Here is a 72089-nt window from a genome sequence, read left to right on the forward strand (position 1 = left end):
TAAAATTCAACATTAATTGATAATTATGATGTTTTCAGAGAAAGATCTCCCATCCAAAATTTGTGATGATGAAAGTTTTGCAAAACATGCTTCCACTAGATAGGGATTGCCTGTTGTGAGTACTTATAGTTACAAATGAAAAATACAGATCATTTATACATAAACTACCTGATCACCTAGATTGTATTTTTTCTCTAATGACCATATTATGTGTTTCTCAAGTGTTTTTTAGTAGAACATTCTCTAGAAAATAGTTATTAAGCTGTATTACGGTCATTTCTAAATTTCAGGCAAGAGAGCTCTTTTCCCTTTTTTCTCTAAATTTTCTTCTCTGTTTATTTGTCTCTATGCACATCATCTTTATCCATCTAATTGTCCCTCCATTTTTCTCGCTTTCTCTGCATTTTCTACTGTCTCTTCACACATCATTTTCTCCATCACCTTTCTCCATCTTCTTTCTACATCTTGGGGGATACGGTCTGCCCCAGCAGTCCTGACCCTTTACTTTATCTACTCTCGATACTTGTCTCTCTGCACACTGTAATTCAGTGTTCTAGTGATACTGTCTATGTTGGAGATAGATGTCCCCCCAAGACGATGGCTAGCATCCAGGCAATTTGAAATGAAAAAACTACAAAGGGTAGTTCCATTGGGATTTAACTTTGTAATTATGTTCAACCTCGAATTCTGATAAGATTTAACTCTTATTAGAGCTGAACTTGTATCTAAATTTATCCCAATGCATTATTTTTGAATTTAGCTAAATGAGCTGATCAGAATTTAACTCCTCTCAATGCACTATTTTGTTTCACCAATTTAATTCATCGATGCACTGTCTCTTTCACCTAATTATTGCTGAAAATTTACTTTTGTGTTACAATTTTGTGCATACTTATTTAACTTAGCTGTTGCTTTTTCATCTTATATGCATACTTACATGTGTATTACATAGTCTTGAATGGAATTCCCACGTGGCGACTTGCGTGCTCAGGTGTAGAGTCATCGGCAGACAATGTTCAGAAACCCCTATGTCTTTGGTTAAGACATCTCATACAAAATGCAAAGGGAAGGCAGAAATATTGAAATATTTCACGGAGGTTCAGTCAGACATATGGGCATTATAGAATAGGTTGAAGAGGCATAAAGATGGATCTACAAACATATTCTGGAGGAATTTGGAGTTCAATCAAGTTAGAATCCATGATAAGTTGAAGGACATTCCTACTTATCAATGCTCAATTCCTGAGGCCTACAGGTAAGGCGGTGCAGTGATGAAGAGTCTAGAGAAGATGTAGGAGATCCTTCGGTAATTTGTTTGTCTTACAAACTCCCCATGGACCATCGTGGACAGTGTGGGGTTCAAGATCATGTGGAAGTACGCCACTGAGATGATTGTTGGCCCGCCAAAATCAAAGGCAATAAAGGTTGTGATATAGAAACTACACGGGGTCATGAAGGGGAGGCTTGTAGATTTGTTCGCAAATGTCCCCAAGGTCTCATTGACACTGGACGGGTGGATTGTTGAGAATTCATGTGGTCTTTTGGGCATCATGGTTCATTGGGTGAACAATCAATGAGAAATATGTGCCTGGATTACGCGAGCTTGAGGGAAAGCACGATGGTGAGAATATGAGCAAAATTGTGCTCCAAAGTTAGATGACTTGGTTTGAGAATGAAGATTGGTAACAAACCTATCAATATTAATTCTGTAATGGATCATCTTATTACAAATCTCACAATTTGTTGATGTAGGTTGGCGCTATTACCACAGACAATGCCTAAAGCAATGGACGGATGATATCACTACTAGCAAAAGAGCTTAGTGAGGTGAATGACTATTTCACATTGGACCGACATGTCCCATGTGCTGAAGATTGTAGTTCAAGTTTTCTTGAAGTCATTGCATGTAATTGAGAATATACCTCCTCCTAGGATTGTTAAAAGTTGCATATTTGGCCAATGAGACGATAGTGCTTTTGGCGCTTAGATGATTTGGATGCCATGTGCGACACCGCGATGAGCCATGGAGACATGACCATTCATGATCATGCCCTTGTCTTGGGGGATGCAATCTCACGTTTGAGAGCCTTAGTCACATGTATGCGAGCATCGACTCAACAAAACCAACAGTATGTGAAGAAATGTAAAGACCTCGAACAAAAGAATCATAGCAAAACCCCATTGGATCGTCCAACACGATGGAAGAGTACGTATGGCATGTTACATGCTGCATTGAAGAAGCAAGATTGATGTAACACGATGGACACGGGGGTCGAACGGCACACTGATGGTATGAGTACGACTATTGCCGCTCGTGCATGCACCGTGCAAAGCACCAACCAAGATTGTACCAATAGAAACCTATTCTCACTGTTGTATTCCTATCTATCACTAACCTAACCCTGGCAGTGGAGACACGCTTGGGAGGCACTGAAAGAAATAATTGAACGCGTACAAGGGAAGAAGTGTGGGTGTACCTGACAGACCCAAAATGTGTCATGTAATCATACAAATTTCAAAATCATTTTGAAATCATTTCATGAGTATTTTCTCCAAATTTATAAGAATTAACATTTGATGCACTAAATAGAGCAAGTGATTAAAATTGCATTTTAATGTCATTTTTATGTATGTTCTACATACTTAAGAATTTCCTAGTAAAAATATGTTTAAAACATTTTCTAATGCTCTATTTAGTATGTATCTATGCTATTGTAGGGAAGAAAAGGATGTTGGAGAAATAAATAGAAGAAAGAAATAGAGCCAATTAATTAAATGAAGAAGAAAAATATATATGAACATGTATAGAAATTAAAATTTTTGTTTTTGGGCCGGCCAAGGAGCTGGCTAGGCGTAGCACCATCCATGGCAGCCGTAGGCCGCACGAGTGCACAGGGCGCTCAAACCCGCCCGCAACCCAACAAGGGGCGGCACCCAGCAAGCCCAGCCAGCCCGCGAGAGGAGAGATCAAGCCCATAGAGGCCCACGGAGAAGTCAATCGCGCACTAGAGAGGTATGTTATTTCAATTTCAATCTACAATTTCTGCCAACATTTATGTATTATTTCATCTTTTAGATATTCTCCATATGGGATAAGAGCACTTAATTGTGTGATCGCAGCCCAACGGGCCGTGATCAAAAGAAAAAGAAGGAAGTCAAGACCGGGCTTTCAGCCAACGTGGCCCGAAGCACGTCTTTTCGGGCCATTTTAAGTAGACGGAGACAATCTCACCCGTATGATCTTCTTTTAGAAGATCAGACGGTGGGGTCTATTTCATTCATTTAACATATGTTTTATGTTTTTCAGGGACTTCTAATTGGTCCACAATGGCTGACGCAGATGCGGGGCCCTTCGGCATACAAATCAGAAGACATAAAGGTTGACAGAGTACGCTGACGCATCAAGCTAACGTGGAAGGGAAGGGTACACCATTACGAATGGGTTCACAGCTACAATTTAATCAGAGTCATTGAACCCATTCGAATGGGGGATCGGACGGTCGGGGGGCAATCTTGTCCATCTTCACCCCCAGATGTTGTCCCCATTGACACCACTAGCCGGAGGCCATTTTCAGCTGGCAAGGGGGAACCATTGACGATCCAACGGCTCAGGAGGATCCCCAGAGCCATCCCCCTCCATCAGATGGCCTATGGGACCCCTCCTAGGCCGTTAAAAGGTGCTGAAAGCCCCTAATTTTGATATCTTTCTCCCCAAACTTGATTTTCATTTTTGAAATAAAAATCAGAGGAGGGGAAGATCCTCCTTCTCATGTTCATTCCATTTCGATTCTCTCGGTCGATGGTAGTGATAGTGCTGTGACCTGACGGGGGAACACATTGAGAGTGAAAGGAGTTTGAGATACTTACCTGAAGGATAACACGGTCGGAGAGGAGTCAGGAGCCGTCGGCGAATCCCACCTTCTGCAGATTCCATGTATCAATTACTTCCCATGTATCAGTTACTTTCATACACATTTCTTGAACAACCTTGGTAGATCTGGATTTTCTTAGAATTTTCCACTGCAAATTCATTTTAGCATTTCATCGAACACCTACTGTGTTCGATCATTATTTTCAATTTGCCTAAGTTCCATCTCATCATCCTTATAATATTTCTAAAAATATTCATTCCTTTTACCACGAGTTCAATCCGGCATTCTGTTGAACACCTCATTGGCGTTTGACAGAAATACCCTCTTATCCCTGATTTTGTTTTATAAAACCTATATAAAACTATATAAAAATCATATAAATATATATAATTCATATCTCTCTTTCGTATTTGATTACCTTTCGGGCATTTGGCTGAACACCTTCAAGGTGTTCGATTAAATTAACCCCTTAACTCTGAAAATCAGTATGATATATATTTATAATTATAAAAACATATTACATAGTTCTCTTAACAATAAAATACATATGAAATATGGAAACATATAAAAAACATCTTAAGGTAAATATAGTATTTATATAATAAATATTTCACCTATATAAGTAGTATTCTATAAGTATGAGTGATCTTATATTAATATAACTATCCTTTATTCATTCTTACTTAGTATATTACAATTACTTAAGACTCTCTCCTTGTATAAATATTATTAGCATAGGTATATATATAAATACTTCTTGAACCCTTTTTCTCTCTTAGTATATATATAAAAACTCTTTTCTTTCTTCTATCCTCTACTTGCTAATTACTTATCTCTTCTTATACTTACTATCTTTAGTATTATTATTAGATCTTATTATTATATCTCTCCTTATATAAAAATAACTAACAACTCGCTTATCGACATCCCTAAAGACCAGTCCCTGTGGAGACGACCTTACTCTACCTTATACATATATGAGTAAGATTATACATAGAATTTTATTTGATTGAAGAAAAATAATAACGACACAAAATTAACACCCCATTTTCACTTCGTTAGTATCTGATTCATGAGGGCTGGCCTGACACTAGTATCAGCGATAACGGGGCCAACAGGCGACTTGGCTAGTGATCGAGTGATGACGAGCAATGACGAGGGCACTATCAAACGACGATAGCGATGGGAGCAGCAATGGCGGTGATGTGCTTGGTTGTGGCGTCAATGAGCCCCGTGGCCATGACGATAGTGTGACAGCAAAGTGGGGCAGGTGCGGCAACAAGGAGGCCGGAGCAGCGGAGGGCGCGGCAGCGAGGCATGGCGATGGGTATTGCGGTGGACGTAAAGGTGGGCAAACCAAAGGGCGTTGCGGCAGGAGTGGTGTTAGCCCATCAGCGTAAGTGGCAGCTAGGCTCGACGGCATAAGTGCGAAAACAAGTGCCATTGCGATGCGCTTGCGGCGTAGGTTGCAAGGTAGAAAGGCGTGGCAACGGCTGGGTGCGATGGCGATGGCAGGGTACGATGGTGGCAGCAGGGAACAGAGGTGCTAGCAGCAGCGACGGTTGGCAGCTGGCGACAGCAGTTGTGATGGCAGGGCACGGCAGTGGCAGTAGGCCATGGCAGCATTGTGTGCCAGTGGCGATAGGTTGTTGGCAGCTGGCGGTCACGACGGCGATTGCAACCGCAGCGGCGGCTGGCGGCCCCGATTGGGGCTGCGGCATGCGGCCGCAACTGTAATTGCGGTTGAGGCCATGGCTGTAGCTTGCAGCTGCGGTTGCGTTTGTAGTCGCCGTTGTGGTTGCAGTCGCCACTGGGGTTGGCGGCCGCGATTGGGGCCGCGGTTGGTGGCTAAAAGGCCACGGTGGTGGCGTGATCTGCCAAGGTGGTCATACAAGCGACCCAATGGGCAGCGCTCGCTGGCGGGAAGGATGCCAGCGGTGGCAGCAACAACGGTTTCTGGTGAAGACGGCAGCGGTTTCCGACAAACTCTAGGGTTGTTCTCTCTCCTAACTTTACAGTGGCATTTTCATATACATACAAAAAACTCAATAAAACACTAAAATCAGGAAAAATCCTTAAAAAATCACATTTTCTTCAATCATTTTTCTCTTTCCTCTCCTATGGGCAGCCCACCTTTTATAGGGGCAAATATGGGCCTTCTACCTTAGAAATAAAGGGGAGAAGGACCAACTAAAGTAATTAGGGCCCCCTAATAAGAGAGAGAGAGCTACTACCAATGCCCACACTCGAGCTCACTGTTAAGCCTAAAAAATGCACGTAAAAATGTCGTTGATTTTGGATATAGACTTATACAATAAAATTTATAATTTCCCTTATTCACTAAATATAAAATACAGAGCAAGTAAGGGGTCGAACCACAGGGAGGAAACAAATGAAAATTTTTATCCAATTTCAATGAATTAATTCAAAGATGATTTAATTTTGCAATTAATAAATCTTAATTATCCTTAATAATATTCTTTAATTAATCAAAATTAAGTAAAACTTAATTTGATTTTTGATATTTCGGTCAGAAAATTCAAGATATGAATATTTTAATTTTAATATCAGATTAATTCAGATTATTAATTTCCCAATTATTAAAAAATTTTAAAACAATTTTTTATGAATGAAAATTGGGAATTAAATGATCAAGAAAGGGATTTTTAATTTGGACTTCAAGATAGATGAATTCTCGATTCAAATTTAATTTTTAGGTTTTTTATATATTAAATTAAATTCCTAAACAATAAAAATCGAAATCTAGAGAGAGAAACTAAACAAATTAACCTAGAGAGAGAAAGTGAAGAAATTGAGGAAAAAATGAAATCCGACCCTAAATTAAAAATCTAATGAAGCAGAAATATTTTAAATTGATGTAGAATTAAGGATCAAAAATCAGATCTCGAATTAGAATCAAAATAGAGTGCTGATTTCATTCAAAACACAATTCTAGGGCATGTATATTTCGCCCATGCCTCATTGTTTTAGAATCGTTCAAGAAGATGATTGAAATAAAAATTAGAGACTTACAAATTTGAGTTCAGAAGCAAGATCTGTCGACTTCAAGAATCCCTCCTGTGTCCTTCCTGGCAATTGCTTGGGGGAGAGACCCCAAAAAGTGATTTTCGCCCTTTTCCAGACCTCCATTTAAAGATCCAATCGTCTGGATTGTAGAGGGGGAAAAGAACAACCTACGCTCAAAATTTCAGCCCAATCCGATATCTAGATCTCAAGATATCAAGGTTTTAGTGATGATAAATCTAGGCCGTTGGATCGTTTTATCTCTGCTCCAAGAAGCTTGGAAAAAACGCTTTTTGATTGGCCCGCATAATCATTTCTCATTTTCCGCTTCCTCAGATCACGTCCTGAGACGTCGTTGTGCGCGTCAAAAGCGCGCAATCATTGGTGTGTGATTCCAAAATTCGAAGGGCTCAAAACGCTCCACGTCAGCCTAAAATAATAAAAACAAAAGAAAAGGACAAAAGGTCTTTTTTAAAAAAATAATTTTTTATTCTCTTAGCTGCAATCTTTGACCATTCTTCTCTCTCTCTTCTCTCTTTTATATATTTTAAATCATAAGCCGCTATTCTTCTCTCTCTTCTCTCTTTAAATATTTTAAATCATAGCCACTTATGTTGACTATTCTTCTCTCTCTCCTCTCTTTATTCTTATTTAAATAAATATATCCATTTATTCGCCGGAATTTTGGGCGAATGACGTGGATACTCCTTAGTAAATATTTAAATATATTATAAATGCCAAATAAATAATATATGTGTTATTTAAATATGTAAAAATCATTTCTTGGCTATATAATGGTCAAAACATTATATAAAAATATGGAAAAATTCCTGAAAAATCATGAAAACACTTACCAACCTTTAGCCAAGTATTTAAAGCACTGTAGAAAATATTTCTTCACTAAAATGATGTTAAATTCCATGTAAAAAAATGATAAAAAATCTGAAATAATAGTAAAATGAGAGTTTAAGTGATCTATCTTTATTTTAACATGATAACATGCAAATAAAATCATTAAAACACATAAATACAATGTAAAATTCATTAATTAGTCGTATTAATTTGCAGGTTATCACTCACACACGCACAAATGTGTTGGTTCGTACAGCGGCCCAAATACGTGCGAACAAACAAAAAAACAAACACATACAAGGTTGACATGCAAGGCCTACTAAACAAGGAAAGCGTAAGGAAAAATAACATCAAACCTTTGTACTCCGAAGGCTAGGTCTCGCGCGTGAGCCCTCACTTGATGAACTGGTTTGACGCAGTCTTCGAAGCTGGAAGGTCCTCCATCATCCTCCCAGCGTGGGGAAAGCTTGATAGTGTTAACCTTGAGACTAACTGCATCATGTCGAGGGGATAGCTCACGTTGGACGGGTCATCAGAGATCGTCTTCTATATCCACGAGTGCTTCAATAGGGGGGTGACCATCCCATCAAATAAGGAATAGTCGTCTCATGTCGCCTTTCCTGGCAATGTTAATTATCTCCCCTAGTACCTTCTCTACGCTCTCATCCCTAAGTGGGGCGCAAACTGGGGAAGGTGGATTGGCAAACTCACTCACAATTGAATTTAGTCTACTAGGACCAGAAGGGGTTGGCTTTTTGGTGGAGAAAAGAGGAAGCATGGGTTGGTATGACTCAAGGTTGGACAAATTGATAATGGGGCATATTCTCTAATTAAGGGAAATACTCGCAATGCATGCAATCTTCCCAACCATTCTAACTTTCTAGAAAGGCCCAACACTATGAGTCTGGAGCATCGTAGCAACCCTTAGAGAGTATCTATCAGGCTTCAACCTATCCATAACCAAGTCGCCCTCATAGTATCTAACTGGGCGTCAATGTAAATTGGCAACACATTCATACTTCTCATGTTGGAATGCAATGCATGCATGAATTTTATGACGTGGCTCTCTCACATGATGCGCAAATGCAACTCCACAATCTGAGAGCCTAAACTGCATGACTAAAAGGGTGAGGTCAGGAGTCTTACGTGGTATATGACCATACATGGTATCGAATATAATCAACTCGATGACGTAAATCACTAGCAATAAGGTAGCAAACTCTGCCTAGGGAATAACCCATTACCGCATCATGAAATCTCTCGTATCACAAGAACATACTAAGTAATATACAAAGATGAGTCTGCCTCAGCCTATCTATCCATGGTAGAGGGTTAAGTCATAGTAAGACCAACTCGTGTATCTCAGAGAAGCCACATCGGCTTCTAGAAGTACCTCACGAATAGAACATCGCGATCGGAAAGGAAATATGGAGGTGCATCAGACCTCCTCTCGTGAATGTGATTCGCATCTTTAGGGATGCGGTGTATGGGTCCTATCCTGAAAGGCACGGCTATCACCATTTCAGCGTGGTGTTAGTAATGCACAGAAATTTCTGCAGTGATCGGGAATCATCCATAAACTTTCTTAGGATATAAACGGGAAGCATGGCTAAAAGTCCAGATCGGTACTAAATCCAAGCTGCGACATCGACAATGACAGAGGCTCTTCTGGAGGCCCTACTGGGAATTGATAACTCAAGGTAACCAACAGTTCAACTAACTCTAGAAGTACAGGAACCGCATAAAAGACATATGTTGGGTCAGGGCCGCGGGTGGGGCCCCATAGGTGGGCTCGGCAGGAGGTGCCTACTGAGTGCTAGGCATTGGCGGTGGATGGGGGTATCCTTGCCCATGCAGGTCCAGGGCAACATAAGGGGCCAATGGTGGGTATGGTCCACCCGAAGTTAGGTATTGGATAGGAATCGACTTACGATGTACACCTTGGTGGTCGTACATCGCTCCTGTCTAATATATGTCCTGTTGCTGGTGGCAGTCATCCTGTGGCCGGGGACGATCATCCAGATATCCATAGTAATTGTCATGTAGGCGGCAGGGATTGTCCATGCGGCAATCATCCAAGTAGCGATCGCCATATTGTCTGGGACAGTCGTCCTACGAATAGTGGCAGTGGTATCGCTGTCTATAGTGAACATCCTCGGGGTGGTCATCTTGGTAGCAATCATCTTGTCAGTGGTAACGGTTGTCTCGCGATCGATAGTGATCATCATGATGGCAATCGTCTAGGTGGAGATCATCTTGATAGCGAACGCTCTGTTGTCAATAGTGATTGCCTTGATGGTGATCGCCGTGGTAGCGATCGTTCGGGCAGTAATCATGATCGCATTAATGGTGATCATCTTGGCAAGGATCATCCTAGTAGCGATTGTAATCATCCTGATGGAGATCATCTTGGTAATGATCGTCTTGCCGATGATAATAATCATCTCGCTAACAATAACGGTCATCTAGTTGTCGTGGCACACGTCTGGGTTGAGGAGATGGTGGCGAAAAGATTGTCCCACCTATCAGACTCGCTCCATAAGCACTGGCAGTAACTACCTCGGGTGACTGATAGCACCATGATGGTCGTTGGCGTGGCCGTCTTAGACTCTGAGGCGTGCTCCAATTACATAAATATGTTTCCCTATCCTCCGGATAGGTGTTTAGACCATCATCATTGGGGTAAGTGAGCAAACGATGAGTGTAAACCTGATCTTCTAAAGGAAGATCATAAGTTCAGGGATCATTCTCCCATCCCTGAGCTAACGATTAGTCCCCTCGAACACTACTATGTGCCCGAACCATCGTCATAGGCAGATACTACGTAAAGGGTAGGGGACTCCTACTAAATGATGAGATGATGAGAATATGAATTTCAAGATATGCATGTGCGTGCGATTAAGTGCAAAAACAAGAAAAGTGTGACCGACGGTGCTAAGCACAAAGGTTAGCACGATCGACTCTGATACCAATATGATGTATCAGGCGGATTGTGAACTAGAAGCGCTTAACTCAAGCTCTGATACTAGTATGATGTAACAGGATGGATGGCAGGATCAAACGACTCGTGTTACACACAGGGATGGTGAAGGCAGTCATGTCATGTAGTGGAGACAACTAGTGCGGACGTAATGCAAGTGACGATGAAATGATGAAATCACTAAGAAGTATAAATCCGGCGATGACGAACACCAACACCACTAGGCTATAATAAGTGTGACCTGGGAATGCCTCTAGGCTCCTGATGACCCGGACGACAGGTTGAGGGCTGACGGTGTGAGTACGACTACTGCCGCTCGTGCGTGCACCGTGCAAAGCACCAACCAATATCATACTGATAGAAACCTATTCCTACTAACGTATTCCTATCTATCACTAACCTAACCCTGATGGTGGAGACATGCTCTAGGGGTACTTAAAGAAATAATTGAATGTATACAAGGGAAAAAGTGTGGGCGTACCCAATTCCTGACGGCTGGCCTGACGTTTGTATCAGTGATTACGGGGTCAACAAGCGACCTGGCTAGCAATCGCGCGATGATGAGCGGCGACGGGGGCACTAACGAATGACGACAGTGACAGGAGCAGCAACGGTAATGACGTGCATGGTGGCAGCTGCGGTTGCAACTGTGGGTGCGGCTGGTGGCTGCGATTGTGGCCGCGATTGCGGTTGTGACTGCAGATGGGGGCTGCAGCTGGCGGCTATGGCCGCGGTTGGTGGCCAAAAGGTTACGGTGGCAGCACGATCAACCGCGGGGGCAGCACAGGCGACCCAAGGGACGGTGGTCACATGTGGGACGGTTTCCAATGAAGACGACGGCAGTTTTCGGCGAACTCTAGGGTTTTTTTCTCTCTCCAAACTTCGCAATGGCATTTTCATAAATATGGTGAAAACTCAATAAAACACTAAAAAATTAGGAAAAATCCTAAAAATCACATTTATTCAATCTTTTTTCTCTTTCCTCTCCAATGGGCGGTCCCACCTTTTATAGGGGCAAATATGGTCCTTCCCTCTTAGAAATAAAGGGGAGAAGGCCCAATAAAGTAATTAGGCCCCCCTAATAGGAGAGAGACCTACTACTATGCCCACACTTGGGTTCACACATGCACAAATGTATTGGTCTGTAAGCGGCCCCAAACATGTGCAAACCAACAAAAAACAAACACATACACGGCCGACATACAAGGCCTTCTAGACAAAGAAAACATAAGGAAAGATAATGTCACATCTAGGGTTCGCCCGTCCCGATATCCGTCCGATATCCGATATCAGTACTAAAGAGGGACGGTATAGGATCTCGGATATCGGATATCGGCCGATATCCGTCCCTCAGGTGGTGGACGGATATCGATATCGGATATCGGAGGGGTAGGGACGTGGCGGATCTCGGATGCCGGATATCGGTTTTCGATATCCGGATATCGAAAATCGACATCCGGCGAATTCTTTGTACAGTTTTTGCTATCCCATACCGGAAACTTTTAAATTCCGGGAGAGTATAAGTACGGGTGGCCCATTTTTTAATTGAAACGCATTTGAGCCACCCCGTGGCCCATTAATAACCATGTTAACATTTCAAAACAACCTTAAGGAGTGTGGTTGTAATTGATAGAAATAATAATAAAATTTTATTAATTGAATCAAAAAGTAAATACAATTTTCATTTAGGTGAACAAATACACGTGTCGTAGTTAGTGTATTAAGGAGTGTGGATGTAGTTAACAGAAATATTTATTAACGTATTGTAGTTAACAGAAACAGTAAAAAATATTAATAAATTTTTTTAATTGAATTAAGAAGTAAGAACAATTTTTATTTTAAGTGAACAGAATTACGTGATGTAGTTAATAAAAATATTAATAAATATTTATTAATTGAATTAAGAAGTAAAAACAATTTTTATTTTAAGCTAACAGAATTATGGGTTGTAGTTAATAAAAATACTAAAAATTTTAATGTTATCTTGGGAAAATTCATGGCATTTGATATTTAGTTAGTGGAATTAATAAATTAATGGAGTTTTCACTTTAGGAGAAGTAAGTCACGTGTTGTAGTTAGTGTATTAAGGAGTGTGGATGTAGTTAACAGAAATATTTATTAACGTGTTATAGTTAACAGAAACAGTAAAAAATATTAATAAAATTTTTTTAATTGAATTAAGAAGTAAGAACAATTTTTATTTTAAGTGAACAGAATTACGTGATGTATTTCATAAAAATAATAATAAATTTGCGTTAACTGAATTAAAGAGTAAATACAAATTTCATTTACGTGAAAAAAGTCCCATGTTGTAGTTAGTGTATTTGGGAGCGTAGTCAGTGTATTTGGGAGCGTAGTTAGTGTATTTGGGAGCATAGAAGTCACGTGTTGTAGTTAGTGTATTGAGGAATGCAGATTTAGTTATTAAGAGTAATGAACATATTAAGTTAATTGAGTTTATGGTGTTTCATACATAGTTAATTGAATTAAGAACTGGAAACGATTTTCATTTCAAGCGAACATACTCACGGGTTGTAGTTAATTTTCATTTATGGCGTTTGATAGTTAGTGAATGGAATGAAGAAATTAATGGCAAGTGCATTCAACTGTATTGTCGTAGTAAATTCGGGATATTTATTTACATGACTGGCCAGTGCATTAAAACTCTACTAATACAAAAGACACCATACAGTAGTGTTCGCCGGTATCCGGTTTTTCGATATTCAGTCAAAAAATTTACGGGTATGCTATGAATGCAGCCATGTCAAAAAAACATAAGCCCAATGTCTCTGTCAAAGATTTCTGCTCACCTGATCGTCACCTGCGTTCCATAAGAGAAGTGATAAGTAGTGATAAATATGTATAAATAACATTTGGTTGAGTTATGTGATGTGTACCTCGAGAACAGCTAACCCCACCATCTTCGTCGTCCTCAATATCCTCGCCTAGCTCGACGTCATTGTACCAACGTTTGTTGTCCGCACTGAGCCAACACTTCACGGTGATGAGTGTTTCAATGCTTATCGGTGAGAGACGGGAACGCTTGTACGTGACAATAGCGTTGCCAACTGAGAACATGCGCTCGGCGGGGGCGCTCGTCGCACATACGGATAACAAGTCCCTCGCGACGGCTGCAAGCAAGGGGAAACGCTTCGCCCCCGTCGTTGCCCACCAAGACAGTGGAGTGTAGACACCCTCGTTCGGCACAGTCTCCGCAAGGAACTGGTCGAACTCATCCCAGGCCGACCGCGTTGTCAACGGTGCCGGTTCCACGTGTCGCATAGTGGTGCTAAGCTACCCAACCAACTCTGCACCTCCTCGCCGCCCCCTCTAGGCGGCCATTCTCGGAACACGGCTCGACCTGTCACCGGGCAACAACGATTGTACGTACGCGATAGTCGCCTCTCGAACCCCCGGGCAGAGCATTGACCCTTTGCGGATTGGGTCCATCAATGGTGCGGCAGTGATCGCCTCATTCGCCCACAATATCTCCGCGTACTGTTTAAGTTTGGAAATCATCGCTCTACACGCCTGTGCCATATTCGACCGATCTCCTTCGTGCAAACGTCAAACAGATGTGAAGAATTTTCCGTCTTTAATTTGCTCAACCACTTCCTCCATGTGAACCCTCAGGCCGTCTATGAGATGTAGGACATCGCAGATCGCTAGCGTCACGGACTTGCAAACATGGTCTGTGGATATGGCAAAATGGCCAAGGATGCGACAGAACTGTTCGACCAATTCCAACTCGTCCTTCGACAGCTTCGAGGACGTCGCCTTCCGGCCGAAAGCCATCGAGACTTCGTCCAGCACATCACGCTTCTCTACGGCGGCCGCCAGCATATCGTACGTGCTATTCCATCGGGTGGAGCAGTCTAGGACAACCATGTTGGTGTCCTCAACTTCGGGATCGTCTTCACATGCTTGGGTGTACAGTTCTCGTCGTTGTGTAGAGCTTCGAATACTCCACACTAAGTTGCGTACCTTCGCAACTGCGTCACCTAGACATAATGGCTTGCGCGGCCCGTCAATTTCATCGGATACTGAGTAGACATCTACGAGTTCATTGTCCTGGTCGCTGTCATACTGATCTGCTGTCATCATCACATCGCCTTCTTCAGGTTCCACGCTCTGGGCCGAAGGAATGTTGAAGCTTTTCAACGCCGCTTGCACAAAAATGTTTAAAATATGTGCGACACAAGGGACGTGCCTCCTGGCAGTAAACGTCGGGTTCACGCTCCTGACCTTCATCGCCAACAAAGCCAACATCTTCTTGTTCGCCGTCGCATTGTCCGTAGTAACAGCATAGACCTCCATAATTACGTTAGACAAGAAAACTAGCAAGCTCTACTAATTGAACGATCAACCTGCTGAGTTCTGACCTTCGTCTGCAAACAGAACTCATCTAGTGCTTGGAGAACAATGGACGCCATGTTCCCCCCGTCGTGCTTGCCGACGATTTCACGGATGGCAAGAACCCGCTCTCTGTATGTCCAAGTGTCGTCCACCCAGTGGACGGTGATGCCTAGCAACCCAGTCCCGTTGTCCGTAGTCCACGCGTCTACGATCAGTGATACTCGGACCACGGTCTCCCAAAGCTTCCTCACACCAATCTTCATTTGGCCGTGCATTTGGATGGTCCACCTCTTTATGACCTTCGCACTTGGAGGATCCAGGTCTATAAGCGTAGCATACCACCACATATCCTTGAATGCGACGTTGTCAACGATGCTCCATGGAGAATCTGTCAGGCATACGAACCGCGCAATGAAGTTCTTCGTCTCGTTTGGGGTGTGCCCTCTGATCGGCCCCCGTCGGCTTGGCTCTCCCTACTGCCTGCTCTGCATTCTGTCGGTGATGCGTGTCTAACCACGTTCTTCAGGGACTTCACCCTTCAGTTCAGCATAACGATCTGGATGGCATGATTTGAAGTGGCGCCAAAACACATTTGTGCTTCTGTCCGCCTGCCTCTTAATGGGTCTCCTCTTACTGTGCGGGTTCAACTCCCGGCACAGTAAGCATACATAGTACCCATCTTCCGTCAGCTCGAAGTAGTCGATGATGAGGGAACGATTCGTACGAGGCCGACTCTGTACGACACGGGAAGTTCCCTCCTGTGTACGTTCGGGACGTACGACTCCTGACCCAGCTCTTTCTTGGTCTGGGTCACCGCCTCCAGTTGGATTCATCTTTCTGCACAAATTCAAGTTATCCTACATGTTTTGGACCAATTAAATTCAAATCTAGATACATTAATAATCAATCGAAACAGTGGAAGTACAGAAAACTTGGCATAATCAAAATCACGACCTCCATCTTCATCATCGTAATTAACATATTCCCCACAATTTCGACGTTTGTTTTCAGAATCGTGAAGTGATAAAATATGCAAGAAAAGTAGATCTAAGTTAACCATAAAAATCACATTGTCTAGACTGACACCTGAACACCAAATCAACAATAAAATCCATAGTGTAATAAAGGATTTTAGGCGAAGAAATACCGTTGAAGAGCTCTTATTCAGTTGTAATAATGCCCATATGTGGGTCTTCTACTCTTCCGGTCCTCAATCAGACAAGCTCGTCTTCAATTAAGAGAGGGAGAAGAAAAAATGGAGTTATGAAATTGAGAGAGGGGGAAGAAAAATAGAGATTTCAAATTGCTAGAGGGAGAAGAAAAATGGAGTTATGAAATTAATAGATGGAGAAGTAAAATGGAGATATGAATTTGAGGGAGGGAGAAGAGAAATAGAGATATGAAATTGAGAGAGGGAGAAGAGAAATAGAGATATGAAATTGAGGGAGGGAGAACAAAAATGGAGTTCTGAAATTAATAGATGGAGAAGTTAAATGGAGATATCAATTTGAGAGAGGGAGAAGAGAAATAGAGTTATGAAATTGAGAGACGGAGAAGAGAAATAGAGATATGAAACTGAGAGAGAGAGAAGATAAATAGAGTTATGAAATTAAGAGATGGAGAAGTAAAATGGTGATGTGAAATTGAGAGAGGGAGAAGTAAACTAGAGATATGAATTTGAGAGAGGGAGAAGTAAACTACAGATATGAATTTGAGAGAGGGAGAAGAGAAATAGAGATATGAAATTGAGAGAGGGAGAGGAGTAATAGAGTTATGAAATTAAGAGATGGGGGAAAAAATAGTGATACGATATTGAAAGAGGAAGAAGTAAAATAGAGATATGAAATTGAGGGAGGGAGAACAAAAATGGAGTTCTGAAATTAATAGATGGAGAAGTAAAATGTAGTTATGAAATTAATAGATGGAGAAGTTAAATGGAGATATGAATTTGAGAGAGGGAGAAGAGAAATAGAGATATGAAATTGAGAGACGGAGAAGAGAAATAGAGATATGAAACTGAGAGAGAGAGAAGAGAAATAGAGATATAAAATTGAGAGAGGGAGAGCAGTAATAGAGTTATGAAATTAAGAGATGGGGGAAAAAATAGTGATATGATATTGAAAGAGGAAGAAGTAAAATAGAGATATGAAATTGAGAGAGGGAGAGGAGAAATGGAGTTATAAAATTGAGGGAGGGAGAACAAAAATGGAGTTATGAAATTAGTAGATGGAGAAGTTAAATGGAGATATGAATTTGAGAGAGGGAGAAGAGAAATAGAGATATGAAATTGGGAGAGGGAGAGGAGTAATAGAGTTATGAAATTAAGAGATGGGGGAAAAAATAGTGATATGATATTGAAAGAGGAAGAAGTAAAATAGAGATATGAAATTGAGAGAGGTAGAAGAGAAATGGAGTTATAAAATTGAGGGAGGGAGAAGAAAAATGTAGTTATGAAAATAATAGATGGAGAAGTTAAATGGAGATATGAATTTGAGAGAGGGAGAAGAGAAATAGAGATATGAAATTGAGAGAGGGAGAAGTAAAATAGAGATATGAAACTGAGAGAGAGAGAAGAGAAATAGAGTTATGAAATTAAGAGATGGAGAAGTAAAATGTTGATATGAAATTGAGAGAGGAGAAGTAAACTAGAGATATGAAATTGAGAGATGGAGAAGAGAAATAGAGATATGAAATTGAGAGAGGGAGAGGAGTAATAGAGTTATGAAATTAAGAGATGGGGAAAAAAATAGTGATATGATATTGAAAGAGGAAGATGTAAAATAGAGATATGAAATTGAGAGAGGGAGAAGAGAAATGGAGTTATGAAATTAATAGATGGAGAAGTAAAATGGAGATATGAATTTGAGAGATGGAGAAGTAAAATGGAGATATGAAATTGAGAGAGGGAGAAGTAAAATAGGGATATGAAATTGAGAGAGGGAGAAGAAAAATAGAGATAGGAAATTGACAGAGATATGAATTTGAGAGAGGGAGAACAAAAATAGAGATATGAAATTGAGAGAGGGAGAAGAAAAATAGATCTACGAAATTGAGAAAGGGAGAAGTAAAATAGAGATATGAAAGTGAGGTAGGGAGAAGAAAAATGGAGTTATGAAATTGATGGAGGGAGAAGTAAAATAGGGATATGAAATTGAGAGAGGGAGAATAAAAATAGAGATAGGAAATTGACAGAGATATGAAATTGAGAGAGGGAGAACAAAAATAGAGATATGAAATTGAGAGAGGGAGAAGAAAAATAGAGCTATGAATTTGAGAAAGGGAGAAGTAAAATAGAGATATGAAAGTGAGAGAGGGAGAGGACGAAGAGAGATAGGAAATTGAGAGAGGACGAAGATAACGGGAGAGAAAAGATAGAGAAAAAGAGGAAGCTGAGAGGAAAGATAGAGAGAGAGCTGAAATTGACAGAAACAGAAGAGCAATGGTCCTATTTTGCCAGCAGAAAATCGACTTACCCCTGTTGCCTTCTGCCGCCGTTGCCCGCCATTGCTCGCCGTTGCCCGCCCGTGCTCGCCGATGCCCGCTCCCGCCGTTGCCAGAAAACAAGGTTCAAAACTTTAAAAAATCGAAATACGTAACTTATATGAAATTTCATAAAAGAACTAACTTATATGAAATGTTTATGAAATTCGATGCGAATATCGAAAACCGATATCCGCATCCGATATCCGATACCGTCATCTGTCCCCCTGAGACGGGAGACGGATCACGGTATCGGACGGATACCGGTATCGGATATCGGTTGCTACAGTGCCGATATCCGATACCGATATCCGGCATCTGGATGTCGGAAAAAACCGGTACCGGAAGTTCCCGGTACCGGCATCCGTCCAGCATCCGTCCCGATACCGGTATCCGGTACCGGCATCGGGACGGGCGAACACTAGTCACATCTTTGTGGCCCATTGACGAGGCTGGGGCACTCCGAAGTCTGGGTCTCGTGCGTGAGCCCTCACTCGACGAACTGGTTCGATGGCGTCTTCGGAGCTAGATGGTCCCTCATCAGAGATGCATTGATTCATGGCTTTACAAATTTTGCTGCCACAGAGAAGGACATGAGAATCTCTCGTGATGAGTGGGAAATGTTGGATCACTTTCACGACATCCTAGGGCCATTTTACAAGACAACAAACTATGTTAGTGATTTGAAGACAATGAGAGTCGTGGAAATGCTTCAGATTTTGATGGCATTGATGAGACATATTGATATTGTCCTACAGAATTTTGATGTGTCTTCAATCTTTACTTCAAGAAGAAAGCTAATACTATTGGACAAATCACATCATTCCAATGACTGATGCTTTCAACAAGGGGACAAGGATGAAGATTGGATCTCTGAACTTATCGATGGGGTACTCCCCTTGAGAAAGGGAGTGATTAGTACTCACTTTAATAGAGGAACTGGAAACTTATCTCCAAGCAACAAAGAGGAAGGACACAAAGACAACACTAGGATGGTGGCCACGCATAGGCGCGCGAACTTACCCCTGACTTGCTACCCTTGCCCAATAGTTTCTTTCTGTATGAACGACTTGTGCCCCAAGAGAGTGCTTGTCCTCCACAAGATGTGCAATCCTCACATTCAAAAGGGCACGCCTTACTACTAAAAGCATTGAGCTCATTGTCATTGTAAAGTGTTGGTTGTGTGCCAAGAATGCCCAATTTTGTGATGGTGATAATGGCAAGGGCTCTCTAATGATGACATCTAGTATGTGGTAATAGTTCTCATCTTAAATACCAAAACACTTCATGTAAATTATTTTTTGATACTTACCCATCCAGTTCATTCCTTTGCAGAATTGAAAAGGCTTTCAGTTGTAGTGGATGATGTAGGAGCTTCTCGGAGGCATCCAAGTAGAAGCCCAAGATGCATGGACTACACCATTCTTGAAGGCATCCAAGGAGAAAGAACTGTATCATTCATAATACTATTTATCCTAGTTTTCTAAGGAGAAAAGAACAATTTCCCAATAATTTAGTTTTTCCATAATTTATAATTTTTATTTTTCATAGGCTCTTATTTGACATATTAAGTATAATATTTTATTCTTGGCAAAATATAATATTTAATATGTCCAATAATATTCCCTTTTAATTATGTAATAAAAATAATACTCCTTAAAATATTTTTAATTATTTAAAATTAGAAATTTTATTAAATGTGTCCATACTATTTATCCTATTATTCTATGGAGAAAAAAAATTCCCTTTAATTTACTTTTTCCATAATTTAAAATTTATACTTCATAGGCAGTTATATTATACTTCCTATATATCTTGGTAAAATATTATACTTAATATGACCAATAATATTTCCTTTTAATTATGTAATAAAAATAATACTCCTTAAAATATTTTTAATTATTTAAAATTAGAAATTTTATTAGATGTGTCCATACTATTTATCCTATTATTCTAAGGAGAAACAACAATCTCCCTTTAATTTACTTTTTCCAAAAGTTATAAATTTATTCTTCATAGGCTCTTATATAATACTTCCTACATATCTTGGCAAAATCTTATACTTAATATGACCAATAATATTTCCTTTTAATTATGTAATAAAAATATCACGCCTTAATGAACTTTGAAATATTTTAATGTTATAAATTTATTAAATTTGTCCATATTAGTTATCCTATTATTCTATGGAGAAAAAAATAATTTCCCTTTAATTTACTTTGCCATAACTTATAATTTTATACTTCATAGGCTCTTATATAATACTTCCTATCTATATTGGCAAAATATTATATTTAATATGACCAATAACATTTCCTTTCAATTATGTAATTAAAAATATTACACCATAATGAAATTTTAAATATTTAAAAATTACTAAGTTTATTATATTTATCTACACTATCTACCCTATTATTTTAAGGAGAATTTTCCCCCATTTTTTCCCTCTTTAAATGCTTTTAAAATTTCATCATGGGTACCACGTCACCATCACGGTCAGCGTCACGGGACAAATGTTTGTCATATGTCACTGTCACGTCATATGTCATGAATCCATCAGCGCGACGAGTGACGTGACAAACGATGTTTGTCGTCCCCTAGCTCACATTAGGTTGACCGAGATGTGGATGAGTCATCCGAAGGGTATGAGGAACTTCATCTACTTTGAAGCTGAACATCAAGAGATCATAGTTGGTATTCACCCACCCAAGGTTCTACAGCCACTAGACCCTAAGGACCACTTCGATACAAAAGCACTCCGATTGTACTAGGTCTTGACTAATATGTATTAAATCCAGGTCACGACACATTTGATGGCCCTAAAGGATGTGGTTATGACCAAGAGTGATGTCGTAGGGAAAGATGTCAAGCCAACTAAATGCCCATGTCACTAAGCAGCCGTCTGAAGATGAAATTGTGTGTTGTACCCCCATTAATGAGTACAGAAATTTGTCATCCTTAGAGTTTGCCTGTCATCTTCAATGTGCCCTGAAAGGTGAGTTGCAACATGGTATTCAATAAGAATTGAGTTGTCATATGGGCTCGTCGTTTGGTGTTAGTGAAAAATCTCGCTCATCCATAGACGAGGGGTTTTATTCTACGTCACTCTATACAAAATAGACTCATAGTTTGTGCATGCAGTAGTGGCCCATAAATATTTTAAATTACTTTTCTCTAGTTTCCTTTTGTTAAATTAGATTTCTTTCCTTAAAACAATATAAAAAATCTAAAATATATAAATCAAAGATAAATATTCACTTATCAATACTTGCTCTCTATGGATTCAACCCTTGCTCACTCTATGCTAAAGGAAATTATAAATATTGTCGTATAAACCATAAGTCTTAATATTTAACTTGAATTTCTGGTTCATCAAACACTTACACAACTGTGACATAAGTCAACTTGATTGACAATATGTTTAATTCTAATATAAGATTTATCTAGATATATTCAGTGAACTATTACCCAAAGAGCACTTACTATGTATCCTTAATGTCTCCACATTAATGGCTTAGATCAGCCATACTTATCATACAAGTGGGATTGGACTGTGGTGTTCTATATGGATATTTTTTATGTCTTTCTACAAAGTATCCACCAAATAGGAATGTTCAGAACACATGTTTAAAGATTAGTTATCTCCATAATATGACCTCATTATAATTCACTCGATCATTGGATGTATTCATGCATTTCAATTATAAGCATCACATGTGCATTATGATGAATATATATTGTATCAATAAATATGGAACAAGATATATAATGTGTGATTGGCTTCTAGGCCACATATATTTTGAAGAATTATAAAAAAATAATATGACACAATGAAAACTATGAAAAAATGAAATATTAGTTGGATATTAAGAGAGATACTTCTAAGCATAATCCTCATTATCCATAATTGTACAATTTCAATAGACTAATGACAATAATTATAGATCAATAGACTAATGATAATAATGTCTCAATACATGCAGAAATTAAGAGATACTCATTTCATTTTAATCATAGTCTTTGTGCATCCTTTTAGATTAGATCAATATGACATTGGATAAGAAAATGAAGCTTATAGCCAGGCAATTGGCGTTATCATCATTTTGGATGAAATGAATCCCAATTCAATTAGTGGCTAAATGTGTAAGACATAAGAAAAAGAGAAAAATTTAAGGACCAGAGTGAAATAAATGGACATAGATCATTTTCATCATCATCATCATTATCAAGGCTAGCTATGGTCATCTCATAAACTAGCTATGTCGCATTGGCGTGGATTGATAAGTTAAAATTCAGGTGATAACCTAGTCGATGTTTAATTTTGAAACTTATGCAATAAAATTTATAATTAACCCTAATTCACTTATTATTGATCTAAATTGTTGAGTGAGGGGTCGAACCACAGAGAAGGCTTTGCAATTAAGGTTGATATTTAGAACAAAGTACTTAGTAAGAGAGTTGTTAAGATGAGACTGTGTGGAAAGAAGAGATACTACATATATAGTGATTTTAATTAAATTATGTTCTATGTATAAATTCATAATTCTTACTCGAAAGAATTATGAATTTACAACAAAGATTATGATACTATTAAAATCTTAGAGTAAGGATAGGATGAGAGGAATTAATGGGTGTGATGAAGAAACTCTAATTAGGGTTTTCCTATGAAAGCCCTAATTAGGAATAGGTGGTATAAGCTATTAAAGTCTACTTATAGGGTTAAATGAATTGTAACAGAAATTAGAAAGACAGGTGAATGTGGAATGGATGGACGAAATGAAATAAATTGGAATGAAATCCTAATCAAATATTTTAGGGCTTACCTCCTTTGGTGATGCTCCCAAACACCAATCTCTCTTCATGATCCGGTGCCTTGGCGTGTTGCAGCAGATACAAAGGTAGATCAAGAAAGGGAAGGAATTCACTTCACAAAGAAGAAAAACACCTAGAATAGCACTCAAAAACCCTTCTTTCACAAGATCTCCAAAATGGAGAAAAGCAGAAAGAGTACAAGTTATTTTCAGACTTATGCACCTCTATTTATAGGGGCCACCAGTCCATTGGAAGAGTGGGACGAGAGGAAACTGCCAAAAACATTTTAGCCACTAACGCCTCCGGAATGAGAAGTTATGGGCCTTAAAAAACACATCCATTCCTATTTTTTGATATTTTTTGGTATTTTTTCAAATTTTAATGAATTTTTATGGCCATTTTCTTGATTTTTTCCAATCATCAGCCATTGGATCGGATCAGATCATCAAGAGTGGAATAGATTTTGGTGTATCCAAATGCAGGTTCGATTTTGGTCATTGGATCTCCTTCTCTTATGATCGGATTGATCATGGACCGTCCGATCGGTGTACCCAGCCGTCAGATCTCCTTCTCTTATGATCGGATTGATCATGGACCGTCCGATCGGTGTACCCAGCCATCAGATCTCCTTCTCTTATGATCGGATTGATCATGGACCATTTGATCGGTGTACCTGGTCATCGGATCTTCCTCTTCAAATGCAGGTTCGATTCTGGCTGTCAGATCTGCTTCTCTTATGATCGGATTGATCGTGGTCGTCCGATCGGTGTACCCAGCGGTTGGATCTTCCTCTTGAAATGTGGGTTCAATTATGGCTGCCTCTTATGATTGGATTGATCGTGGGCCATCTGATCAGTGTAACCGGCTATTGGATCTTCCTCTTCAAATGTGGGTTTGATTCTGGCAGTGGATTCTGATTTGGTCAAAACTAAGGGTTAAAATTGATCTTAAGTCGTTTGTAAGGATAGTTAAGTACCAATCAACAATTTAATTTCCTTACTAGTAGTATTTTAGTAAAGGTCAATCCCTCAGGGAGCTAGGTAACTAGTTAGGATGAATTTCGATTAGTATTTCAAGTTCAAGATTTGCACAAACCCTGTTTTGGAATGTTTTTATTGATTAAGCAGGTTTATGTTCAATTAATATAGATGATATGAATTTTACCAAGTGTGAAAAAATTTCCGTAGGAAGCTTAGACCGAGAATGATTTTTGAGAATTTTTTCAGAATTTTTTATCGTCTCTAGAGAGAGATAAGGAGAGGGGGAGAGAGCGCACAAATTTTGGCGCTTCCGCCACTGTTTGTGCGCTGGGCTTCACCGCTCCGCCGCTGGTCGCGCGCGCGGAGGTCCTCTCACGTGCGGTGGACCAAAACAACGATATCTAGAGTTCCAGATATCGTTTTGACACGTGTGAGTAGGCGTTGGAAAGCTTGAGACATTGGCTCAGCCAATAAGCTTAAGAGAATTCTAAAAGGAGATAGGGTAAAAAGAATCACGTAACCTTTTTGTCACACCCCAAAGGGCCCAAGGTTGTTGCTCCAGCTCCCTACCAACTGGCTTCAATATCTAGGACGCTTATAGCAGACTCCTTGCACCTTCTGAATGAAGGTGGACCCAGGAACAAGCTCAAGAAAGAAAGAAAGTGAACAAAACAATACTGAATTCTTGGATGCCCTCAAGGAGGGTGAGGGGGGCCCTTTTATAGGGGTACATGTGTTTGTTTCAGCCATTCTTGGAGGTTGGATTATGGATGAACGTCCAGGATTGAGTTCTTGAGGCCTCAATCTAGGTGATCAGACCCCAACCAACCAGATTCTTTCCCTCCAGGTCGATTTTGGAGGGAAAAGAACAAGTTAGTTAGAGTTAGTTACAAGTCATCTCTAGCCCTTGGATTTGGGCTGGAATGGATGGGTGGATGGGTTCCACCTCATGGATCCTGGGCTGGATCTCGACCCTGGGCTCTCCTCCAACCAGGATCTGCCAGCTGGAGTCAGCCTCATGTGTCTTGATCAACCTGGAAGCCTCCAAGGACGTTCTAGGTCTCCTTCAAGCTCCTTTATACCAAGCCTATCGATTGAGACAACTCCGCTGGTTAGCATGCATCTTTTTTTTGATTGCTCCTTTTGACTTGAAATTTTGTCCCAAGCCTCAAGACTCCTGTCTTGACTTCCCCATAAAATTTTGTAATTTTATGACCATCAAAAGTCAACCTTGACCTGAAGAGTCAACACACTAGGGAAATCATTAGATTCATATCACACTTGACTCAATGAGTCAAGTGGGGGTTAGAAATATCCCTCAAATCCTCTTTAAAAGTAATCCCAAACTGTGTAACTTGTGAAATGCATGTCAAAGCATTGATGGAAACATTAATTAAGTAAAAAATATATTCTTTTTAATCATTGGGAAAGTGAAAAGGCATGGTCTTATTACTATACAAAATAAGATTATTTGGCAATGTTGTACTTACTTTTAGGAGATTTAAGATGAATAATGCATGGAAATGAATACCCTTATTTGAGTTTATCAGATTCGCCCCTCTTAGAGCTGGCTCGTTGTGGACTGTTCGATTGGTGTACCTGCTTAATCTGCAAAAGAAATAAAATGAGGAGGTAAGCTTACCTCTACCATTTTGATCCAATGGATCGGATGCTGCCACGTTGCACATTTCTGCAAATAGAGTTAGTCCCATATCAAAAAATTCTAATAAAACTTTTGCTTGTGTAAATTTTTTAATTGCGTACACCCACCCCTCTTGATCCACTAACTTGCTACTAGTTGTGACGCGTCAATGCCACCCGTGCTCCCTGTTTACATACATTGTATGTCATGTAAGCTCCACTTGCTGCATCAGCCAAGTGGTTAATGGACCCCACTTTTTTGCAAATATGATATTTAAAAACTTAGAAAATATTCAATAGATTCCATAAAAAATCAGAATTAAATATCTTTTGATCTACTACTTTGTTTTACACAAAATTTTCACCAAAATAAATTATTTTTTAAAATCTACTTTTTGTCGAAATCATAAAAATCTTCACATAGCATCATTTTATTGTAGAAATGGGTACTTAGTGAATTTTTCTCTTTTTGTTAAAAATTACTAAAAAATCATGATAACATGCATAAAACAACTAAGTTATGCTCTAAAATGGATGGAATAAGCATGAATTATCATGCTATTTGCATGTTATCATGGATATAGCATGGCATGAGGGCCGCCGCCTCGCGCTGCCCTGAAGGGCCGCCGCCTCGCGCCGCTTTGAAGGGCCGCAGCCCTGCGCCGCCTTGAAGGGCTGCCGCCCCGAGGGCCATCGCGTCGCGCCATCTCAAAGGTCCGCCACCCCGCGCCACCCCAAAGGATCGTCGCTGACCGATCGCCGACAGCCACCGTCACCGCGTCGCCACCTCGCGCCGCTGTCCGCCCCGTCACCCGCGCCAGCCCGTCTGGCTCACCGTGCCATCCATGGCCCGTCCGTCCACGTCAACCTACTCGACCGCCGACCTACTCCGTCGGGCCTGTTGTGCCATCCGCGGCCCCTTCCGCCCATGCTAGCCAGTCTGGCTCGTAGTCTGACACAAGCCCGCGCCTCGTGATCGCGCCGCACTGCCTTGCCTCTTTCGACTCCGCTCCAACGTCACCGCCCTTGAGTCGCACCACGCCGCCAGTCAAGCAACGCCGTGCCACCTCCAACATAGCTCCACCGACCCCACCATCGGTATCTCTGCATCGACAAGGACGACGACTCCTAGACAACGTCACCGAAGAGGTACCTCACTCCCCTAGCCCGCTCGTTATCTATCTTTTGTCGTATACCTTTTTGATTGCACTCCACCGCGCTCAGGATAGATTAGGTGAGAGTATAAACAAACATGAGAGCGTCCAACGAGCGTCTTCTCTAGGTACGGGTCGAGCCCGTCCGTTACATGAGAGCACCCATGGACTCAGTCCGTTCAACGCCGTAGACTCCTTTGTCTCTCCGACGAGGGTCAGGAGGTCACCGTCACCGCCATTGGTCGGCCGCCCACCCGAAGCACGGAGCCCGGCAACCCCACGAGTCGGGGCCTGCACGTACATTCATCTAGGGTTTCATCGCATCACGTAGTCGCATCTCCGTAGGTCCACACCGATGGATGACGTCTTCGACGACGTCCGCACTATCTCCCAATAACTGAGCATCACCTTGGTACACCTCGGGACAATGTCAGCAACGTCGTCCTGCATCACGGGGCCAAAGCCTATGTACATATATTTCTTATAGGCAAAGATCTTCCAAATAGCATCCAACGAGCATGAGAATTTGGGGTTCTTGTGATCATCCACTTGTGGTGCATCCTTCACCGCGTCAATTGGATAAATTGCAGCCCAAAGTGAGACCCCCACCAAGCCTCCAGCTGCAATCAATGACCCTCATCCCATTGCCAACGTGTTGGCCACCTGCCAGATGGTGCTGCTTCACTTCTTTATAAACACCAACATGATGACATTTCTAAGCACCTTCCTTGCTACTATCGGCACCAACCCTTGTACAATGATATAGATGTCTATAATTGTTCAATAGAGGAAATGAAAAGATTTGTTACTACAACTGAAGGAAAACAGTTGATAGTGTAGCGTTCGGTTGTGAAACAATCTCATTTTGAAGATATAATAACCATGTAATGGACTTAGTTCCACGAGGCTTTTCTTACCAAATCGCGTATCCCAAAGCAATGGCTCCACCCTCACCTTATCCATCCTGTGTTCCACATCTATCTCTTTCAATATGCATTGGTTCATTAAGATCATTAGATCATTAGATGTAAAATAAATAAAAATAAGGAAAAAAAGATCATTAGATGCCCCTTTGATGCATGACGATTAGGACTTTCTAGTGTTGGGTGGGATAAAACAGACCACAAATCACACGATCGGATCCGAAGATTTAAATCTGATGAGAATAATGATGGTGCAACCCCCCTTTCCTCATCGAGGGCAGGAATATTATCTTACAACCACCACGGTGAAAACAAAGCAACAAGATCAATAAATTCGAACGGCGGATTCAAAGGCCTATTCAACTAGTCGCTTGAAGATTCAAAATCCCAAAACTAATCCGACGGCGGTGGACAAACAATCAAAGAACACCGATGAAGAACACTAACACCAAAGAGGGTAGAAAGTACCTCAGGACTAGGGTAGTGCGTCGTGGTGGTGTGGGTAATTCTCGATGCGTCATTGGTGGGGCGAGTGATGTGCGCTTCGATAAGGTGTCACTAATCCAACTGAAGGTTGGGCGGCTGTTGTAGGATGTGGAATCTGAAGGTCTGGATGCTGATTGCAGAGGTCGTGTGGCCGGACAGCTGCGCCCGACTGCCTCGTGGGTGGGCGTGAGTGAGAGGCGGGGCCGCACAAACAGCCCTGTGTGGGGCGGCGTGGGAGTGGCATCTATGTGTGCGCGCGGCGTTGGTGGGCGGTCGTGCGGGCGGCTCGGGTGGACGACCGTGCGCGAGGTAGTGCGGGCACAGGTGGCTCAGCAGAGAGGCCGAAGGTGGTCTTCCCTTGACGGCGGCGACAACGACAGCAGCAAGCGGTGGTGGCAGCGGCTCGGAAGGGAAGAGAGTTAGGGCAAACTTCCTCAAGAAGAAAGAAACTTCAATACTTAAGAAAATTTCACAAAGTGTTTCTTATAACATTGGCCTATGTATAGGCCTTGGAGGAAAGAGAAAATAAGATAACCGTCGAGTTGATGTTGGCGACATGTCGACTTGTCACGTCAAAGGATGGTTCTGAAGTTGTCGGTGACAACGTGTCATGACACAGGACAAGTCGTGTGTAGGTGGAGGCACGTCCGATGCCGGTGCATTGTTGTGGTCGCCATCAGGACAGTTCTAAAGTTGGTGTCGACGATGATTCATGACGCGGGACATCTCGTGTGAAGGTGGAGGCCCGTCCGATGCCGGTGCATTGTCGTGGTTGCCATCAGGACAGTTCTGAAGTTGATGTTGACGATGAGTCATGACGCGAGACGTCTCGTGTGAAGGTGGAGGCGCGTTCGATGCCCGTATGTTGTCGTTGTTGTGGTCGCCATCACCCTTCATCTTCTTCTCTACTTCCATCATCTTGAAGACATAATGGCATCTCAAACTTCTTAATACCTCATACAAGCCCCTTACATTTCTCTCTGATCTCATCACCTGACTTGCCACATCCATTGGGCCTCGGTATTTGGCCACATAGGACAAGGGCCTAGAAAGTGTGTTGCGTCTGCACCCTGCAAAGTATACACAAGAACTTAAGGCTCTTAGAAAAGGTTTCCATCTCTGGGTTCTAAAGATATTTCTTTTACGTCAGGAAATTTTTCTAAATATTGGGTTTGACGATCACCCACAATGCATCTATAGTCTGCAAAAACATGTTTCAATCTTTGATAAATCACACCTTGACAGAGACTACATCCATTAGATATAATTAAGAGGCATGAATGCTGAGCTTTAATAGATGCTGCCTCATGAGAAGCTTGATTAATACCGTAGCCCATCTCAGAAATTCGAGAAGGTATGAAGTATCAGGGTTAGTCTATGGATCACGATAGATTGTGCACTTTGCATTGATACATGAAACAAATACACTTTACATATATCACATCTGTAATTCTTTCGATCCTCAATTGAGCCATGTGGAGATGATGTGTGCAACTTCTTGTCGTATCCACACAATCCTCAGCACCTTGGATCCCCTCCTTATCCCAAACGATCTCTGTTCAACCTCCATCGTTGTTTTTACACCATCCCGATCGCATCAAAAATGGAGAGGAGCTATTGGGAGAAGGGAGAAGAAGGGAAATGCTCGTGAATAATTCTGGCTTCGGTGAATTTCCTTTAGGAGCTTACCCTATTTATATTGAGTGGGTAATTTTCAAAAAAAACCCAAACTTTATGAATTTTGAAAGACCATTTGTGTGTGACCCTCTAAGCCCATGTATCAATCGAGTTAAAAAATTTAGTGGCCCAATAACCTTTTCTTGGACATCCAAATTAACTAACTATATCATCATATGGATTTATTAATGTTAGATCCATTTAACCTAATTGATAGGTTGAGTCTCAAACCCGTGGGGTGCCAAGAAACACCTCATGCTATAGAAGATACACATGAGTGTGTATCAACTTACTCATGAAACCTGTTTGTAATAGGCTATTGTGTACATATATTCCCTCATCCACTTGATTCTCCTAGGAAGATTAGGGTATGATCAACCATCAACCCTAATTATCCATCCGAGTTAGTACATATGCATTTAGAAATCATCGGAGAACTCTCCTCTGATATTTCGGTACATTGACAAAGGACTTCATCACATCATCTTCCTTGAGCTGTCTAATCTTATATCAAGGGAAAACGACGTCATCTTAACTACTCAATCATCTTCGTGAACTTTTTGATGCATCCAAACTAAGACTTTTTAGAATTTCATGATTAGGAAGTCACCAGTCATAGTCAAAGTATAATTGTGGCTCCACAAGATGTCTTTGGTATTTGAAGTCTAAGGACCACTTATAGAACCGTGAGGTAAATCAACCTGATTGGCCATTTTGCATAAGACCATTCAGGTATTCATTTAAATAAATTCAGTGAACTCTTTCCACTAAATAGTACCCACTATCTATCCTTTGTGCCTCCACATTACTAGCTACGAGACTGACCATACTCACTATATGAATGAACCAGATGGTGCTATTTTATTTGGATACTTTGATCTCCTTTAGCATCTTTAGAATATGAATATTTAGAACACATGTTTAAAGACTAGAAATCTTCATAACATAATTTTGTCATAATTCACTAAATCTGATAATGTTTTCATGGACTTCATTATAAGCATCACATGTGCACTATAATGAATATGTTCTGTTAATGAACATGGAATGTGTGATTGGCTTACCGGCCATATATATTTCCATCAACCACATAGCTAGTTAATGTAACTCTTCCATCATGACATTTCCTTTAGTTATGTTCTCCCTTTTGAAATAAAGTGCATCAGAATACTTTTCCTCATGACGAATCCCTTTTGAAATATCACTATCATTGTGTCACAAAAATGGAATAGGTTATGATATTGAAGAAGTAACACCAATCTTAGTGATGAATTTATTCAACCATAGCGACATACATCATGAAAATATACTCAATAACACTATTGTGTGGGTGTCCCACAAAGAAAGCTTTGACATCCTCTCAAGTTTTGAGAGAGAAGAGGAATGGTCATGGATGAATATTTTTCAGCTCAAAATCCAAGGGGATAAAGCAAATAATTGAATGCAACCATCACGGGGAGCGTAAGAGAGACATTTTTTAAGATAACTAGTTGTTATTAGGGCACACGACCAGAGGTAATGAGGTACCTTCGTCTAAATGATAAGGGTGCAAGTCATGTCAAGTAAATGGCATATTTGCATTTGATGACTCCATTTTGTTAAGGGGTAAAGGGACAAGTGATCTGATGGACAATGCCACGATAGGAACAAAACATATTGAGAGAATTATAAACACGATCAAGAGCATTGTTCTTGTGAAGGATTTTTGGGGCAGTGGAAAGTAATGATCTTTGTGATTCATTAAGGGTGGAAGACACAACTCACTTGGGGGTAACGATCAATAAAGAAGATGTACCAGAGATGTGTTGAGATAGAAGCAACCTGAGATGAACCCCAAATGATACATTAAACTGAATTAAAGGGGGCCAATGAGGGAAGGTCATCATTGTCATCAATTTTCCAAGTTCACAAGACTCACACAAATTCATTGACATAAATTTTGGATAATGTTTTTTGAAAGTTCAAGAAAACAAGGATGGCCTAAGCGGTGATGCCATAGAAGAGAGGATGTAGAGGTATGGTAGCACCAAGCACCAGAGGGCATGAGGCAAGTGAGGGCGCGACCTTGTGAGGTGGCGAGGGCGCAAGTCAGCGGGTTGGGATGAGGTAGAGGGGATGCATCAACAAAGTGGTAGTGTGGCAAGAAACGGTGCAAAGGTAGCACGACAACAATGCAAGGATAACACAACACAATGATAGTGCAATGACATCATGAAGAGGCAGAATGGCATAGTGGCATGATGAGATGAAGTGATGGTTGAGCGGCAGCTTAGCGACAATACGAAGGCAGCACTTCGGCTGGGGGGAGCGAGTAACCTGATAAGACTCATACCATGCTGATTGTTGACCATGTTGGGTAATGAGAAACCCTCAAAGTAATTGATTTGAATGGAGTGAGAAAGGCAGAATAGATATGTTATTGAATAGAGTAATTACGAGTGTTGTTCTGTACATTGATCATGGAGCTTCTTGGTTTTGGTTCACCACGACGTTGATAGACACTACTTGGTTCCTTACAAGAGAATTGGGTTGTCATCTTCCCTTGATAAGTGGATATAATTTCTTGAACTCATGTGTGGGTCTATCACTGCCTACTTATCCCTTTCACTATTTATGTGAGCCACAAAGTAGTCACTGAGCGTGGTTGTCCCGTACTAGGTTGGTGTCAGACAACCGTTTTGTGTGTCTCCACCGACTCATAATGTATGCGTACTTGTTCGAGCAATTTTTATTCAGATATGGGAGACCAAGCAAGACCCTGCCACCTCAAATTCCATTCCTAAAAATGATTATACTTCTCTCATGGACATGATTTATGGTATGGACAGTTGTCTCTTCCAGATAGGGTAATGTACCATTGACATAGAATCTTAGCCTATTTATAATAGTCATATCTGTGGTCAACCTATGTTGAGTTACCCACCATTAGAGAAATACCACCAGACCCCACACCTCGAGGCCGTGTTAGGAGAAGTCCAAAACCTAATGAGCTTTGGGATCATGTTCAGGGTAATGTTCAGGTATACACCCCCTAGTATGAGGGCACTTGACACAATGATTCATGGCAACATTTGTTTGAATCTGAATTCAATTGAACAGTGGAATACTGAATCAAAGACGGAGGGAGGTGGAGCAAGAGATTTGGAAAGAGAGAGATGGAGAGAGAATTTGAAAGAGAGAGATGGAGTGAGAGGAGAGAGTTTGAAAGAGAGAGATGGAGTGAGAGGAGAGAGTTTGAAAGAGAGAGAGAGAGAGAGAGATGGAGAGAGAGGAGAGAGAGTTTCAAAGAGAGATGGAGAGAGAGGAGAGAGAGTTTGAAAGAGCGAGATGGTCCTTTGGTGCGACTGGTGCAATTTTAGGCTGATGTGCGGTCCGGTTCAAATTTTCAGACTGCACATCGGACAGCGTTATATAAAATTGCACCGCACAGTGGCCAAGGTCCTGTGCAGTGCGATTGTGCAGTTTTGGGCCGGTCTTTTTTTCTCTTTTTTTGAACAAGAGATTAAGGGTCTGCGACCTGCCCCGGTGATCACACAATGATCATGAGGAACTACGCGAGAGCGAAGAAAATAGACGAAGCGATCTACACCTTCAACCTGATGGACAAGCACGGGGGTCCAAGAACATAAGAAGAGCATAGCACCTGTTCGACGAAATGTCCCATCGGTTTGCCCCCGACTCGAAGACGTTCAGCATACTGATAGAAGGGTCAGGGAAGGAGCCGAATCTGCCAAAGGCGAGGGAGCTCTACGGGCGGATGATAGAGGAGAAGTGCGAGCCGGACGAGGTCACATATGGGATCATGGTAGACGTGCTGGCCAAGGCTGGGAGAGAGGAAGAAGCCGTGGAAATTGTGAAGGAGATGGAGCCCAGAGCATGTCCGTCTTCTTCCTTCATTTGTGCGATGTGCGGTTTGATTTCGTCGCACAAAATCGGACCGCACATCGGTCTGCGCTTTTGTGCGATCTAATAAATCGCACAACGGCCAAAAAAATCGAACCGGACCGCACTACCTTCCCTATTTGAGAGAGAGAGATGGAGAGAGAGGAGAGAGAGTTCGAGAGAGAGATGGAGAGAGTTTGAAAGAGAGAGATGGAGAGAGAGGAGAGAGAGAGAGTTTGAAAGAGAGAGATGGAGAGAGAGGAGAGAGAGAGAGTTTGAAAGAGAGAGATATAGAGAGAGTTTGAGAGAGAGGAGAGAGAGAGAGTTTGAAAGAGAGAGATATAGAGAGAGTTTGAGAGAGAGGAGAGAGAGAGAGTTTGAAAGAGAGAGATATAGAGAGAGTTTGAGAGAGAGAGATGGAGAGAGAGTTTGAAAGAGAGAGATATAGAGAGAGTTTGAGAGAGAGAGATGGAGAGAGAGTTTGAAAGAGAGAGATATAGAGAGAGAGGAGAGAGCTTCAAAAAACAAGAGAAAGATGGAGACAGAGGAGAGAGAGTTTGAAAGAGCGAGAGAAAGATGGAGACAGAGGAGAGAGAGTTTGAAAGAGCGAGAGAAAGATGGAGACAGAGGAGAGAGAGTTTGAAAGAGCGAGAGAAAGATGGAGACAGAGGAGAGAGAGTTTGAAAGAGCGAGAGAGAGAGAGATGGAGACATAGGAGGAGAGAGAGTTTGAAAGAGAGAGAGAGAGAGAGAGAGATGGAGACAGAGGAGGAGAGAGAGTTTGAGAGAGAGAGAGATGGAGACAGAGGAGGAGAGAGAGTTTGAAAGAGAGAGAGAGAGAGAGAGAGATGGAGACAGAGGGGGAGAGAGAGTGGGAAAGAGAGAGAGAGAGAGAGAGAGAGGGAGACAGAGGAGGAGAGAGAGTTTGAGAGAGAGAGAGATGGAGACAGAGGAGGAGAGAGAGTTTGAAAGAGAGAGAGAGAGAGAGAGAGAGAGAGAGAGAGAGAGAGAGAGAGAGAGAGAGAGAGAGAGAGAGAGAGAGAGAGAGAGAGAGGGAGAGGAGGAGAGAGAGAGAGAGAGAGAGAGAGAGAGAGAGGGAGAGAGAGGAGGAGAGAGAGTTTGAAAGAGAGAGAGAGAGAGAGAGAGAGAGAGAGAGATGGAGACAGAGGAGGAGAGAGAGTTTGAAAGAGAGAGAGAGAGAGAGAGAGATGGAGACAGAGGAGGAGAGAGAGTTTGAAAGAGAGAGAGAGAGAGAGAGAGAGAGAGAGAGAGAGATGGAGACAGAGGAGGAGAGAGAGTTTGAAAGAGAGAGAGAGAGAGAGAGAGAGAGAGGGAGAGAGAGGGGGAGAGAGAGAGAGAGAGAGAGAGAGAGAGAGAGAGGGAGAGAGAGGGGGAGAGAGAGAGAGAGAGAGAGAGAGAGAGAGATGGAGACAGAGGAGGAGAGAGAGTTTGAAAGAGAGAGAGAGAGAGAGAGAGATGGAGACAGAGGAGGAGAGAGAGTTTGAAAGAGAGAGAGAGAGAGATGGAGACAGAGGAGGAGATAGAGGTGAAAGAGAGAGATGAAGAGAGAGGAGAGAGAGAGGTGAAAAGAGAGTAGAGAGGTGGATTGGGACACGCATAGACCTAGACATAGAAATTGAAACAGAGATATAGATAGTGATGGAGAAGGAGATGGAGATGGGCGAAATCAGAAACATAGACATGGAAAAAGAGATTGAGATTTATAGAAAGCAGTAGGTAGATAGAGGGAGAGAGATAGAGAGAGACATAGACATGGAGATGATGATTGGGAGAGAGATTAACGAATATGTATAAATAATGATGAAGATGGAGATCAAAATATAGACATGAAGACAGCGAGAGAAGGAAGATTAGAGATTAAGAAAAAGGAAAAGGGCAAATTTCTCCGTATAAATACACATCTTGGCCTAGAAAAATGGAAACAAATGGAAACCATGGAAGAACATTTTTTTCTCTAGATCTAGCCACCGGATGAGCTCCTTTGCAATTTAAGTTCTAGCTGAGATGGCGCCGTCAGCATCGCCATTCACTAGATCAACGGCCTTCGCCCTGAGAGATCTCCCTGGATCACGACTAATCCGGCGTTCCTAAAATAAATGAATAAGTTGGTAAGCAATCTTTCAGATTAAAATTTAAAAACCAATCGGAATTACAAGAATAACATAACAATGCGATGCATTCATCTCATTCATTCCAGCGCAAAAACAACTCTTCATATGGTTCTAATCATCATTATTGACATCATTGTACTCTTAATCATGATAATTGTGATTATTATCATCATCTCACTAGCACTGTCATCATCATCATCAATATTATCATTGCGATCATGATGACAATGACGATAATTATCATCATCAGCTGTCGGTTTACACTCATAACCATAATCTTAATAGCTCACTCTAATGCCTCTTGTTATCATCATTGTCGTCATCATCATCATCATCATCTGTTGTCATTCCCTCACTGATTACTGTTCATTGCCATCATAATCGTCATGTCAGCAGCATCATCGTCATTGTCATTGCATTCCTAAACATGACGATGATGATCATCATCAACATCATTGTCATTGCAATTCTTAACATGATGATGATTACCATTATCATCATGTGTACTCAAGCATGGTCGTTATAGCCCATGATAATGCCCCTCACTATCATCCTCACCATCATATACGATCATCCCCTTTTCGTATTTATCAGTCATTGAGGATCCCCGTCATAATTGGCATCATCATCAACAACAACATTTCTTCAACTATTGATTCTGGATGATCATTTCCTGCCAGGAGGAAAAATCAGTATCTGGTTTACAGAAAACTGGATCGAACGTTTCAGAAAGGTGTCATAGACTAATGATAAGAAATAAATAAGAAATTTTATTTGGGCAAGATCTAAGTGTACCTCTCTGTAAGACAAGTCTTCTATTTCGAGCATGTGAATCACGTGGCCCATCTTCGGCCTCTTCTGAGAATCCGGATCCACACACCGCAGGGCCACCAGAAGCGCCTTCTTCAGAGCCCGCGAAGGCGGCTTATCAGGTATTCTTGGATCCAATATGCCATCTGCATTCCGATCCGTGACCATGGTCTTCAGCCAATCCACCAGGCTCACCTAAACATAGACTTTTACGTTCAGAACTGGTCAAAGTCAACGCCCAAGAGATGCAAATTAGGGTTCAGCACAGACGGTTGTCAATGACAAACATCACTTCCCCTAAATTTTGGTTAAAAATTGGTTGAAATCATCGATGTTGACGGAGTTTTTTTATTGATGGACGTGTGACAATGCCAATGCCAACCAATCATAATTCAGACTTGCCAAACCCTATTCGTCATTGTCATCTTGGCAAGGACAGATGACGGGGAAGATGACTTGTCATTGGTGACGACAAAAATAATGTTATTTAACCTCTCCAGGGGGGCGGCTGTAGTCAACGGGACTCCTTCCGGAGATTATCTCCATCACCAGGATCCCAAAACTGTACACATCACTCTTCTCATTCAGCATCCCTGTCTTTGCATACTCCGGTGCGACATATCTGCACGAAAAGGTATTGTTAGCAGGGTTGGGGGCGTATTCGGACTGTTCTGTCTAGGTGAAGAAATTATCAGATTTTTACATAAAAAACCAAAGAACAGATTTTTCAATTTGGGTGAAGACAATTAGAGGAATTCAGTCTGGGTACAGATAACTCGCTGATTTTAACATCAAAAATCCCAAGATCGGGGCATTCAATATGAGTGAAGATGACAAGCTGATTTCAGTCTTAGGGATAACTAGAAATCTGGATAAAAATGCTTAGATGTTTTCAGTCTGTGTACAGATAACTAGCTAATTAGCACAAAGAAACTCAATCACGGATCTTATAATCTGGGTGAAGAAAGACTAGCTAATTTCAGTCTGGGTACTGTTTGATGTTTACAAAAAACCCAAAAACAGATCCTTTAATTTGAGGAAAGACGACTAAATGATTCCATACTGGGTACAGAAAACTTACTAAATTTTACATAAGGACCTAAGAGCTGATCTTGTAATCTGGGAAAAGATGATTAAATGATTTCAGTCTGGGTACAAGTAACTAGCTGATTTTGACGTAAAAACCCTATCACAGATCTTTCAATCTGGGTACAGATAACTTGCTCATTCATATATAAGGTCCAAGCGCACATGTTTCACTACAGGTCAAGAGAACTAACTCATTTCATTTTCTTCCAAAAAAAATAATAATAACTAGCCCATTTGAGTCAGGATGAAAACAGCCTGCTGACTTTACAAAGAGGCCCAAGGGCAGACCTTTCAATCAAGGAAAAAAGAAATAGATGATCTTGGTTTGGTCGAACAAGCCAAGCTATTTTTACAGAAGGTTCCTAGAGTAGATCTTCCTATGGGGTTAAAAACGACTACTTGATTTCTGGCTATAGATCTTTAAGTCCGGATGAAAACAACAAGATAGTACATACACAAGTATATCTGGGTAAATACACAACTAATTTTGGTATGGGTGAAAACAACTAGCTGCCTTCTACACTATCTCCCAAGAACATATCTCTCTGCCTGGGTGAAGACAACCGACAGATTTTTAGGACTCGTTGAAGGAAGATAAAAAAAAAAATCTGAGTTTACCAAAGAGAGGTTGAGCAAAAGTGTTTTGATTGGATGAAGAAAGATAGCTGATTTTCAAAGACCTAAAGTTTAGCAGTCATCGACAGTGATGAATTTCAGGGTGATCGACAATGATATTGATGAGGATACCGGTTCACATTAGACAGCTGATGTCAACTTTGAAAATGAAGAGGTATCACAGATGGTTGACACTATCTGTCAACCTCATCTAAAAACCTGGTAAAATTCTTATTAAAAAAGTTTTCAAATGTCATGGTCAACAAACACGTGGATATTTGACGATGACCGAAGTTTTCTTAAAGCATGGACAGTTGATACTGACATTGACACCGGTTGTTGTTGATGACATTATCATCGTCATAGGTCAACGTTGATCTTTCAGCCTAGGAGAAGAAAAGTATATAATTTTTTTTTTGAAGAAAAAAAGTATCTAATATCTACATGAGCTGCAGGACTTTACCCAAAGGTCCCCATCACGCGAGTGGTAACGTAGCTCCTCTCTGAGCCCAGCATCTTGGCGAGCCCAAAGTCGGAGACTCGGGGGTTCCACTGTTTATCAATGAGTATGTTGCTGGACTTGATATCACGATGCACAATCTTTGGCTCGAGGCCTTCGTGCAAGTACACCAGCCTGAGGAAGGATCATTCGGTAAAATTTAATTTTTAAGAGAAAATATTCAGGAAATTAGGGATCCCTATAAAAATGGGACTGTTTTTCAGAAACTTTCATCGGCGGAATGGATTACCCTTTTGCAGTTCCAAGAATGATATTCATCCGTGTGTCCCATGATAGAGGGCATGCAGATCCGATGTTCCCATGGAGCCATTGATCCAGATTTCCGTTATCTACAAACTCATACACCAACATCCTGGAACCAGGAAGAACAAGGATGAAGCAGACAAGATCAGCCATGGAAACTTCCAGAACGAAGAGGAAGATGATAATGACGATGATGACAAGGATGGCGAAGATGATGAAGAAGAAGAAAATGATGATGATGATGCACAAACTGAATGATGAGGAGAAAGAAGAACCCTAAATCCAATCCAGGGGCCCATTAAGCACAAAGTCTGTCATTTACAACAAAAAAGAAGAAAATGATGATGCCAATGATGACGAAGTTCATTATGAGATCATGATAATGAGGGAGATGATTTTTTTTAAATTAAAAAGATTATTTTTACATAATAATGAGGGAGATGATGATGATCGTGGTGATAATTGTGACGAAGATGATGATGAAAAAGAAAAAGAAATTACATTGATGACGAAGGAGGAGATTGCCGGAGAGTAAGATGACGAAAAATAATAAGATGGTAACGGTGATGATGAAGATGAATAAGATGATGATGATGATGATGAAGAAGATTAGATGATGATGATGATGAAGAAGAAAAAGAAGCAGATCATCCATTAGAGGCGTGCCTATGAGCTCCCTCGGCACAATAACCAAGCAGCCTCACAAGATTCTTATGTCGGATTCTCCCAATGGCCTCCACCTCCACCTTGAATTCCTTCTCCGCTTGCCCCCTACAACCCCACCAATCAGCACTCCCAAAAAAATCACTCCAAAACCGAGACAATTCCCCCAAAAAATCAAACAAAAACCTCCAAACAAACCTGTTGTTGAGCAGATTCTTCACAGCAACCTGCGAGCCATCTTCAAGAACACCATGGTAAACAATCCCATAACCCCCTTCCCCAATCACTCTATCAGCCGCAAACCCCCCAGTCGCCGCTTCAAGCTCTCTGAGCGTGTACCAATGGCCCCAGCCCAGATGCGAAACCTCAGGAACAGCGACCAACGGCATCTCCGCAGACCTACACTCCCCGCTGGCCTGCGAGCTCCCGCTCTCGGGGAACAAGATCCGGTGCTCTTTCCCGATCTCGATCTGGATCTGCGGCGACGGAAGAAGAAACCCTAGCCGCTCCATGGACGGCGTCTGGGAAGCGGACGATCCGAGGAGGATTCTCGACGGGGAGAACGATTTCGACCTCGATTTCGCGTCGATCTTGATTTCCTGAATCTCCTTGGACACGATCGGCGGGAAGGCGCAAGATTTGGGAGCCGGAGCACCGATCGACAGGGATTTGCTCCGCCGCGAGACGAAGTAGAGCGAGAGGAGGAAGAGGAGGAGGACGAAGCCCGCGCCTGCGCAGACGCCGACGATCACCCACAGCCGGAGGCCGAAGATGAACGTGCGCTTCGAGAGCTCGTCGTTGAGGAACGGCGAGCCGTACTCCCCCGCCATGGACGGCCCCTCCAAGCTCGGTCAACGCCCGTTATCCCCCCGCCATGGCCATGCAGTGTGAGTCTGTGGGGGAGTGTTTTCTCTCTCTAGGTTTTCTCTCCTCTCCCCCCCGCGGAGATTATATATATTGTGGGACGATATACAGGTCACGGGCTGGCGTGGAGGTTTAGAGCGAGAAAGAAGAGAGAGAAGGCTCTGGTGAGACGGTTCAGGTCACGGGCTGGCATGGCGACTCAGAGAGAGAAAGAAGAGTGAGAAAGAAGAGAGAGGGAGAAAGAAGAGAGAGACAGAAGAGAGAGATCTCTAGTGAAAAGGTTTAGTTAAGGGTAGGTATGGAGGTTTGGAGAGAGAAAGAAGAGAGATAAATATCTGGTGAGAAGGTAAGTTAAGGGCAGGCGTGGAGGTTTAGAAAGAGAAAGAAGAGAGATAAATATCTGGTGAGGAGGTAAGTTAAGCGCAGGCGTGGAGGTTTAGAGAGAGAAAGAAGAGAGATAAATATCTGGTGAGAAGGTAAGTCAAGGGCAGGCGTGGAGGTTTGGAGAGAGAAAGAAGAAGATAGACAAAGCTCTAGTGAGAAGGTAAGTTAAGGGCAGGCGTGGAGGTTTGGAGAGAGAAAGAAGATAGATAAAGCTCTAGTGAGAAGGTAAGTTAAGGGCAGACATGGAGGTTTGGAGAGAGAAAGAAGAGAGATAAATCTCTAGTGAGAAGGTAAGTTAATTAGTTAAGGGCAGGCAGGAGGTTTGGAGAGAGAAAGAAGAGAGATAAATCTCTAGTGAGAAGGTAAGTTAATTAGTTAAGGGCAGGCAGGAGGTTTGGAGAGAGAAAGAAGAGAGATAAATCTCTAGTGAGAAGGTAAGTTAATTATTTAAGGGCAGGCAGGAGGTTTGGAGAGAGAAAGAAGAGAGATAAATCTCTAGTGAGAAGGTAAGTTAATTAGTTAAGGGCAGGCAGGAGGTTTGGAGAGAGAAAGAAGAGAGATAAATCTCTAGTGAGAAGGTAAGTTAATTATTTAAGGGCAGGCAGGAGGTTTGGAGAGAGAAAGAAGAGAGATAAATCTCTAGTGAGAAGGTAAGTTAATTATTTAAGGGCAGGCAGGAGGTTTGGAGAGAGAAAGAAGAGAGATAAATCTATAGTGAGAAGGTAAGTTAATTAGTTAAGGGCAGGCATGGAGGTTTAGAGAGAGAAAGCAAGAGATAAATCTCTGGTGAGGAGGTAAGTTAATTAGTTAAGGGTAGGTATGGAGGTTTTGGAGAGAGAAATAACAGAGATAAATCTCTAGTGAGAAGGTAAGTTTAGGGCAGGCATGGAGGTTTAGAGAGAGAAAGAAGAGAGATAAATCTATAGTGAGAAGATAACTTAAGGGCAGGCATGGAGGTTTGAAGGGAGAAAGATGAGAGATAAAACTCTAGTGAGAAGGTAGGTCAAGGCAGGAAAGGAAGTTTAGAGAGAGAAATAAAAGAGAAATCTAGTGAGAAGGTGGCAGCCCAAGGGCAGGCATGGAGGTGTAGAGAGAGAACGAAGAGAGAGATCTCTAGTGAGAACGTGGTAGGTCAAGGGCAGGCATGTAGGTTTAGAGAGCGAAATAAGAGAGAGAGAGAGAGATATCTAGTGAGAAGGTGGTAGGTCAAGGGCAGGCATGGATGTGTAAAGAGAGATATCTTGTGAGAAAGTCGATCAAGGGCAAGCATGGAGGTTTAGAGAGAGAAAGAAGAGAGATCTCTAGTGAGAAGGTGATAGGTCAAGGGCATGCGTGGAGGTGTAGAGAGAGAAAGAAGAGAGAGAGGGGGAATTTCATTCGTCCAAAATTCTATATCATGGGCAGCCAGAGATGGGCTGGAAGACAGAGAAAGAGAGAGGTGGAAGGAGAAAGATGGGAAGGTAAAAGAGAGAGACTGGAAGACAGAGAAAGAGAGAGGTGGAGAGAGAAAGATGGGAAGGTAAAAGCGAGGGACTGGAAGAAAGAGAAAGAGAGAGGTGGAGAGAGAGAGGGTAAGAGAGAGAAACAATCGGAAGGTAAAAGAGGACTGGATAAGAGAGAGAATGAGTGAAGGTGGGAGAGAGAGAAAGATGGGAAAGGTAAAAGAGAGACTGAGGGAGAAACATGTTAAGAGAGAGGATGAGTGAAGGTGAGAGAGAGGGTTAGAGAGAGAAAGATGGGGACGGTAAGAGAGAGGGACTGGGTAAGAGGGAGAATGAGTGAAGGTAAGAGTAAGAGAGAGAAAGATGGGAAAGGTAAAAGAAGACTGAGTGAGAGACTTGGTAAGAGAGAGAATGAGGGTAAATATGAGAGAGAAGTGGAGAGAGAGAGAGAGAGGGTTAGAGAGAGAAAAATGGGGAACGTAAAAGAGAGGGACTGACTGAGAGACATGGTAAGAGAGAGAATGCGTGTAAACGTGAGAGAGAAAAGATGAGAGAGAAGGTTAGAGAGAGAAAGATAGGATAGGTAAAAGAGGACTAAGAGACATGGTAAAATAGACAATGAGAGCGCGTGAAGGCGAGAGAGTGAGAGTCGTGAAGAGAGAGAGAGAGAGAAGGGAAGGTAAAAGAGAGAGACTGAGAGAGAGGCATGGTAAGAGAGAGAGAGTGAAAGTAGGAGGATTAGAGAGAGAACTGGGAGAGAAAGAGTGTAAGAGAGAGAATGAGGGTGCTGTGAAGGTGAGAGACATGATAAGAAGAGAGTGAGAGTCTTGGAGAGAGAGAGATACACTCAGGAAGTTAGAGAGAGAAGGCAGAGGATCAGAGGGAGAATAAGAGACAAACATACGGCTAGAATTTAGAAAGAGAACGATGAGATTTACAAAAGTTATGAAGATGAGAGAGAAAGTATAGATACACAGAAGGTAAGAGAGAGACTGTGTGTGGGCGTTAGAGAGAGAAGGACTAACACAGGTTAGAGAGAGAATTGGAGGGACACGTGGTATTAAGGTGGGGGACAAAACTTGTAGAGATAGATATAGATAAACGGGGTAAGAGAGATTTGGAGAGAGAGAGAAACAAACGAGCAAGAGAGAATTGGAGAGAGAGAGAGAGAAAAAAAAAAAGAGACAAACGGGGAAGAGAGATTTAGAGAGAGAGAGAGAGACAAACACACGGCTAGAATTTAGAAAGAGAACGATAGAACGAGACATGTACAGGAAAGAGACATTAAGAGAGAGATTTGGAAGAGATGGCCAGAGAGAGAAAGAGAGGGTCAGAGAGAACCAGCCAGACTGGGTTAGAGAGAGAACGCAAGAGACAAAGTAAGAAGGTGAGGGACAAAGACCTGTAGTGATAGATAATAGACAAACGGGATAAGAGAGATTTGGAGAGAGACAGAGAAAGAGGAGAGAGATACAGATAAAGAGAGAGAGAGAGAGAGAGAGACAAACAAACGGCTAGAATGTAGAAAGAGAACGATTGAGAGAGACATGCCCAGGTAAGAGACATTTCGAGAGAGACGGACAGAGGGTAGAAAAGGACATGACGAGAGAGAAAGAAGGTAAGAGAGAGGGGAGAGAGATAGTTACAGAGGGTGATAGAGAGAGAGAGAAGCTGCCCAGGTCAGAGACATTTAGAGAGAGACGGCAGAGGGTAAAAGAGGACATGATGAGAGAGAAAGAGGTAAGAGAGAGAGAAAATCACACAGGATAAAGGAGAGAGAAGAGCTGCCCAGGTAAGGGACATTTAGAGAGAGACAGGCAGAGGGTAAAAAGAGGACTTGATGAGAGAGAAAGAAGGCAAGAGAGAGAGAGAGAGAGAGGAGATGCCCAGTTAAGAGACATTTGGAGAGAGACGAGCAGACGGTAAAAGAGGGCATGATGAGAGAGAAAGAAGGTAAAAGAGAGAGGGAGAGAGAATCACAGAGGGTAAGAGAGAGAGAGAGAGAGAGAGAAGCTGCCCAGGTAAGAGACATTTGGAGAGAGACGGGCAGAGGGTAAAAAGAGGACTTGATGAGAGAAAAAGAAGGTAAGAGAGAGAGAGAGAGAGAGAGAAAATCGCAGAGAGCAAGAGAGAGAGAGAATCACAGAGGGTAAGAGAGAGAGAGAGAGAGAAGCTGCAAAGGTAAGAGACATTTGGAGAGAGACGGGCAGAGGGTAAAAAGAGGACTTGATGAGAGAGAAAGAAGGTAAGAGAGAGAGCGAATCACAGGGGGTAAGAGAGAGAGAGAGGCTGTCCGTGAAGGAACATAACGACAAACGTGTGAGTGAAGCAGAGAACTGGACCCTGCTCGTTAGAGAATTTTTCGCACGTGCGAATGGGTGAGGGCAATGATACCTTGTTTATTGACTGACCGCCGTCGCACGTCTAGTCTAACGGTCAGAATCTTTTTTGCCAAATTAAAAAATTATTAAATATTGCATTCTGAGGCCTTGGGGAATCTCTTAGGGTTTGGAATTTGGAAAAACGTTGTGCTGTTGTACATAATAACCACACTGTAGTAGGCTCCAATCCCGACTGTTGTAAGATAGGGAAACTACCAAATTAAATGTTTCCATGCTCAAAGGAAGGTGATAGAAGAGATATAAACATGTATGTATAGATTGAAGTTGAGAGAGAGAGAGAGATGAGGGAGAAGGGAGATAAATATATCCACCATCCATCCATACATACCCTCTCTCATTCTCTTTCACCATCCATACATGGTGAAAGAAAGAGAGATGAAATATTAATTTCTATACATCCCTTCTATCACCTTTCTCCATCCATACATGGTGAAAGAGACTAAGATAAAAATGTGCGTATAGATGGATGGTAGAGGTAGAAGTTAGAGGGACGTATTGAGAGGTGGATGGATGAGGACAGAGAGAGAGTGGGTGGATGAAGGAATGAGTATATATGGAAATATAATTCACAGTAGCGTCAAAATCTAAGTAAATTTAGAAATGGAAAACGTCAATATAGTGCTGAGAATGCAAAATCAAGATTCCACCAGAGCTCACTTTCAGGGGTGTTCCCTATAACTTGTTTAGTGTACTCCAGGCAGAACTGGTAAAAGAAATAGATCAAGGAGTAGCATGTTGTCTCACTGCTATTTAACAATTAATGGGATCAGATAATGGATGCTAAAATGTAATATCATGGGAATATTTGCTTCATTTGACAAGCCCAGTTATGTGCCATGATATCATGCTTCATGCATTGCCAATACAACAATTGGGTAATGCCTTTCTAGGGATGACGGTGCATGGTTTGATGCAAATTTTGTAACTCATGGGCAGATTTCTGACCACCTCATAACCCTTGCATGGTGGGTGGGCCAGTTTTGGGGCAGAAATCTGAATTCTATACTGCTCAAAGCCACCTGAAGAGAGAGAAACATATAAAAGAAATAGATAGAGAGAGAAATGATAAATGACTTGGAAAGAGAGATGAGAGAGAAATTTAAATGAGAGAGATTGAGAGAAAAATTAATTAATTCCAGTTGAAAATACCTTTATCAGCATTTTGGCAGTGTTGGGTAAAGGGTAATAATGGCAAGTGTATATGGTGTGCGTGGAGTGGAGCGGAATTTAATTTTATTGATTGTGGTGAAAATGATGGCCCATATGCACCAGCAGGCGGAGGACTGGAATGAGAGATGCAGATTTGCAACCACTGGTAGCAGTGGATATGGAGGAAGATACGCATTGGTGAAAGGTAGAGCTGGTGTGTCGTGGGAAAGTTGAAAATCAATGATACCCTCAAGGATGATAGCTTAGGAAAAAGGACGAAGAAATGAAAATTTAAAGTATAGAAGATCACACTGACCTTGTTGTCATATGCTCAATGGGTTGGCTGTTGCTTTTCTTCATGAATCATAATCAAATTACACTCTTTCGGTCATTCTCACTTGCAATTCAAGAATGGATCTAAATGAGATTCTGAATGGAAAAATTCTCTGTTAAACTATATTAGGAATAATATAAAATGTTTATATTTTTACAAATATGGGGATCTATTCTTCGGTCCAAGACCATGGATATATGGAGGATATAACAGTGGAACTACCCAAATAATTTCAGCCTAAAAATACTTCTTGATCTTCAGATATCACATTTTGAAGTTGGAAGATTATGGACTATTGATATTTTCCTTTCCTCCTCAATCCTTGTCAAGGAAAAATAGTGAGGCGTCAAACTCTTGAATTCCCTGAATATTTTGAGTCAAAGTATGCATTTAAAATATATTCAATGCACTACTGCCACGTGTATTTGAATTAACATAAATCAAGGAAAACTTTAATGCTAACACATTATTATCACAAAAATAAGCACATATATTAAATGCTAACACATGTCCCTGAAATCACCAAGAAGGGCCTTGATTCACATGAAAATCTGAGCTTAAATGATGAGATGAATCACATTTTTGCCATGAGCTACTAAAGGAAAAAGGGAAAGGAATTTTAGTGAATTTAATGCTTTTAACTTTATGAAATCACATAATTCCATGCGCAAAGTCACACTTAAAAATTGTAAGTGCATTTAATGAAAAACAAATTATCTAATTTTGTCCATTCAATACATGTCCATGTGTTAGGTTACATTGATTATGATTTAAATCTGGTATTTTCTCTATTGGCTGTATCTTTTCTCATGTGAAACTTTATATCAGTAGTGCTTTGATAAAGGTAACTAATCATTGGCCAGAACCACAATCTAAATAAGTTAGATTGAAAGAGATTTTGGAGTGTATGAAAGTAAAATAAAATGCATTTTATGGAGCTGAAATATTTATCTAAATACATATATATTATGGCTTATAAAATTATTTAGTAATTACAGATGTCTATGTAAAAATACCAGAAAATTAGGGAAAAATAGAGTATCATTGTAGAAATATAATAAAGTACTGTAAGCCTATTAGTATTAAAAAGGTATCATATTTGTGATTTTCAAGAACCAACACAGAATCTCACAAACATTTTGCTTGAGGTTCTCTGTAGTGTGTGAGGCAGATGCTATGGTAGTCGAAACAAGTGCACTTTAAAAGTTGGAATTGCACTATGTGAGTGCTCACTGCATGTGCTCTGAAATCTCTATAAGCTTATGAACTTTAAGCACTCCACTGTGTGTGTCAGTCTTGGCGTCACAAAAAAATTCAATCTCAAAGGGATGAGGGTGGATATCAAAGGCAGAACCAAATTCCATTTGCAGAGAGGTAAGTTTTGAGGTAGGTTATTTAAGGATTTTTAGCCGTATTGTAAGGATAAATTGCTTGATTAAAACCCTAGTAGAGTCTTGGTTGATGTTTAATCTAATAACTTGGTGATCCAGCTCGGGGCAAGATATAGCGGTATCACGAAAGGACAATGTTAATGATTTAGTTATAATGATATGTTTCCTAACTTTAAATTTGATTTCAAAATTGAAGCCCCGTAACTTGGAGACTCATCAGTTGTAATGCTAGGAAAAAAATAATTTTTGTTAGTTGGTTACACCCAAGAAAGGTTAAATTTGTTTTAGATATTTTATTGACGTCAAGAAATGACACTTTCAAGCTTTCTAATATTTTGGGCCAGTCCATGACCTGAGATTCAATGTCCCAAATAATAAATAATATAATGGGAAAATTTGCATTTTTGGATTGATCCAAATTCATATTCCCATCACTATGGTGACAAAAAAATGTTGGTATTCCATACACCTTAAGACATTGGCTACATACCAAGATATATTTGAAAATACCAACACAGTTTTACTGGGAGTTATTTGAAAATGGAATAAATAAGATCCTGAAATGAGAAAATTTCTATTTCAATATGTTATTGATGTGCATTAAATACTGTTTAATAAATGTCCCCGTTATGGATTCAAATTTGGTAATAGCATGATTTGAGATCTAGTTTGGCATACATGGTAGGTCCAACGCAATTCCTCAAAACATTTATCAATGAATGGAACATGTCTGTTTAGGAACTATCAGTTTATTTAGAGGCCTTTGATTAATGCAAAAATGACAGCCTCCATCTTTCCTTTTTACGAGTCAATATGGACTAGATCATGAGCTAAATAACTATCTGATGTTGTGTAAGCATTTTATGGATTAATTTCAATAATGTATATATATGATTGAAGATGTACACAATACTAGATATCGGGTTTATTTGTCATGTCTAGTACTTATCCGATCTTATGACCAGTATCTCTTGTTGGGCTACATGCACATATGATCCAAAACCCATGCCTGAAAAAAATGTATCAAGATTAGGGACGATTTACATATTGTATACTATTGGTTTTTATAGGTCACAAGCTGTCCAAACAGTTCTGAATTATCTTATTGTGTTCACAATGTACTACATGCTAGGAACCACCTATGTATAAACCGATAATGAGTAAATATAAGTTTTGATCGCATGGATATGACCTTGTGTAACGCCCCTAAGTAGGTGGCATTCCTGCATAGAGGCCTACGTGGTAATTATTGAGGACATGTTCGTATACTTAGACTTAGAATTGAGGATCGAGTCCTTAAGTGTGGACAGGAAATGTTCTTCATTTTAGATAATGAAACCATTCCATAACTACCAACCCACAGAAATACGACCTCTCTGAGATATACAGTTTATGCTGGACCATGCACATCATGGGTGGTGACACCCAACTTTGATCTTTAAATAACACATCGTTAGTGTGCAAGTGTGATAGATCAGGGCAGGTTGGCACTCTTGTTGTGGCTATGTCGATAGGTGCGCGTGTGGGGCTATAGGCCTCAGGCGCATGAGCGCCACTATCCAGGCACATGTTGTACCTCATCTCATTACTTGGGTTTCATCCCCAGTCTTCCCCCATGTTATCGCTATGGGGCTAATGTAATCTCGTTCTTTATAATACCATGTCCCAATTCATGTATAGGGCCTAGGCCTACCTTCTCTGCTTAACCTCCAAGCAATCTAAAGCTATTCCATGAACTTTAGATTGCATCAAGGTTTTGAGGTGATTCTAAAAGCATCAGGTTTTCCACAATGCTAAGTGATCTCATTGTAACATGAGCCAAAGAGAGTAGACTTTTATTTAAGTAAAATTTTCTTTCACAATAGTACTTTTTTTGAAAAAAATGTGATAAGGTCGCCCAAGATTTGCGTTCATCACTATACAGTTAATCAAAAAAATTGATAAATACACCCGTTGCCCGAGGGGTCACTACACCCTATGTTCACCTCCCTTTAAACCAAATTGAGGGCAAGCTTTCCACATCTTGCACTACACTAACCAATGACATTTGTGATGCAGGATGGATGTGGTCGACGTCCTGCAGCGGGATCGTGGGTCCGCCTGTCCCTCTCGGGGACGTTCATCTTAGACTGCACGTCCCGCTTGTCGGTGGGTGTCACAGAAAGGTCTTACGTGGGGCCTCAATTCGTAGAAGCGAGGGTGATCGTTCTCCACATGGTCTGTGCTCCACGGATAGTCTTCGGGGCGTTGGTGGGCCCGACTATCGGTGGAAGGGGGCTGTTCAGCCGGCCGGATGGCGAGGACGGCGGCGAAGTAGCAGCTGCATAAGACGGCCATGGGCGACGTCGTGCTGTAAGCCGCGGTGGTCAGCAATAGTGTGGCGACGGCCGGAGATGGCAGTGGCGGCAGCTAGAGACGACGGTGACTGGAGGTGGCGGCGGCCAAGGATGGCGGTGGCGGCGGCGGCAGCTGGGGATAGCGGCGGCGGCGGTCGGAGATAGCCGAGAGAGTGGCCGCGGTAATGGACCTCCTTCGGGGTAACAGGCCTCGGGCTTGGGCCAGATCGGGCCACCGAGATTGACGGCGGTCCATGGAATTAGGCCCATAACGGGCATAGGCTGTTGTGGCATCCTCGAGATGCGTGCATGGCAATGGGGCTCTCGGGAGGGCGGTCCAGTGTGGGGCGCGACCCGGGGCGCGGGGAACATGGCGCGGGGTAGCGGGCGGCCGTGCATGGGCGCCGCGCGACCTCGTGCAAGGCGGCGTCTGCGGCTCCGGCTGCGGGGCTGATGCCGCTACGCTGATGGCGGCGGCGCTATGGACGGCTGCGGCCGCTGCAGGTGGCGGCGGCTGAGGCGGCGGCCGCTGCGGGCGGCTGCGGCCGCTGTTCGCGGCGGCGGCCGCTACTCGCGACGGCCGCGGGTTGGGCGGCTGCGTCCCGCACCGGGCGGCAGTCCTCTGACCTGGGATCCTAGCGGCGGCCGTCGCCTTGGGTTCCGTCGACCCATTCTGACAGAACGGCGGGGGGTGGGCGGAATGGGACGGCGGCCAAAGTCGGCCCCGTCCCGTCCGCCCTTTCACTCTCCTACTCTCAAAATGGAACGGGTTTCTTTCCAAAGATTCAAGAAGACTTTTTCGTCGGGCGCCCTCTCCTTATGTTATGTAGGGAGGATAATGGGCCCTAAGGAGGGATCCAAGAGGGGGGAACCCATTAGGAAAGGGTCCCCCTCTTAAGACCACTAGTACATAGTTTATATAAACATGAACTTTAACTAAACCTAGGAAAAAAATGCGTATACGTTGAGGGCTTCGCCATCAATTTGTCATCTTTTGAAGATGGCTTTATTGTGGTGAAATCATATTTCTCAAAGCACAACAAACAACCATTACCATTACTCCCCCCCCTTAGGTACCCCTCTCTACAGAGCCCCCAAACCCCTATGTTAAGACATACACCCATGTCATAGATATGCTGGTCCTCGATGCTCGAGTGATCAGACATTTAAAATAAAAGATAGTAACAATCTTCTTCACCCTCTTTGCATATAACACACTATGTTAGGGATTTCATTTCCCATCTCTTCTTGAAGGTTTGCTTCACCGATCTTTGTCTGAGGAGGAGTCGCCCGAAGCATCACACTTTAGGGGATCTTTAGCTTCCATATGACGTGACATGCATTGATGGGCCACAGTTCATCCTTTGATTGTCTTTGCATGTTTTGTACATATGCACTCCTAATGTAGAAGGGTATTCCTAACCACATCAACCCATCTTGTACCCCAATCTCAGGTCGCATATACAAGTGAGACTGCTGAATCTTGTGACAAATTGTCAACAAAGAATGTTTTCCATGCGTCATTCCCATAGTCCTAACCATGGCCATTAGCATCCTAGCAAGGGTGAATACCATGGGAACTCTACACATAAGGGGCTTTGACCTGACCATTAGCCAGCCAATAGTGGAGAGTGGCTCTGTCACCCCAGCTATGCTGCACAAATTCTTGGATGTGAGAAAAAATACCCCCAAACCTTGCTAGAATGTAGATGCCTCTCTAAGTGAAGCACTATGCTAATCCTAGTCCAACCCTGAGCCTTTCCATAGAAACCTTTGAATTGAACCTTCCATGCATTTGTTGACACCAATTTATAGATTAGAGACTATTAAAGCCCAAAACCCCATTTCTTGAGACTCATTAGCAAGTGGTGGCATAAGATGGAGATTCTTTTAGAAGTTGATAATATCTCCAAAAAAGTACCTAGAAATCCATAAGATATTTCTATAGATTTTTCTCAAATAGAATACTTTGTTTCTTCTAAAAAAGCAAAAATACCTTATTCAACACTTTGTGAGTGTTCGGTGATGGTAGACCAAGATGGACGTGAGTGGAGTGTAGTGGATGAAAGAGATAACAGAGATGAAAGCAGATACACATCGATGAGTGGCGGAGCTGGGGTGAGTCATGACAATGTTTCCATCGTTGTGGAATGGAAATGGAGGCAGATAAGCACCAACGAGCAGCGTAGATAAAGGTGGTGTGGGGGAGAGTGGAAACCTAGGGTATGGGCAATGATAACCTAGGAAAAATGATGAAGACTTAAGTAAGAAAAAGATGAATATCACACTAACCTCGTCACATGCCCAATGGGCCAAGTGGTGTTTCTTCTTCATGTTTCTTAATCTGAATGTTTCTCCTCCAGTCATTCACTCTTGGAGTACAAGTATAAACCCAAACGAGATTTGAATGACCGAATCACTCCGCTAATATAATTAGGAACAAAATCCAAGGGTGTCTTTTTTACAATGATGGGGGGTTCTATTTATAGATCCAAGATGGTGGATGGATAGAGGAGAGAAATCTGGAACTACCCTCAAAATTTTACCTCGGAACTCCTAGATCATTAGATATCATCATTTCAACTGAGAGCAATTTGAGCCATCTGATTTCTCTCTCCTCCAAATTGTATGGCAGATTACTAGCCTGGCACAAAAATCTAGGAGTGGAAAAAGTCATTTAATTGATTAAAAAATTAAATAGATTTAAATTTATATATTGTGAACTATAAAATTGTTTTATTTATGAATATAACTTCAATAAATTCCACTAAAATAAAATAAACCCCTTTAAATATTTAGATATATCTAAATATATATTTATGACTTGTGGAAATATTTTATTCATGAAGTTGATGTCAGAAAATTATGTTAAAATACCATAAAATAAAGAAAAAATGAAAATTCATTATATAAATGAAATGAATCATTTAAAACTCTAATAACATGGATTTATGATAATTTTAAGCAGAACAAACACTTAAAGTACGTGAAATTACTATTAAAATTAGCATTTTATTTGTGATTACCAGTGATCCTCAGACCTGAGACAACAAAGACGTCTTGGGGATGGACATCTATGTTTTGACTACTAATACCAACAAGTCTATAATTAGGGGCTTTCCAAACCAGCATAGCTCCAATGCAATAATAACTCCACGACGGTGATTTTGTGGTCAACATGGGCTCGCTTGGCCTTATTAAAACAGGATATTGACTCAAGGAAGATGATGCAGTTAATATCCTGGCTAGGGTAGTGTAAATATAAGATAATTTATTCTTAGATGATTCACCAAACATCAGTACTAACTAGAATGATCAATTAGGGTTTTACAATTAAGCATACCCTAAGTCATTTGGGAGTCTAAAGCAGATTACAGATTATACATACATAGGAAATGATGACGATAAAGGTTTCATGAGAAAGTTTGCGTATTCATTTATATTTTGTAAGGCACGAGGTGTAACTTGGCACCCTCATTTGATACCCATGTAAGTCATTTTCATTGCCCCCACTTTCTTATCTTTCGCTTCTCTAAGTGTTGCTTCCAGTGGGGACTAGATGGAGAGGAAATCAGATTTCCAATAATAGAGTTCGTGGAAAGAAGAGGAGATCTAGAGCTCTGAAGATTATGTGGATATGTCTAGAGGTAAAACATCTAAACATCTTGAAGATGGTCACTTGAGAAACCAAGAAACTACAGCATTTATCGATACAAAGTTGATGTGTTTAGTTTTTCTATGTTCTTAGTTTTCAGATCAGTTTTTTATTTGATACTCCACTATGGAATCAAGTTTGGATCATCGAAGCATCAAATTTCCCAACACATATGGTTCATTTTTATCCTTAAATTAGTAAGCATATAAAAATATGATCAAGCAGCCGTAAAGATATAACAAGCTTATGTTCAAGGCAGCAATAACCCTTCTCGATGTAAGGATGCGGTAGGCCATGGCAGAGTTCTTGGTTTGCCTTCTATTGAAGTAGCTTCCTCATTATTGCAAACTTATAAGGTCTCCAATCTGCAATCCCTAGAGTGTTTTTATAAGCTAATAAAAAATTATTAAAATTGTCTTACAAAGCACAAAGGGTTGAATCTATAGAAAGCAGGTATTGAAATTTTAATTTTGTAGATAAACATATTTTTTATTCTTAGAAGTGGTATATTTTTATAATTTTTATGAACTAATTTCAGTGAAAGTGAAAGAAAATTGATTAATGCTAACTTTTTAAAGATAATATAATTAACTATTTTATGTTTAATAAATTCTATTATATGTATCAGATTTCTGAAAAACTTATGAATTTTTAGGGAAATAATTTCATTAGAAAAAATACCTTTTTCCTGCATGTTGGGGGTGGCAGTTGATGACGAATGTGCATAATGCATGTAGTGGTTGAGCATGGCGGCTATAGAAAGGTGTGTGGTATGGTGCAGCAATTGTATCACAAAAATTTGTTCGCACCAAACCCCCTGTGCATGGTGTGGTGCCAAGTTGTGTAGAAATTTGCGTTTCTCATTGCGCAAAATTGCATGGTAGAAAAAGATAAGTGTGAGATAGAGAACAAGAGGGAGAGGAGTGATTAACATAAAGAGAGTCAGATAAGAGAAATAGAGATAAAGAGAAACAGAGAGGAGAAAGTGAGATAAAAAGAGAAAGAAAGAGAAGAGCGAGTGATGTAGAGAGGAGGAGAGAGGAGTGATGGTGCACACCATCAAGGATCACCGATGACGTCGTCGGCGCCACTGGCCACCGTCATCAAAAGCCGGGTGAAAGATGCTCGATTATCGCATTTTGTTTTTCATCATTCTTTTTCTAATGTTTTGTGCTTTCCCGCTCTCTTTGTTGTGTTTTCACCGCTTTTGCGAGGTGTCCCGTACATCTGTTGTTTTATCGTCATGGGAAAGGGGCCTCGCTTTTCCCCTTTTTCCTATTTTATCTTATTTTAAATCCACCTCGCCTTCTATGTGTAATGGGGGGCCCAGTTTCTAAGGGCCCCCTAATGGACCCTCTTTTGTTCTTTTGTTGACCCACTAGGGGGGAGGGCCCATTGACCTCCTCCCCTTTATAAGGGAAGAGGGGGGCGCCCTAGCCCCCTTAGACCAGGAAGAAGAACGAGGAAAATTTTGTTGTTTTTTCTGATCTCACCTTCCCCTTGCAGAAAGGAAGATCAAGAAAAGAAGGGGAAGGGCGAGCAAGGCAGACCAGGCCGGATTCCATCCTTCCCCCTATTTTTCTCTCCCATGACTGCTCAGTCGAGGAATTTAACATTTTTCTACGTCGTTCGCTGTTGACCACCGCGGGCGTGTGTGCCAACGCAGCGAGAAAGAATCTGCATCGGCGCCACCTCTTGATAGGGATGCTCAGGAGATTGCCTTGAACTTTGCAAATCCGTTGACAACATGCGACCTACGGTCGCCAGAGAATGGGCTCCCGTCACGTGTGGCCTCTCTGCCACCGAGAACGAGAACCGACCCGCCCGACAGATTTCTCAGTCGCGACGCCGCGATGAAGCATCCTGGGTATTCCTCTTTGAGTTGATTGGCCTCTGGCCCGCCGTTAGCCTTGGATGACCATCCTTGCCAATAGACGAGGGAACCCTTGGTGGGGGCACTGCATTCTGAGGTTCCATCGCCCTTGAGGAAACCAGAAATAATCGAGATTTCCATCTGGCTGCCTGGTTGGTCGGTCCTCCGGAACTCAGCTCGAGCGTACGCATCCCTTCGGCACAAGGCGTCCTTGGCATGGAAGTGGCACCACGCGGCTTCAGTGCCTCAATGCGAGAGGCCGGGACTGGGATTCCTCCTGGTTGTCAACCTTCACTCCGCATGCCAGATCTGTCATTTGACAACGTACCTGGGCCTACCGCCGATTATAGACTTGGCCTACCAAAGCAGCCTGTGCGATCGATACTTACTCGATGATAGCTCCAACCCTCCTGGTTCCCTGCCGGCCATCTGACCGCCCAGCCTCAACCCTAATCCTTCGCTGTTTGAGCTCATGACCTTCGCTTGCCCTCGCTCTCTTCTCGTCCAATTGCTCCTGCATCCCAACACTTGTCAATCTGTCATTTGCTCCTCGACTCCTCTCCACCACACCCGCTTCAATCGCCGCCGACTGTCGTCGAATTCTACACCACGAGCCCCATCAATGAGGTACGCCATCATCTCTTGTCGCTCTTTTGCTTATCTCTTGCAGTATAATTTTGATTTGACTCCATCGCGCCCAAGCTAGGTAGGTGAGAGAGGTTTTGAGAGAAACTATGACATTTGAGTGTCTTATCAGTATGGACGAGTACATCCATTACATGCGAGCCCTATGGGTAAATTTTTTCGGCCGTAGACGCCTTCGTTACTCCGACGAGGTTCGAGAGGCCACCGTCGCCGTCACCCGGCGACCCCATCCAAGCTTAGAGCTCAACGCCTCCCTCGAGTCAGAGCCTGCACGTACGACACATAGGACATTCATTGCATCGTACTCACATCGACCCGTAGGGTTTTATCCGTCGGACGACGACACCGTCAACGTTCGATACCATTATCCCTTATCAGTATTGAGTCATCATACTCGGTGCCGACCGAACGACGTCCCCGACGATGTCTGACATCAAGGAGTAAGTGACATAAAGAGAGAGAGAGAGAGAGAGAGAGAGAGAGAGAGAGAGAAGAGCTAAGTGACAGAGAGAGGGAGAGAGAGAGCAGAGAAAGCGAGAGAGAGAGAGAGAGAGAGAGAGAGAGAGAAAAGAGCTAGTGACAGAGAGAGGGAGAGAGCAGAACAAGAGAGAGAGGAGCAAGTGACATAGAGGGGGAGAAATTTGAGCTAGTGAGAGAAAAATAGAGGGAGAAGAGCAAGGGAGAGAAAGCTAGACTGAGAGGTTCACGTGAGATAGACAGTAAGGGAGAGAAGAGAAAGTGTCATAGAGAGAGAACATGAGAGAAAAATGAGAGAGAGAGAGAGAAGAGCTAGTGACAGAGAGAGGGAGAGAGCAGAACAAGAGAGAGAGGAGCAAGTGACATAGAGGGGGAGAAATTTGAGCTAGTGAGAGAAAAATAGAGGGAGAAGAGCAAGGGAGATAAAGCTAGACTGAGAGGTTCACGTGAGATAGACAGTAAGGGAGAGAAGAGCAAGTGTCATAGAGAGAGAACATGAGAGAAAAATGAGAGAGAGAGAGAGAGAAGAATGAGTGAGTGAGTGAGCAAGTGAATGAAAGAAGAATGATTGAGAGTGATAGGAGAAAAGAATGAGTGAGACAAAGAGCGAAGATTAAGGAAAAAGCTCAAGAATTAACAAAATACGGACACCTTTTTATCACACCAATTAGGACCCTAGATGTTGTTCTTTCTTCTTTTCCAGATCAACAAACTTGGATCACTGCTCTCTCAATTTGACATCCATAATAAAGAGTGGAACCAAGTAAACTAATGTACTGAAGCCACAAATAATGTATTGGGACAGAGTTCAAAGATGGGACACAAAGAAGGGTACAAAGTAGTTTAAATAGAAGAGTTCAAACTTTCTCACCCATTAGATCTAATTCGATGGAATTAGGAGGCCGTTACATATTAAAATACAGCCTTGATTCACATTTTATTTTATCCTCCAATAGGAATGCAGCTCTTAAATTTGAATTTATGAAGTTAGTTCCACAAATCATACCTCCTTTTGACATGGTCCCTAAAGAGGGTTATGTTGGGCATGTTCTACTCTCTTTGAATGTTCGACCTTCTATTCTGATCTAGGACATGGTGTAGGCTTCTCCTTATCTCCCTTTTCCATCCATAATTTGATATTTTATTTACCAAAATCCTGGATTTCAATCCAAATCAGAATCACACAATTAATTCAAGATTATCGATTTGGGTTAGTTTCAAAACCAATAAATACAATAAATTAGGAGTCAATAGGTAACATGTGTTATTTCATTTTAAATCATAAATACTTGACAATGTGTATGTAAGAATAAATAAAAAAAAATTAAATAAGGCATAATCATGTATAATGATCATTATCTATTTGATGTTATCATCCTCTAGTATAAGAATCTAGGGAAAGGCTGAAGAAATGAGTTTGAAAAATATAGAAGATAAGACTAATCTCATTTTCATGTGCCTAATGGTACAAGTGGTGCTTTTTCTTCACTAATATTGATTAGTTCATTGTTCTTTTAATCCTTCACTCTTGAAATTCAAAAACCTACCCAAATGAGATTTCAAATGAACAAATCACAATGCTAATCGCAATTAGGAATAAATTCAAGGGTACCTTTTCTACATTCATGGATGCTCTAATTTTAGATACGAGACTAATAATAGTGTGAAAATATGTCAATAATTGTGTGAAAATACATGTGTAAAGTTTCATGACTAATCCCCTTCCGTCATGTGTAATACAAAGGAATAAAAAGAGAATATATTATGCACAATGATTTTATGATTATTTCTTTGTTAAATGATGTGATGCCACGTGTGTGGCAGAATTGAAAAAAGTGTGCATTTGGAAAAAAAGATTCAATGTTTCTCCTCTTTACATACCTCCTATGCGTCAAAAGGAATTCCCTATGTGAGAGTTGGGTTTTTTTTCTTTTCTGTATGCGCTCTCTTATGTAAAAATTAATAAAATATAAGAATTGAGATATGTGATATAATCAAAAGCCACTACCAATGATTGGCTGGGGCTAATCATCTGCTTCAGCCCATGATTTCTTGATGGGAATCATTCCCACAATCTAAATCAATAGGATTGTGGCACTTGGCAAGAGAAGATTCAATCAAATAAAATTTTAATTTAAATATTATAAATACTTAAATAGATTGAGAAATATATATTCTGAATTATTTATTATTTTATTAATAAATTTAGCATCAGAAAAATCTTGAAATAAAAATGAATCAATAGATATATATTTGGACTTGTCAAATAATTTTTTTGTGAATATATATTTTATTAATATATGTCTTCCATGTCAATGAATCGAATTATTTTTATGTCATGAAATTCCATAAAAATACAAAAATTTAGGAAATAAATTTCATTCTAAAATAGAATAAATTATTTTATGATCAAATAACATGTTTTTTTTAAAAAATAAATGTGTAACTATTATGAACTTACTATTAAAAATATCAAGGTGTTTGTGATTATCAGGGGGCCTGCAGAAAATAATGAGAAATCAAAACCTACATGAATGATTCTAAATAATGTAGTCGAGACACATGCTTGGCTATGATACCAAACTAATGGAGGATAATCGAGGGAAGGGGATCCTATGAGACTTGTGTATATATATGGTGAAAGGAATAAGTAGGCAGTGATTGACCCAAATGAGTAGTTCATATAATAATATTAGTGATTTAGGGAAGATGACAGCCAAAGTCTACGAGGATAAGAGTATTGTTTATCGATGATGGTGTGCCATAACCAAGTAGCTTCATAAAAATATCCCAAAAAGACACTGAAATTATTATGTCATGTAAACATATCCACTGGTAGCAATCAAACCCCACGGTGATGGCAAAAGGTGAAGATATTAATTGAATGAAGGTTGTGGACTAAAAGAGAGAGGGGAGGAACCTTTAGTGCTAGCACAGGCACAGATTTGAGGGGATATAAATGTCTCAACCGATGGTTAAGCAGCATGGATGTGATTGGCGTGCATGTAATTAGGATTAGTGTGGGGGTGTGCAGGAGCGGTGTGAAGGTAAGCACAAGAAACATGCACATGGGCACAAGCATTGTGTGTGTGGCATGCAAATAGGCGTGTGAACGGGCATGGTGTCCGTGTTTGATTCATGGATATAGCTGATAGTTTGAAAGTGGCACGCGAATGGCTCGCAAGTGGTTGTGAATGGCTCTTAAATGTCTTGAGGTTGGCTCATGAACAACTTGTGAGTAGCTCACAAACAGCATGCCGAGGCTCACAAATGGCTCGTGGGTGGCTCATGGGTGGCTCACCGTGGGTCATAAATGGCTCACAAGAGGCTAGGGGACTTCTCACAAGTGTTTGTAGGCACCTAGTGGGTAGTTCTTATTCAGATCAATGGATGCTTAAGAGTGGTGTGTAGGCAGTATGGAAATGTCATGTAAGAAATGGGCAGACGCCACAAGGGTGATGCGCAGATGACCCACAAGCTACGTGAAGAGGGTGTGCAGATGATGTGCGAGCAACACAAGCGCTATTCATAAATGTTGTGTGGGTGGTGTGTGGATGGCAAAGGGGATGACGGTGGGACATGGGCTGGATGTGACCTATGGGTTGGTGGCAGCTTGGGAGATGCATGATTCATCACAAATGACAATGAGTAGAAGGGAGCTTCACACGTGTAAACCAATCAGGAGTCTCAATCATGTAATTTTGATGGATGATTGCATGCCTCCTGTTTTGTTGACAACATGGTAGAGACATGGTCCCAAGAAAACTCTCTCAATGTGGCAGATCTACATATGTTGTCTCACCTCAGTTCAATGATATGTTCTTCGATATTTATGGAAAAGTCAATACTTACCTAGATATGCTTGTGTAAAAATTCTCGTGTTGTCTTCGCCCAAACCAAAGGATCAATACCCAAAATCAGCTAATTGGGAAGTCATTTTTACCCAGATTGAAACTTATGTGATTGAGTTGATACACCATTAATCCAGGTTAAAAATATAAATTAAGGTTTTTAATTAATGCAAAACAAATTAAGATTTCTAATCCATCAGGAGTGGAGGGGGAACCAACGGGAGAAAGGAGAAGGATAGTCACCTATGAATTCTGTACCAGTTAAGTTGTTTTCATACTTACCGAGTCTTCTCATAAAAACATTCACTCCAAGTCATAGAAACAAGAGTATTGAAGTTAGGTTTGCTAGAACAAGTGATAGTGAAAAACTCTAAGAAGGGGGTTGAATTGGTGTTTTCAAATATCACCACTTATCTTTTTTTAAAATTCAATTTTTATATTCCTGGTTTAACAGTTACCGCGTTTCTTTTTTTGAGACGACTTTTCACCCCAGTATGGAAAAGAACCTACTTGGTTATGTAGTCTAGTCGAAACAAGTCACCAAAAATCTAGATCTTTAGCAAAAACCAACATATTTCTGAAGTTACATATTCAGTTTATACTATTCATACTCTCGTCTCACAACAGTATCTGAATATCTCTAAGATTGAGGTGTTTTCAACTCTTCCTTTTGAATATTCTTCATGTTCACATTTAAGCACTCCTTCCTCAAGATGTTTACAGGACTCTAAAGATCCTAAGTCTCCAATCTTTTTCCAAACTCTCCTATATATGTCTTCCTAACCTTGGCGCTTCAACATAAAATATTATTCCCTATTCTCTTGCCTAAACAATTCTAAATTTCTCCTCTGACATTTAAAAAGTTTTCATTCAAAATAGGGTAGTTGAATTTCAAAAAAAGATTGGAATATACTATTTCCTTAGATAGTAAATAATTATATATTCAACGAATTTATAGAGAAATAATTAATAATAGTATGAATAGTACGATACAGGAATTTAAAAATTAATTCAAAGAGTTCACTCTCAGATAAAGTTTTGAGTCAATAATGTAGACAATTATGTAGATATATTACAAACTTTTAATGCATATAGTCACAAAACTAAGAAGTGAGATTGCATGTGAATGTTACAGAATAAAATTTATGAATTATTACTGCAGAAAAATTTTCAGATAAGGATTCAACTTTATGTTGTAAAAACTCACAGATAAAGTTTATCTGAAAGTGTGGGAAATTTTCACAGAGAGACTAAAGAACAATAGTATAAATTACATACAAATTTCAAATTTAAGGACAAATATATTTGTAAAGATATGTCAGGCTTAGTAATTAAAAGGGTTCATAGAAAGACTTGGTGTTTGCTCAGATAATTTCAGAATGAGACATGTAATTTTATCTATTGTCAAAAAGTTGTAGATAGATCAATTTACACTATTGTAGGAAATTACAGAGAGATAGATTTGTAATGTTCTCTGCTCTCAAAAGTTTATTATAGTAGGAAGTTTCAGAACAATATGTATCCTTCACATTAGCAGAAAATTACAAAAGATATTTAATGTTTACTGCATAATAAAACTTCAGAAAAGGGTTTCATGTTCACTTGTGTAAATATTTTGTAGAGACAATACTCCGAGTGATGCGTAGGCTTTCTTAAAAAAAATTTAAATATTTTGTAGAGAAGAACTTTAAGTTCACTCTATCAAAATTTTCAGGAAGAAACTATTATCGAATTAATAATGTAGAAATCTTTGGAAGTAGTTTTGTGCTTTGATATTTATCATAATAGTAATGTTGGATGAATGGAGGCCTTACACCAAAGAAAAAGAATGGTATTTAAACTAGAAAATAAAATCATCACCAGCCCATGGATCTGCAATTTCTTGGAAGATAATGAAATAAAGAATATCATAGTGTGATAACCAGGAAACAATAGTAAGTGAGAATTATCAATAATATAATTATGGAGAGAAATATCAGAGAGAATGATATCTAGGTACAATGCACATACTAATCGTAGTGAGAAACTTCTTAGAGAACACCTTAGCAGTGAATAAGAACATAGATAATTTTTCACGTACCACTGTTACAGGGAGGAAAAATCAAGAATCTTCTAAGAGTGAAAGGTGAAAAAACCATAGCATTTCTTTCTTAGGATCCATGGAGCAAGAACCATAAGCCCTTTTCTTACTCTTTTGTTTTCTATTTTTCCTAGTTCAAGAGAGAGAGTGTGTGTCTCAAAACAAGAGACAAATAGAAAGAGATAGATGGAGAATGTCAAACCGTGAGAAAGAGAAAAAAAAATTTGATTCAGAATGATAGTCTAATTGTAAGAAAAAGTGAGATTCATTTGTGATGTAGAGATAGAGTTAGAGAATGAGAGTAAAACAAAGTGAGAGAATGATAGAGTAACATATCGTTTGAGAATGAGAGAGTAACAGATTTTGAGAGAAAGAATCCCAAAGAGAGAGAGAGAGAGAGCAAAGCTATTGAGAGTGAGACAATGAAAAAAATTCTAGGTCATTAGAGAAATAGAGAGAGCAAATCATGGAAATGGACGACTGCCAGATAGAATGCTAAACTCTTGAGAGAGAGAGAGAGAATGGTAAACAGTTGAGAGAGAGCACACAAAAAGAGACCACGCAAATATTTTTAACAAACCTAAAAACTTGTAATTACATTTCTTACCAATGTACCTGATAATCTCAATTTTAGGGGTTTAATTTGTCATTGGTAATTGAGATTATTCAATAAAAATCATATTGAACTGTACTTAAGAATACTTTGTTAGTGATGAGCGCAGATCGTCTCCACAAGAATAGAGGATATGAGCTAGTTATATCGAGTAGAAGGATGTAAGTCATATGTTAATATAATGAGTAAGTTAATGTTAAGGATACAGTGATGGTCGAGTGTGTGAACGATGATAATGGTTGAATGTAGACGGAGTGATGGAGAGGATAGAGAGACGAGATAATGGGGACGTAAGTAAGTGAAATGATAAATAAAAAGTTGATGAAATACTTTAATTATGATAACGATGGAGTTGGAAAAGGAGCAACATAAGGCGAAGATACTAACCTTATATCCTTACATTCCACCGTGATCACGGTGATTTACGAGTGCCGGTAAGCTCCCCCACTTCTCCAATGCTTCTCCCCACACACCCAGGACACCAAGAACACACTTGATGGATCTCAAAACTCACTATCTTTCAATCAGCCCACACAAGTAGGAAGCAAGTTCAAGATGAATTTCACAATGATCGAGGCCTTGATTTATAGATCAGAGGGTATGGATGGAAATAGGAGAGGAAGACAAAGCAACGCTGAAAATTTCAGCTCAATCAGAGTTGTAGATCAAAAGTTATGGCTGTTTGAAGTTGAGCCAATCCTAGCCCTTGATTTCCTTCTCTCTCCTCATCAGCATCCTCGTTTTCTGTGCCCATTAAGAAGTCAAAGCGTGGGTGCTCTTCGTATTCCGTGCGGGCGCTCTTTGTATTCCGCGCCATGTGAACCTGAAAAAGGACAAAGAAAACAAAATAAAAAGCATTAAAAAAACTCTTTCTCGAGTGCTGACGTGGCAGCGCGTCAACGCGCCATGTCACCCTCTTCTTTCTTATTTGTTGCATTTTAAATGAGTAGACGTGAGCGTGCCACGTCACCTTGCACCCAAAAAAGCCAAACATACTTCAAAATATCATATTCAATAAAATAAAAGCCCAAAAACTACGTATAAATATATATATTGACTCAAAAATCATAAATTTAATGTCTAAAAATTCCAAAAAAATCATATTCTGTCTCAAAAATTATATATTTTTTAATATATTGTTAGAAAAATCACAAAAATTTAGAAAATCATTCTAAAAATAGATTTAATCATTTTAAGCTGGATAACATACAAATATGAGTGATTTAATGCAAATATACATGTAAATATGATCATATTAAAGCGATAAACATGCACGTTATCAGTACTGTATTCTTTATGATGTCTTCTCAAATTTCTTAAAAATCAATATATAAATGTTCCGGGCAGCCAAAGTTGTAGGTGACTGGAAGTTAAACAAGCGCAATCTGGCTGCCCTTTTCCTTCACCCATTTTTATCTTTCATCCACTCAGAGCTTTTCATTTATCTTTTTTTATTGACTTCTTTTCTTCTTTTGCTCCATCGCTTCTTCACTCCTAAAGTCCGCTTGAACATCTTCATCTTAATCTCAACGCTCCTTGCGCCTAAAGTTGCTTCTTCGCTCCGCTCCCACTCCTAAACTTCGCACCTACGGAACCTTTTTTTTTAAATGATCAAAATGCTAGCCCCGGACCGACAACTCGGTTGTTCAGTAATGTTAACTATTATAGGGGATGCCTCCCCCCTGGGATGGGACTACCAGTAGCTTCGTTCGGTTGTCGAATATCGTGCAAGTTAGGTTGTGGTTTTATTGTCTACAAGTGGAACTATGGCGCTGTAGGTGTGTGTTTAAAATAAGATAATACATACAATGAAATTACTCAATTTAAGAGATGTCATCAACCAGATAATATCACCCCAAATTAATCAATAAGAATCTCAGCAAGAATCTTGTTTTGAATTAAATGCATTTATTGATGGTATGAGCGATAATCTACACTCACTTGGTCTTCTCATGAGTGGCTAGGATATCTGGTAGGATGAGGAACAAAATTGAAGATTAAAGATTTGTACTGTTTTCTAGGTTGAGTGCTGAGAGAAATACTCATCATACCACCTTTCTCTAGATAATCCTACATTGTTTTTTTTCGATCTCCGATTAGTGGAGTCTTACTTGGGATAAGATTGGTTGTCTCTTTGAGTCTTAAGCACATAACCATTTCTCTTGAGCCACCAAAAAAATATCTTTGAAACCTAATTATGTATAGTCTTCACCTGTTTTCCTACCATGTCTTAACCCATTTAGCACATGATTGTGTTTTTCTAAAGGAACCCATATATTCCCGGTTAGCCATCTTTACCTATGATTTTCTTTAGTCCCTTGTTACGCTCTTATCCCTCTTTATGATATCATTCTTTCATGACATCATTTGCTTCTTATATCACTTTTTTATCAAAATATGCTCATTCTATTGTCTTTTTATCATTCACATGAGAAGGTTTTTATGAAGAGTATCTGTTTTATCAACACAGCCCTGTTTTTATAATAAAACTTCCACTTCTTTGTTCACACCTTAAAATAAAATAAATATGTATGAAAAAGGGGGGAAAGATGGAGTATTATGGGCCTTTTATTTTGGTTGCATGCATTTTCATCATTTTGTAAGGATTTTTTAATCACTACATTTATCATCCCTTGTTGAGGTGGGCGGACACCTATATTGTCCATCATTTTGGAAAGGATTTTACATCCTCAATATCTCTATCACTTGCTGGTGCATTCTGCACATTTATCTATTCTTGGGATAAGCTATCTGAGTTTTTTTTTCTATATGTTATCTTTTGCCTACAGTAACACTACATTTGGAGTCATTCATTGTTCTCTTTTATCTTTACAGATAGATAGGAACCTCATCACCCTAGGGTAAACATTTGATATTTTATACTTCAACAAGAGGAAACGAATGTACATATTTTCTTTAGGTAGGAGAAAGTTTAGTGGGAAACTCCAAACACTAAGTAGCCACTGCATGTGAGAGGTTGACCAAGGTAATGAGAAATGAAACTGTATATCATAGATTATAGTGGATTATACCTGATAAGCCAAAACGAGGGGTAAATTTTGTAATTTTATTATCCCTTGTCGTTGCTGATTTTAGCTTATACAATAAAATTTATAAAATCCTAACTTAATATGTATAGTTATAAGTATTGGTATCGACCAAGGGAAACTAGTAAGGCATTCAATTAATGACCTTCTTGAATAATTTGATCCAAATTAGAGTCCATTTAATCTTAAATGAAGATTGAATTACCCAAATTAGATTATGAATTTAGAAAGGGGAGTAGAAGAGATGGAAAGATTTGAAGAAGAAAGGAGCTCTAGATTGACTTCTTTGATCTAATAAAAAGGATCAAAGGGGTCAATTAGAGGGGTTGAGATGAAAATTTGATTTAGGTTGTTTTGGGGGAATTATGTATCCAAATTCACTAACTCCTATCTCATAAACTCACCTTAATCTTCCTAGAATTCAAACCCCTTTTTATGAATTTTCAATCTTAATTTGCGATTGGAATATTTAGATCAATTTCATGATCTCTCCTCTCAATCCTATTAAGGGCTTGTACATGCCGCTCAAGCCAAGCGATTTAGAGATGCAGTCCAAGAACAAGAGAAAAAAATCACAAGCTTCACTAAAACAGAATCCAAATCACACTAAAAATCAAATACAATGAAGAAAAAAAGTAACAAATAGTGTTGATCCAGGATGAAGCTCCTCTCTATCTTGCATCTGTGAAAGAACACCTCCAAAATGAACTCCTCCTCTCAAAATTTGGCTTTTATACTTAGGTTACATGGTAAAAATTACCATTTTACCCCCAGTTAGTAATTAATTTTATCCATAAATATAGGCTTGATTTGAATAATCTAACCATACAGATACAAAGAGGAAGTCAAGACAAGCAAATCCATAAAAAAAAATCACCTCAATCAGACTTCAGAATCAAAAGTTATTAATAAATGAAAATGTACAAATCTAAGCAGTTGGATTAATTTTCATTTATTTAATTTAATTTTTTCTATAAGCAATGTCATGTCGTTCTTTGATTGGCCGACGCATTTGAACTTAAAATGATAGGTTCATTCTCATAGTGCCATGTACCCCCTGTCATAAAATCAAAATAAAGAGAAAAAAAAAGATAAAAACACTTCACAATACATTTAAACGCACTCATCTAGAGTTTCCCAATCCGAAGAGGCCACGTCACAGCCCGTGCGTGCGCTTTGCATGAGCCACGCGGGCGGTGAACTTACCTCCCAGAGGAATATTTCTCAAGATGTCCCCTTTACGCCATCGGATTCTCATCCGACAGCGAGATTTGGTCACGTGGCCACCCGGGATCTATCTCTTGGCATTTTTGCTCTCAAGTCCCTGAAAATATTCACGCATACACATTGACACTGCCCATAAAATAATTGTGTATATGTCCCTCCGCTTTATCTCTCCTCTATTTTTTCCTAAAAAAATAAAAAACCTGATTAATATCAATAAAATCCCTACAATAATTTTAATTGTATCTTTACGCTTGCACCCACGACCAAGAGCTGTTTTAAGGGCATAATTTTAATGAAAATTTAAGAAAAACCCCTCGGACTTTAGAAATTTCTTAAAAATTCTTTTTTTCTTATGAATATACGTTTTTCCATTTAAAAATCCATTTCTTCCTCGAATAAATTCTCAAAAAATCCAAAAAAATCCTAGAAAATTATAGAAAAAATCATTAATTTGTCTCCACATAAATTATCATTAAAATTAATGTTTAAACCTGTCGTTTTCATTTAAACACAATTATTCCAAGCGTAAATAAATTCCATAAAGTTCATAAATTAACGAAAAAGTAGGAAAAAATCAGAACTCATTTGGAAAAATTAATCAACATGTAATATATGATAACAACTCTACTTTAAACTCTCTGAATTCATAAAACTGTGCTAATTGCTTGAAATAAATACCTAAAGTACATCCTACATTATACCTAACAAGAAGTAGGCTTCCCTCCTCATGACCACCAGCTCTTTCCAAAACCATGAGGAATTTATCATTTGTGCTCCAGAATTACATGAGATTATTAATACTTAGAGGTCTAATTAATACCTTTAATGCTTTATACTCATATATTTAGGTTCACAAGGTAAATGGATAATTCAAGGAAATTAAGGGAGCTGCTAGGGGACTACTACCATAGCTAAAAGGTGTTATGATAACATACTAACTCTCACATTACTATCATTAAATTTACATGATTATACATGTGAGCGATCAACCATAAAATGATAAAAATCTAAATTTAAAATGTTATTAAAAATTTTCTATAATTTTTAAATATTTTTTCCAATTTTTTGGACATCATAATTCACAAAAAAAAATTTATTTAAGTCAGCACATATATATTATAGTAAAATATTTTGATATTATATTCATGAGGATATTGATATTCTACGTTAGCGTATAAGTTTTCCAGCCTTCTATTTTAACTATGTGTTCCTGCCTTACTTCCTGTTACATCATGCATTGCCATTAGATTTATTCGAATGACGACCAATTAAGTGTTTTTGTCAATGATTAGTGAAGCTAACCATTGTTACAGGAAACTTGGGCCAACAGAAAATGGAATTTTTTATTGTACATCTAATGGAATTGGAAAGAAAGATATTTTGGGGCTCTAAAAATATTTTAATTTATTTTCCATAAAATAAATTAAATTTATTTAGCATCAAATGCATTGATGGGGCAGTAGCAAAATGTGTTGCCATGTCAACATATTAAATATGTCAACCATAATTCATTATTTTTGTGTGGGCAACTACGCTTGACCTTATGTCAATTGGTAAAATTAAAAAAAAATATAGGTGTGGCATGTAGTGATGATTCTCATGGTCTTGTATTTAATCATTTTAAATATTTTCCTTGACTTGAAGGGACACCCAAAACTCTGCCCTTCCATCCCTTGGATAGATAGAGAGGGAGGGCAGAGTTTTTGGTATACATGTCATGTTCAAGCCATATATTTAAGAAGACCTAGAAATCCAAGACAATCATGAAGAGGATGCTAAACTGTAAGTGATGTGGCAGTGGTGCTAACAATGGGAGAGAATATTTATATTAAATTAACAGCCCATATTGCAAAAAAAATCAAACATAAATACTTAAGATGAGGCATTAAAGACTATAAAATTTGTATGTGATCTTGCTTCTTACATTTAATGGCTATTTGAAAGAGATTGACTTGAGTGATACATTAGGTTGATCATTCGTGTCTTAGATGATTAGAAGAAGAAACAGAGAAGAGAAAGATCTTACCTGCGTATCAAAATTTTCATGATCTTGGTGAAACATAAAGACTTATAGATAGTCTACTTGCACTGCATAATTTCATCCTCATCATCACAGTTTTGGTTTGATCCATCTCTACCTAACATGAAATCACATCCCATTATATCCATCACTTACTATACCACCTTACCACGTCATCGCACCATCATTAAACATTCATAAACACTTACATCCACTTATACATATGCAGTTATCAGTGCTCGTATATCACCTTCTCATCGCATCATCATTCCTTCACACCATCATCCTTATGTCTTGTTCTTGTTATCTTTCTCTCTCACACATCATTATCTACTATTGTTGTTTATCATATTAATACTATAGATGTTTATAAATATTAACTGTCACTTTCTAATAAGTATCTTTTCACAGATTTAATCACATTTAAAGAATGTGATTAAATTGACAATTACCGCTCCTTGTGGAGACACTCGTTACTCATCCTTAGCTGGTCATAGTTTCATGGAATAAATGTTTTATAAATATTATTTATTATATTAAAAAACTACGATGACAATAGTAGACTTTAATTTTTCAATTACGGGGTTGCCCAATTTTCTTTTGATGGAGGAAGTATAGTCCATTGATGTCATGGTAAGCCAAAAACTGAGTGGCTCAGTGATTAATTTTCTAGAACGACACTCAAAATTACTATATCCATTAAAATAATCTAATGCCATCAATCAAACTCCGAGGTGATGGAAAAACATAGGAATAGGAAATGAAGTATGGTTATCCGCGAAGAGAGGGAGAGGATGGAGCTCTAATGCAGTTTTAGAACTGGAGGGGATCCAAGGCGATCAAAATTTGTTGATGAAGGGTCAAACAGTATTGACACAGTCAGCACACGCACGGGCGCAGTTGGTGCACAAGTGGGTGCAGTTGGCATATAAGTGGTTGATAAGATGCATATTGTGCATTCATTTATATCATCATTAACTAAATTTAATGTTAAATTCTCAGGAGTATGATGCATTTTTTAGTTTTTATGATATATACATGTTTGACTTTTCTCAACGTCAAACCAAATAATATTGAACATGTTTATTGAATTCAGTTCTTTGGGACCTTAAGAGGATGAACAAGGAAGCAAAGAGAATAGTAAGAAGATCAGAGTAATGAAAGTCAACTTTCAAAGTTATACTAGCTTTCAAGTCAAACTGGTGGCTCATGCAAACTAACTGTTTTCTATATAATTATTTATTCATGTAAACTCGTGAGTTTAAGAAGATGAAATTAAGAAACCAGTGAATAATTTTTTCTTTAAAATGCCTTATATATTTCAAATTTATATTATTTCTTTCTGAATTTTAATCATTTTTAAGGCCTAACAAGTTAAAAGAACTATTGGTGTGGCCCCAGGGAAGCACTTGATGTGGCTCCGCGTGTGTGGCGACATTCGAAGCAGCCATTGCAGCAATGTGGGCCCATCAAATCACCTTTGTGGTGCAAAGTGGCCCATAGGTTGCCTAGAGAATATTTTGTGCTGTCATTTTGTACTCTTCCAACAGTTAAAATATTTTAATGTGGAATTATTATTTTGATGGTTTATATGGGTACATATGGAAGACTATGAGACATTAGATACAGAGTCATGATATAAAAATAAGACTTGTTCAATGAGGTAACCACCATGGGACCCAAGATGTGCAGGACTTGGCCTCTTCCATGGTGCTACATGGCATCATCTCAACTGTCCAATTTCATAAAAAGAAATGGATGGCCCATATCTCTCAAATTCATATGAATGTAATAATGTATTTTCTCTCCTCTCATCAAATATACCTGAGAAATCTGTGATCTATAAAGTGTTTAGTCATGTTTCTTTGGTAAAAAAATAAAGTGATATGCATTATTAAATGCGGTAAACAATGAAGAACAAGGTGATTAATGAGCTTTGAAACTGATTTAAGGAATTTGTTTGTGAGTTCTAGGGTGGAAATATTTATTTTATGTTGCTTTTCAATAAGAAGGAGATAAATTCACATTTATATTACAAAATTACAGAGATTTCAATCAAATCATCATATTTTTTCCTCAAATTTGCTGTGATTTTTTGTGGTAAATTCA

The 72089-nt window shown here is 40.1% G+C and overlaps 2 protein-coding genes across 3 annotated transcripts; both read right to left on the reverse strand.

Moving 5' to 3' along the window:
- Nucleotides 1–14295: 14295 nt before the first annotated feature.
- On the reverse strand, nucleotides 14296–15045 carry LOC144705401 (putative transcriptional regulator tpeD). The gene has a single exon (XM_078578046.1). The coding sequence runs from the start codon at nucleotides 15043–15045 to the stop codon at nucleotides 14296–14298; it is 750 nt and encodes a 249-aa protein (XP_078434172.1).
- Nucleotides 15046–35974: 20929 nt separating this feature from the next.
- On the reverse strand, nucleotides 35975–41129 carry LOC144705349 (putative serine/threonine-protein kinase At1g01540). 2 transcript variants are annotated; one of them, XM_078577964.1, is made up of 7 exons: nucleotides 40389–41128; nucleotides 40194–40298; nucleotides 39514–39636; nucleotides 39228–39398; nucleotides 37553–37682; nucleotides 37046–37255; nucleotides 35975–36226 (listed from the first exon to the last, which is right to left on the reverse strand). In XM_078577964.1, exons 1-7 carry the CDS (start codon nucleotides 41018–41020, stop codon nucleotides 36128–36130), a joined length of 1470 nt encoding a protein of 489 aa, XP_078434090.1. In that variant the 5' UTR covers nucleotides 41021–41128; the 3' UTR covers nucleotides 35975–36127. The 2 variants fall into 2 exon arrangements, with proteins under 2 accessions (XP_078434090.1, XP_078434091.1); XM_078577965.1 differs by having other exon boundaries at nucleotides 36131–36923; nucleotides 40389–41129.
- Nucleotides 41130–72089: the final 30960 nt, after the last annotated feature.

This window comes from Wolffia australiana, chromosome 7 (assembly GCF_029677425.1).
Source record: "Wolffia australiana isolate 7733 chromosome 7, ASM2967742v1".
NCBI lineage: Eukaryota > Viridiplantae > Streptophyta > Magnoliopsida > Alismatales > Araceae > Wolffia > Wolffia australiana.

Bases quoted from the DNA above. Each gene is read 5' to 3' on its own strand.
- LOC144705401 (XM_078578046.1), bottom strand. From the start codon at position 15,045: ATGGAGGTCTATGCTGTTACTACGGACAATGCGACGGCGAACAAGAAG.
- LOC144705349 (XM_078577964.1), bottom strand. From the start codon at position 41,020: ATGGCGGGGGAGTACGGCTCGCCGTTCCTCAACGACGAGCTCTCGAAG. The intron at 39,637-40,193 runs GCACGCCTCTAA...TCCTGGTTCCAG, and splicing joins TGTGCCGAGGGAGCTCATAG to GATGTTGGTGTATGAGTTTG. The intron at 37,683-39,227 runs GTAAAGTCCTGC...CTTTTCGTGCAG, and splicing joins CGCGTGATGGGGACCTTTGG to ATATGTCGCACCGGAGTATG.